Raw genomic sequence first — 70,079 nt, forward strand, 5'->3', positions numbered from 1 at the left:
AAACATTGATATCAGGTCCCTTTGCTCATAATAGAAAACTGATTGACCAAATGGGTTTTCAGGGCCTTTATGTGTCACTACCATAGACTGTATAAAAGAAATGGACGTAACATCCATGACATCACCCATTGGTTTGTGGACTGCTGCTCGGAAGCCAATAGTTTCGAATCTAGGCAGCGCCATCTTGAAAAATTCAGGTGCATGCTGGGAAAAATAAAAGCACGGATTCTACTTATATGGGCATGAGGCGGAGCGGGGAGGTTGCGAGGGCTGGATCTCGAGGACATTGGTCAATCAACCTGTCAATCAGGACGTAGCCACGCCCTAATGCATACCCTGCTTTATTGTCACATATAAAATCAGGGAGGCCAAAATGTCACAAATGAACATCATACTGCATTGAAGAAGGCTTTAAACTAGCGATTGAGACCATAAACAGATTTTGAAAACGTTTACTGAGGTTAGAAATCAAGTGAGAAGTTGGTGAATTCTCCATTGACTTGTATTGAGACGGAAGTCCTTTTGACACCAACACGGTCGCCCCCTACTGGCTTTTTGATAGAATGCAGTTCTAACTTACTTCTGGCCTCATTTCAGAGGACCGGAACTCCCCGCCTGGTGCAGATGTATTTGTTCTTAACGCTAATACACTTTCAACTTTGTTCCTCAAGTGGCAATATTAAGATTTTGATTGCCTTGCATTATCATATGGAAAATATTTGTATATCATATCTATCTTTTCCATTCTGTGAAAATAATTTTGCTTAGGGTTAGCCAATGTGCATTAATACAGTTCTGTTTCACATACACTTGTTCTGAAGACCATCTTTAAATGAATAAATGTTTATTACTACTTCTACTACTAATCAGGCACCGAACTACAATTTGGTGTTAAAAAAGTACAACTGGTTCAATCAAATAATCTTTGGGAATTAGAGAAATTCACAAGAAAAATATGCCCATAACATGATCTCAGTGCCTTTGGTTATTATAAACACTCAGACATGTTTTGTTACAAAGCAAGAAATGTAAAACATGGACAGTTCTACTGCTTTACACTTGAGTACACACATTCAGTGTCGGTGCTGTTCTTCTGTCTTTTAGATCTGTTGACCTTGTGTTTCTTTAAGGCTGCGTAATGGATGTTTTCTTCATTTTGGTGACCCTGATAATAAAACATAAAAATGGTTAAACATGACAAAAATGGTCCCAAAAAATAGTTGTGCTAACAATGTTTTAATAGTAATATTATAGTTTATGGAAGAAAAAAAAAACATACCTCTGCATTTGTTGTTGAGGAAGCTGAATATCTTGCATGAGACTCTGTGAAAGATTCAAAAGTGAGCTTACTATAATGCCAAGTTCAACTGCAAAGTCAACTGTAACGAATAGCATATCATACCTTTGCACTGGCAGCTGTTTCTTTTGATGATAACACAAACTGAGAAAGCCAGTAAAACAACCAGGATGGTGGTGAATGCTAAAGCTCCACTCAAGAAATACACCAAGACAAGAGAGTCTACCTCATCTGTACAGAGTCAGATACCAGAAATTAGAAACCTTTTAGCGGTGTTATTTTGTGTTTAAATATGGAGTTATACACTTATAACAAGAGACAACCTCTGTTAGAAAAAGTTACTTACGCTCAACGTCCAACTTGGTCCCGTTTCCAAACAGTATCTGTCCACATGAGGCGACAGCACAGTAGTAGGTCCCAGCATGAGAAAGATTCAGACTCTTCATCGGCAAGTTGTAGACACAGGTGTGTGTTTGTGTGTTGGTGTTCCTCTCACACTGATCATTCCTGCCTCCATGTGTGTAAATGAGTCCTGGATGAGATTCTTCAGAGTTTTTGAACCAGTAAACACTGTGTTCTCCATCATCACAGGTCCCAGTGTGTACTGTACAGTTCAGAGTCATAGAGCCTCCTGGCTGGATGCTCTCAGATGCCGACTGATGTACCAAAGCTTGGATGTTTAAACCTGAACCCTTAACACTGACTGTTATGCCCTCTACAAATTCGATCATTAATGAAGCCCTTCTTGCGCAGTAGTAAGTAGCTGAGTCTGAGAAGTGCAAATCTGAGATCATCAAGTGATTTTTACCAATTGCAGTATCCAGTTTGAAGCGTGGATTGTGCCCAAATTCATCATGAAAAGTGCCATTTCTATTAAACACATATAGGGTGGACATGAGCCTTGGTTTCTGTCCAAGAGTTTGCTTATACCAGTAAAGCCTTGTTGCAGAGTCGTCTTTGTAGAAACATTGTAAAGTCAAACTTTCACCAACATTAGCAGATATAAAACTGCTTTCTTGTTGAGATGAGGAAGATTTCTCATTAGTTGCTTGAGCTGATGTGAAATAAAAGACAAAGCAAATTAAGAATTCATTTTAAGTGATAGAATTCAGCCAAATTAATACTTAAATAAATACTTGAAACATTTGTACAAGTTCTTGTTGCAAAACACCACTCACCCATTTTCCCCAAGAACAGAAATGCCAGATACAGGACAAGGTTTGTAGATGTCATTGTGTTCAAATTGCTGTGTTGAATGGAAAGAATCTCTATACTTCTCTCTTTAGAGACAAGGGTGCAGTTGATTGGCCAAACAAGTCACATTGCATGTCCTTATTAGGAAACATAAACACATGCTTACTGAAACCTGCACTGTACACTTTTTCTTTAAATAGAATCACATGTTGAGAGGTATAGCAAGAATATCATGGTTTCTAATGTTAACGTTAGAATTGTAATCACATTAAAACTGGTTATCTTTATATACAGTAAACACACTAGTAACATACTAGTGTAAAGATATAATCAAACCCATTTCTGTTCAAACTGAAAGTACTCATCATGTTGAGCACATTAACAGGCTGGCATGATACTTTACTAACTACAGTACTATTTGCCAGATGTAGTCAGTATTTAACAACCTATTTTTATGACTTGTGATCTATGAAAAAGAGACTGGTTTATTGCCAAGTAGGTGTGCACATACAAGGAATTTGCCTTGGTGTTGTGGTACATAACCATCAAATAGAAGGTAAGAGAAAACAACCATTACAAAAGACAGGTGATATAAATATAGAGCTTGGCTTTTTATTGATGTAGTCTCAGCTTAATGAGTCAGGTCAAACATAGAAAAGAGTGCTGATAGTCAAAACAAGATATTCCTTTTCCATTTCACTTTGGTACAAAAATGAAGAGTATATACAGCTGGTAGCAATATTATTCCACAATGAAAAGAAAACATAACCAACTACAGTTTTAATTGACAGTAACTTTTTACTAGGCGTGTAACGATATGCCGATTTACATCGATACATCAACTTAATGAGATCGAGCCAAAAGCATCGATGCTAAATGAAAACATCGATCAGACATGGATCATTTAAGACGCACAGTCTACCTGCATTGGAAGCTGCAGCATGCAGACTTTTTTTGCTTTTACAGATTTTGTTATATGCTTAGCTCCTGCTTTCTGACTCTGGATGCAAACATTTTAAAGTTCTATATCAAAAATGTGGCATTCTAGAGTGAACACTTTTTAAAAAAGAATAGATTGTTTTTCATTTAAATGTCTGGTTGAGTTCAGATATAAAAATGTCAAATTATATTTTAGAAACTGTTGTGATTTGATGTGAATGGAAGTAATTGTGATAAATCAGCCGTGATATTGTCTCAAATCGAATCGAAAATTGTATCGTGACGGACTTTGTGATATCTGCATTGAAACGTTGCTCATTGAATCAATACAATATTGTATTGTGAAGAAACTTCTGATTTACACCCCTACTTTGTACCGGGGGTGGCAGTAGAAATTTGGTAAAGTGGGTTTGCCATTTATTACAAGGTTGCTTCAGCCAAAGCCAACAAGTCATCCAAATTAAAGGTTCTGTAGATAAGAATCAGAAATCCCTTCTTTTTAGCAACATCTGTGGTGTTAAGCTTGTATGCTTGCACTGTGACTGGGAAGCAACAAGCTGTGTCCAGGGACCAACAGCCTGTGTCCGGGAAGCATGGTCTTGTGGCCCCAGAGCAGTGTGCTTATTACTACCAAAACAAATGAAATGTGTTGTGATCGACAGGGTCAGTTAGCCATCTCATTAACTGGTGGGCTAACATCTGCAGCTTATATTATTGCGTTGTCTCATTATGCCAGTTATTTGTTCACAGTGGGAGAGAAGATAGGCCTTCTGCAAAATAATCACATCCTTTGAATATTCGCACAAAAAATCAGCATGGATAATGCAAATAGTCTGAGAAGGTCTCTTTTTTAAAGTTACATTAATACCCATTCATGCATTGTCATAAAAGAAGATCAATACATGTCAATTGTTTCAAAATACATATTGAAGCTTTAAATGACAAAAGACATAGTTTGACCATGCACTACACATGTGAGATTTTTTATCTGATGTGGTTATACTTGGATGAGTGGGTGGAGGTGACCCTACTTGTGCTCGCTTGGTTAGCACAGTGGATTTACGGTCTATGTTTGCCATATATAATATATAATAGTAATAGTAATGCTGAACAAGACTTTTTAGTTGACCAAAATCTTACAATTAACTTTCATGAACTGCAAACACACTGAAATATAGACAGCTGTGTCTATACTGCAGAGGTACTCATTTGTCAATTACAATGTAGGCACCCTAATGCCCTACTTTATTGTCTATTCTGCTGTAAATGGAACCATGATTTACAAAATGAACATCATTCTGTATTGTGGAAGACTTGAAACTAGTAAGTAATGTCACTATCTCAGACTTCCTACAGTTGGTTTTCTCTTTCGAGCCAGTTTCAAATGGCTTCTGTTGACCATTAGAGAGAATGGAAGTGAAAGTCACTTACAGTACACATTGGCTTCATTTGTCAGACATTGATCTACCCGCTTAATTTAATCACAAAACCACTCGTGTGGGTTAAAGTTACTGCTATTACCTTAAAGTTATCTTACTTTCATGGTCATGACTACAATAATAACCATGGGGTTAAGGTTAGAGGATGATTTTACTTGTGTTTTTTTTTCAAAACTGTTCAGACTCAAGAAACAGGAAATGAAGAGCAGCCTTTTGTGGCAAAGCCCACAGTTTGGTAAATACCTCAACCCACCTCTACCCCTCTGTATGTGGAAACTTTTATTTATATGCCATCTGACATGCACCACTGCTGCAAGTCATAATTACTACGGCAACTAAATGGCATCATTCACTCAAGCTTAACTTAATATTGTTGTTGAGCCACTGACAATATGATTTATTTCATAATTTTCCTTGGGAAGACAGTCTAGCCAATGCATGTGTATGCCAAAATCTACAGGGGTGGGGAGCACTGTTCTGGGGGTTCACAGAGAAATAATATTAATAAAAACAACTTCCTGCATTTCCACACTAACTAACTAACCTCTTGGATAAAGTCAGGAAACCGCCATTTACACTAGTCTAGATTAGTTAGATTGATTGTGCTAAAAGCCAAGAATGCTCAAGAACATGCCAAGAATGGCTATTGAATATTTGAAATTATATTCATAAAAACATGATATAACCTAAAATGGTAGTAGGTTGAAGGCTACTAGGCCATCTTCAAAGTCAAAGAACAGACTGTTTATATAAATGAAATGGAATTGAAAGACATCACAATATGATTTGGATAATTACACCTTCTTAAACAATGCTAAACCTAAGGGTTGCTATTCCCAATACTCACAAGGCCATCTTCAGAGTCTAATAATTGCAACAAACTACAAATAATTTAGATGAATGAAATGGCCTCACAATATAATTCCAGTCCCACCAGTTTATTTTGCACACAGGTTCTAGTGGGAGACATTCTCGATGGCTCCACTAGCTGATGTGGTTGTAATGATATGCATAAATGATCATAACTTCAAAAGCAGATCTTTTTAACCTACATTATCAAGCAGTATTTTAATGCACAACTCAGAAGGTGACGTTTGCCTCTCAAGACTTAAAAGGGTAATTTTAAGCAAGAACTAGCCCTACTGGAAACCACGCTTTAAAGTAAACTTGTGCCTGTCATGTACACTGATTGATTATTGAGAGAATCATCATAACAATGAAAGCACAGCACAGAGCGGGTGCATGAAACGACAGATCATTGCACAGAATAATGTGTCCCCTTATTTAAAAATAATTCCATCCCAAGTCTGACTAAAACTTAAAATTATACTTAAGCAAAATAGTCTGTCAAAGTCTAAATAAGTCACTCTCTACAGTTGAACCAACTCAAAAGGTGTTCCAAAAATGTTTCATATTTTATTTTGTGTTTTTGTCAGTTTCTGAAAATAGTAAAATGATCATGGATATAGGTGGCTTAAATATAATCATCTGATTGCAGGGACTATATGATCATAAGTTTAATTTTTAAAAAGGCAGACAGTTTGGTAGTAGAACCACAACCATAACCAATATAATATTAAGTGAACATAGATGGATGCCTCATGTCTGTCAAATTTCACATAACTTTGACATCACTCTATTCAATGCGAATTTAAAAGTTATAGTGCTCTATTGACCATCAACATACAGTATTTGTAACCCTCACACACACACAACTTATATCATTCAACTACCTTAAGTGACTTAATGCTGTGAATGTGAACACAAACAAAGTGTTCTATGTTTAGATTTATTTCATCATTACTGACAGAAAATATTCATTGAAACGCACATACTAAGGTTAAAACTCATTCAGGAAGAATAGATAATACCACTTTTCCCTTCATCACTTTACACAGTAGGTAGTTGTACAGCAGAAATGAATAACAATATACTTTTATAATCACAAAAAGAACATGATTTCAGGGTAAAAGATACCGATTTATTGTTAAAGAAAAAGTAAAAGCAGAGACATCGTGTGGATATTAAAGTACACTGACAAGCAACAAAGAGAGCAGAGGATCTTGAATGTTCCAATTACTGAACCCAACCAAATCACAAAGGGATCATAACTTTTTACTACAGATCACGATGCAAATATCTATCTTAAGACCTTTACCTAACACTATGATATCATATAAAAGAGATTTAATGAACTCGTAAGTTCTACATATTTACACTGGAGTACACACATTCACTATTGATGTTGTTCCTCGCTGTTCTCGATCTGTTTGCTACGTTGGCAATTACAGCAGCATAATGAAGGTTGTCTGCATCTTGATAACCCTGCCAATGAAATGTATATAAGTGAATCAGAGTATGATTAAAACAATGTCTACAACATAATTATTTGCGGTTTTACAAAAATGTGGTAAAATAAAAATGCAACAGTAACTTAACCCACATTCACCTCTGCATCTGCTGTGGATGGAGCCGCAAATCCACGTTGAGGCACTGATCATGAAAAGAAGAATGCTCTTTAATTCAAAAGACACAATTACATGAATAAAAGCTGTCATATACAAGATATAATTTGCCTGTACCCGACTGGCAGCTGTTTCTCTTGTTCATCTTGTACATTGAGAAAGCCAGTAAAACACTGAGGATGGTGGTGAACACCAAAGCTCCACTCAAGAAATACACCAAGACAAGAGAGTCTACCTCATCTGCAGAGAGTCAGAAATCAGAAAATTAACTTTCAGCATGTTTTCAGTTTTATCCAAAGCTTGATGAGAGAGTAACTCTATATCAGATGGGACAGTGTCTCCTAATGAGTTACTTACGTTCAACGTTCAAGTTGGTCCCGTTTCCAAACAGTATCTGTCCACATGAGGCGACAGCACAGTAGTAGGTCCCATCATGAGAAAGATTCAGACTCTTCATCGGCAAGTTGTAGATACAGGTGTGTGTTTGTGTGCTGGTGTTCCTCTCACACTGATCATTCCTGCCTCCATGTGTGTAAATGAGTCCTGGATGAGATTCTTCAGAGTTTTTGAACCAGTAAACACTGTGTTCTCCATCATCACAGGTCCCAGTGTGTACTGTACAGTTCAGAGTCACAAAGCCTCCTGGCTGGATGCTCTCAGATGCCGACTGATGCACCAAAGCTTGGATGTTCAAACCTGAACCCATTACACTTACAATTGTGCCATCTACAAATTCAATCTCAAATGAAGCCCTTGTTGCACAGTAGTAAGTAGCTGAATCTGAAATGTCCAAATCTGTGATTGTCAAGTGATTTTTACCACTTTTAGTATCCAACTTGAAGCGTGGGTTGTGCTCAAATTCATCATGAAAAGTGCCATGTTCATTAAACACATATAGGGTGGACATGAGCCTTGGTTTCTGTCCAAGAGTTTGCTTATACCAGTAAACCCTTGTTGCAGAGTCATCTTTGTAGAAACATTGTAAAGTCAAACTTTCACCAACATTAGCAGATATAAAACTGCTTTCTTGTTGAGATGAGGAAGATTTCTCATTAGTTGCTTGAGCTGATGTGAAATAAAAGACAAAGCAAATTAAAAATTAATTTAAAGTGATAGAATTCAGCAAAATCGATACATAAAGAAATACATGAAACATTTTTACCACTCACCCATTTTCCCCAAGAACAGAAATGCCAGATACAGAACAAGGTTTGTAGATGTCATTGTGTTCAAATCGCTGTGTTGAATGAAAATCATCTCTATGCTTCTCCTCTCTTCAGAGAGAAGGCTGCAGTTGATTGGCCAACCAAGTCACATTGACTGTCCTTATTAGGAAACTTGATCACATGCTTATTGGCACCTGCACTGTACACTTTTTCTTTAAATAGAATCACATGTTGAGAGGTATAGCAAGAATATCATGGTTCATAATGAGAATGTTAGACTTTAATCATATTAAAACTGGATATCTTTGTATACAGTAAACACACTAGTAACATAATAGTGTAAAGATATAATCAAATCCATTTCTGCTAAAACTTAAAGTACTCATCATGTTGAGCACATTAACAGGCTGGCATGATACTTTACTAACTATAGTACTATTTGCCAGATGCAGTCAGTATTCAACAACGTATTTTTATGACTTGTGATCTGTGAAAAAGAAACTGGTTTATTGCCAAGTAGGTGTGCACATACAAGGAATTTGCCTTGGTGTTGTGGTACATAACCACCAAATAGAAGGTAAGAGAAAACAACCATTACAAAAGACAGGTGATATAAATATAGAGCTTGGCTTTTTATTGATGCACCTCTACCCCTCTGTATGTGGAAACTTTTATTTATATGCCATCTGACATGCACCACTGCTGCAAGTCATAATTACTACGGCAACTAAATGGCATCATTCACTCAAGCTTAACTTAATATTGTTGTTGAGCCACTGACAATATGATTTATTTCATAATTTTCCTTGGGAAGACAGTCTAGCCAATGTATGTGTATGCCAAAACCCGAGAACGGTTGCCGAAAACCGAAAAAATATGGATGAATTACTTAATTATCGTAAATTCCGGACTATAAGCCGCTACTTTTTTCCCACACTTTGAACACTGCGGCTAATGCATGTTTTGTTTTTTTTCGTGGGTGTTGTTGTTACGTACTTTATTATTTTTTCACTTTGCTTCATGTTTGATACATGTTGTTGTCCGACTCGTTCATAGGAGAGAACGGGGTGAGTTCGCTCAGTAGGTTTTAATTCAAAGTTTTCCAATACAAGATGTAGGCTACAATGACAGGTGCGAACGAGGTAGATTACTCCAGTAAAAGTAAGACTTAGTTTAATGACTTAGAAGTCGCCAAATGACTTACTTTAACGAATTTTGTTTATATAATGCAGATTTGTAAAATATTACTTTTATGAGGGCCACAGTCACAGACTGTAGAAACTAAGCATTTCATAACTGTGGTAGCAGCGGTGCAGCAGATGTAATGAAGTCCACGCAGCACGCTGTATACAAACTAATATTAACCCTATAGCCTATTCATTATAATGTCCATGAACATAAATTGAGTTATTTTGGCAAAATAATGCACAAAAAATGATTGGATTGGGAACCCATATACATAATGTCTCCTAGTTGCATTTAGTGTTGCTTGAAATGACCAGGGCTCAGCTAGTGTTGCCTTTTAAAAAATCGTGAATTTCCCGGGATTCCCTGGAAAATTGGCTTCTTCTCCCTCAAGCAGGGTACACTTGCACTCACACTAGCCAAATAATCCGGACTTTAGGGGGCAAACGTGCTTGGGCACGGTACGATTGCCTAGTGTGCCCTAAATGAACAGTGTGTAGTCAGAGTAGCCGCGGGGGGGTTGCGTGCAATCGCTGATGGACACACCATCGACGATGGCTGTCAGGCATCGCCGGACCAACCCTAGCTAATATCAAGTACAAAATTGATTTTCTTTCAAAAATTAGAGCATGCAGCTTTTAATCAGGTGAGCTCTATTGTCCGGATTATATGGTAGTTAGATTGTTCAATTATTATTTTTGCCCTCAAAATTAAAGAGAAGTTGCTTAATCAATTATTATTTTTGGCTCTCAAAATATGAAAGAATTTGCTTAACAACAAACCCACAAACATGATGATGGAAAACACGAACTGTTTATTTTTGGGGTCATGGCCTAATAAGTTTGGCACACAAAGCAAACACAAAATTCAGAAAACAGAAAAAAACTAGATAAAGTAGCATTTCCTGAAGGAAATGCGTGTGAATGCTGAAAGCAGCTGAACGCTATTCCAGAACTAGCTAATAGTGCAAGCAGTGATCACCATACAAATGTTTGACCAAGGTAGGAATCAAATCCACAACCTCATGGTCAGTAGACCTTCACTCTGCCTCTAGGCCACAGTGTACACACAGTTGCAAAGACTGTTGTCTGTTCATGAGCTGCACTCTGTCTCACCCTGAAGTTAACCAGCCCAAAGTTGCACCTGTTAGAAACACAGTGTCAACACCAAGAAAGCTTGAGAGTCAAGCCACATTTCTGTGAATTTCAGGCTGAGAGGAGCAGTTTCAACATGAAGCAAGTTATCAAGTCAACAGAGGATGACTGGGAAAATAATTCACTATAATAGTTGTTGAGGCAAGGTTTGAAACATTGACCTTCAGGTCTTCAGCCCAGTGAGCTAACCACTTGGCTACAGACATAGTCAGTATCTGAGGGGCAAAAGAAAACCTTTAATAAGAAGATAACTGGCTTCTGGTTTTTTTAAAAAGGAGGGAAAGTGCAGAAATTAGCCACACCAAGTAAGAAGAGGACTTTTTTTGGTGAATTAAAACAAATTAAAAAGCACTTAAGAGCAAGTTACAAAGTTGAGCTCCTTCTACTGCTGCTGTGAAAAAAATGCACTGGGGTGAATGGCAGAGAGAGAGCACCCAGACTGCATTTAAAAATATTTACAATTATTATCTAAGTCTCTTTGTGTTTTTGACCAGATTTTAGCCCGAAGACAAGTGTGGCTACAAACTGTGGCTAAAATCATGAGTATAGGCCTATAGTGTAATTTGTGGCTGTGGTGACAGTTTTAAGACAGAAGTTCCAGTTGCTTTTTTTGGCTCTCCCCACTCTGGCTGATGATGACACCACTCTAAGCTCTGCTCGTTAGATGCAATACACACCAATTTTAAAGCTGGATTTTGTCAAAAATATTAGTGATTTTAAAACTGCCAAATATCAGAAACCGTTGAAGATATCAATAAGCTGACTCAGTCAGCCATAGCAGTCGTAGCACGCTAGACCAGAAAAGGGTGGAAATAGTACGAATAAAAGTAGAAACAAAATGGCGAAGAGGAAGAACAACATGCTATTGGCAGAGTTGATAAGACTGGTCACTGCATGACATGCTTCTCGGCTTTTCAAAGAAAATCTCCTGCGCTCTTGTGTAGTCCATCTCATCCACTGGAGGTCCATTAATGCTAATACGCAGACAGGCACAGAGGGTGGGTCCCTGCAGTCTATTCCACAAGTCCGTCTTGATCTACTTGCAAAATAATACGGGTAATCAGAAAAAGTTGAACAATTACAATTAAACTAAATTGTTGACCATCATTCTTGGGTTGAGGACATTGAAGGCAGCCAGAAGATCCAGCTCTGTGAACCTGCTCTCCAAACTTGCCTTCAACTTGTCCAAATATGGAGCCATAACCTAGTGAACAAGTTGCAAAAAATAAATATTTGAAAAGTTTGAAATCTTGAATTTAGAACATTAAGTGGTATCAATACCTCTTCCTGGAAACGTGCACAAAATGGGCTGCTCGGGCCAGCCAGCTTGCCTGACGGCTCTTCAACCCCCCCCTCCGTCGCCCCCTTTCTTCCTCCGCCGTGATCTTGAGACTGTGGATGGTGTCCTGGAGGTGACTGAGGTGTGAGCCTGGAGGTTGCTTATCTCCTGCCTCTTTAATGTGACTGGTGGTTGCAAGGGTAGAGAGAACCTAAATATATAAAGAGAGCTGTTTTAATTTAGAGTCAACCAAAAATATCTATCTAGGACAATATCAATTTAGGGGCCACTTACATATTCTTTGATCGCCAGAAAGTTAACATCTCTCTGAAAGAGCTTGGACAGGCGGCTGAGATGGGGAAGAATGTCAGCTTGGAGATGGACTGCAGCAACAAATCTGTATGTGGCACAGAACGTGTAAAGGCCTAGTTAGTAGTGTAGTTAACTTAAGTTTTATTTGTATGGGTAGTTCACTTACAGTCACTTTTAAGTTGACTACTCCCAGCACTGTGGCAGCTGCCTTGAGCACTGCTGTGCGATTAACACTGTTCCTGAAGTACAAATGCAGATCGTGCAGGTGTTCTCTAAAGGTCTTCATGTAGGACACTTAATCTGCAGCATCTTTACAGGCAAGTGCCAGACAGTGGGCAGCACAGTGCACAGACAGTAGCCACGGCCATGAGTCCTTCAGCTGCTTGGCTACTCCATTGCGTTTCCCTAACAGTATGAATTAGGTTAAATTACAGTACAATTCATTTTTAAACTACTGATTTCCAACTTAAAAATGTTTTTAACTAGAACACATTTTCACTCAGACTCAATGATATGAAGATTACGTGTCATCACTGAAGCGCTGTCAGTTCCCAAACCATACAACCGGTTTACAGGGATGCCTTTTTTGTCCACCACGTCTTTCACGGCCTCAACAATGGTGTCAGCTGTCCCATCTGGAATTGCAACCATGTCCAGAAACTGGCTATAGAGCTGTCCTTCATTGTCAAGATACCTGAAACATTAAAAAACACATTCCTTCAGAATAATCATTCCATCCCAATGTGTTGTTGTACCTTAAGAAACATGCCCTAGTACCTGATGTGGATATCCAGCTGCTTGATGACTGACACATCAGTGGTCTCATCTATTTCTAGGCCAACAGCCTGTGAGGTTTGGATGGCCTTCAAGTAAGGTTCCTCTATCACTTGACCCAGGATCTGGACCATCTCATCGATGATGTAGTGAGATGTGTAATTGGTCCTCTTGTCAATCTAAAACAAATAATCAGTGTTAAATGTTTCATAGGGCTATTTCTATTTAACAGTAACCAATACGGGAAATAAATATTCATGAATTTAAATAATACCTTGACCTTGCCCAGGTCCAGCAGAGCAGGGTACTTGGTGTGATAGGCAACTTCATGCTTTAACAACCAATAAAGGCACTGAAAGCCACCAATTATTGCTGCATGCTCCATGGTGAGTACTGGCACAAAGGCATCTACGATTGCCATGGCTGAAACAGAAGGAGGGGGGGGGGGGGGGGGGGTTAGTATAGTACAAAGCATTTTTATTCGGAATAATTCTAAAAAACTGCCATGCTAATTTACATCTGGTGCTGCTGGCTTCAATCCTCAGGGTGGTCTTGTGGTTCTCGCTGCTCATACGTCCTGCCTGTATCTGACCCAGGGGACTTCAATAAAGGGTCTCTGTGATGTACCCCTGACCACTTTTTGTTTGTGCTTCCTGTGAATGAGAAATTAATAAATTAATTATTTATTTAATGTTTTAATTGTATTAATTTATATTAATTATAAATACATATAAAAAATAATTAATTTATATTTATTTATTGATGTATTTATTTATTTATTAAAATGAGACAAACTACAAATTTATGTTTAGACAGTAAAAATCTATTGGCTACATTAGGCGTACTATTTGGTCTTTCAATATTAATTAACTTAATTCTCTTAAACTCCATGCTCTGTCTTGTACAGCCAGGGACTATAGTTTTTATTCACAGCCCATTCAGGATTCCAACCTGAAGCACGAGGATGGCCATGTGCCCTGGTGGTGGTGCTACTGCTACCACACGCAGTGTTACTGCTACATACAGCGGTCTGTTCTGGCTCTGCAGGCTGTGGAGCGGCCTGAGAGGCAGAGGGCTCCACCGTTGGGGTCAAGTTGTTAGCCCTAGTCATCCCACCGGTTGTAAAGAAGGAGGAGATCTCGCGATGCCCTGCCTTCTCTCCGCGACCGGCCATCACAACTAGGAATTAACATTAAAACATTAGGCTACTCATCAACTGAATGAGACTGGTTTAATTAAAGGTAGGGTTGGTAATCCTGTTCAGAAACACTTTTTGTTATACTGGGAGAAATGGTCCTGCTATTATGAAAGGTATCAATACATTATGGCTTTAGAAAAAGGAACGGAAAAAATCAGAGCTCTGTAGCGGCCACAGGACTGATAAAACCCCGACCAATCCGAGCCGTTCGGTGCGAACAGAAAAAACCAATCAGGTGGCTTCATGTCTAGTTTTGCTTCCGCATACAGTCTACGCCCCGCCCCCTCTCTCCCTGCCTACTGCGCGCGTGCACAGTCTTCACCTGTCGCTGTTGCCAGAAAAACCAGCACACCTCTCTGCAGAACTACCGAATACGGATGTAATATTTATTTAAGAGCAATGGCTGAGAAAATACCACTTGCACGTCTACTTGTAACGTCCAGCTCGTCCAGAGAAAAGGGGAAGAAAGAGAAGCCGGAGGAGGAAAGGACTGCTAATAAAAAGGCTCTGGATAAAGCAAGAGGTCAAACAAGAATCAACATCGGAGTAGCATTTGAGTGGTGGAGACAACTGAGGGATCTGAAGGGCCTGAACAGTGATGCCGAGGTTGCTCTCTTTCTGTTGGACAGGTAATGATTTGTTTTGCTTCGGGGAGGATTTGTTATATATATGTAAGTTATGCTAACGTAGCTACTTTTGTAACTTGTATTAGCGTAATGCTAATATTAGCTTTGCTGTGTGTTTAAAACGGGTCGGTGACGCCAGTATTGAATAGATTATACTAGTATATTAATTTTAAAGATATTACTCTACCCTAGTCTTCAGTGTCTGCATTATTATTGTGATAAAAAGACCTACGTATATTGGCTTTTACACGTTACAACTGTGGTGATGTAGCTCATCTATGTTTTCATAGCCATGAGAAGGACCGATCAACCTCGACGCCGTCTGAACACGGATTGATGAGACCTACTCTCCCTCCAGTTCAACTATTGTTTCTGAGTCTCTGTCCGACCGGTGAGTTCAACTTGCTGCTGCTATGAATATGTCTTTGGTGGGATATAAATATCTGTCTTTCATATCTAGCTTTTTCTGTTTTATGTGCCTCAAAGTGCCATTTGAGGTACTTCAGAAAACAGCATTATTGCACATACAATATGTGTTATCAGTGATATCTGCTATATCATTATACAGACATTGAGTAAATGTTAGTGATGGCCTGAGGATAAAACCTGTCCTTCACCTTAGGAGGTCCAGCACTTCACACTGAGTTGTTAACATCAACAACAACAACCATCAACACTAAAATAAAACACAGCTAGCATAAGTTGTACCTCTAACTGTGTGTGGTGTTGGTGGAGTAATTGATCATGCTACAAGCTTGTCTATGGACTATACTCTGGTAGATGCTATGCAGAGAGGATAGAAACAAACTGAGGATCTTCTCAACAGTTTATATCAATCTTTATGCTCCTTTGGTCCAACTGCCAAACCCAAGACTTCTATTTCTACATATAAAAAGTTCTGTGTTTTGTCCTCTATGAATGAAGAGTAAATGTATGTTGACAGTATTTTCTAATTTTGTAATCTTCACAGAGATGATGACGTGATGAGATGATGTTAATTCTTCAACTGGTTTGAGCAGACATCTGTCCCTCCCCCAGCCCAGCCATTACTGCAGCTACCCCCCTCGTTGACACCTCTAGTATGCTACCCCCACTAAGCTCAAAAGCATACAGCTTTTGCAGACCCAACTCAGCAGAGGCCTAGGTGAGTTTTCTTACAATATTGTAGTTTGATGAAGAAGTTCTAACATAATTATGTGCAAAATAAATGGGAAATAAAGCTCTAAGTATTCTTGTTCTTTGATTATCTCAAAAATGTATTCATTATTGTCAGATGTGTAATTGTGATATTCTTCCTAAAGGTAAATCACTGCCAAAGGAGTAGATCACCCCGCTGACAAATACTCCCTACACACAGCCTGACCTGTCTACCTTACCTGGAAACACCTTTTCCAATGTGTAGATACACTCATGTTGAAAATGTACAGATTATCTATGTAACAATAAAAAGGGTTATACCAATTTTGTTGTAATTATTCTGTAATCACTTATTTTTAATGTGGTGGTGAGAAAATGTATTGCTTCTGTTGCAGAAATAGTCAAATGAAAGGCATTCATCATTTTCAAATTTTTATTAAAAACTGACAAAATATAAATAAAAGACCAAATTTAAAATGTAAAATGTATACCTCCAGGTGAGGGTTAGGGTTAGGAAGCAGGTTGTTGCCCACAGCACTTTTTTTCTAGATCTGTGGGCATCTCACAGCACTTCCTGCACACACACCATGTAGGTAGACGTGGAGCTGGAGGGCTGGTGGAGGAGCATCTGCAGGACATCAAACATGAGGCTTGGGTCCCTTGATCTGAAGCAACTGATGAGATTCTTCCAATCTCAGTCGTTCAATTCTAGCCTGTAAAAAATAGTTCATCAAGAAGATTAGACTCTCACCATCTTGTCCTTTATTATTACTAATATTGTAATTTCATTTATTATATTTTTGGTATGTTGCCGGACCAGAGTTAAAAGTTTCATGTGTTTATATTATAGTATTATATTCTTTAACAGTTTATGAATGACAATAAACTCAGAAGTGTTGTGTTCACTGTAAATGGCAGGTCATTGTTTACAGTTCTTGATAATGTTGAGATCAGGAAAAAAGAGGCTATTTTAGAAAGGCTACCTGCTCATCTGCAATTCTTTCAGCTTGCAGATTCTCCACTCGTTGAATATCCTCATCTTGTAAAAGCTCTCCGGTCGCAGTCCGGCTTGCTCCACGTCCTTGACCTCAAGTTCCTCGGCCTCTGCCCCTTGCACCCCCTCTAGCACGGCCTCCTCTGGCTCTAGCACGACCGCGTCCCCTTGGAGCTGAAGACGTGCTCGGTTCAGGACTGTAGCTCGGGTCTGAGCCAGTGCTCTCATCGTGTAAACTCTAACAATGAAACAACAAACATAGCGTTAGCCTAGTAGCACAAGTGTCTAAGTTTTATAGTAAAATTGAGATATTGGCCCAAATTTACTTTCCTAACACTTCTGCATCACCCTGCATAATTGTCAATAAAAACATAGCAGATATGCTACGTGACTAATAAAAACATAAAATACACGTTTGTCAGTGAAAAACACGTAACAATTATTACAATGTAATTTAGCTGATGGGTCTGAATCCAGCCGTATCCTTGGGGAGATTCAGCAGATTCAGACCCGGGTCCCGGATCTGAATCTGCACAGACTGATGTGCTATAAAACAAACAAAAAACATAATAATATAGTTTACTTACAGGTAAATGAGACATGAGACTGTTTGGTTGTTGTCCAAAATACTTGGAAATGGCTAATTCGTGGCTCTCCTCTCCTCCCTGCAGCAGTGTGCGCGGTCCAGTTTGTGGGGGCGTGGCTTGGACGGACTCACTGACGGGAGGGGGAGCAGCGGGGTTGAGCTTAGAGGAGGCAGGAGGAGGTGCTATTTTCAAATCTTGCTAGCTCTCTTGCTAGCTTTCCAACATTACCAACCCTACCTTTAATCATGAACAATTAAGCATTGTTGGCCTTTAATTATTCCAGTTGTTAGCGTACTGGTTGGTGTACGTTTATATTAGACTAAAATGGCCTCTTATTTTTCGTTGCAAAATTTTTTCGGGATTTTTATAAATTAAAGTGTAGGCTACCCTATGGGGGGGGCATTAATGCACGTAGGACCTGCTTTTTCAAACTCTTGACTTGCCAGGATGGTTTCAGCCCGACATTGTAGCCCAGGCGCTCAAGATTTCAGGCCGGGCGGGGCGCCTGGCCAAATAAGGTCTGCAGGAAACCCTGCAATAGGAAAGGTAGAGGGGCGGGATGTAGAAGTGACCCTGGAGGGGAGCGTACCTATGTTCTTCGGGTCCTATGTTCCCCGACCGCGGCTAACACGGTTGCTAGCTCAGTGGCTAGCTCGGCTGCTAGCTCGGCGGCTAATTCGGCTGCTAACTCAGCGGCTAACTCGGCGTCTAACACAGCTAACTGGCTCACTGTAGACAGGATCATCCATATGTTCCCCGGTCACATACAAAGCGGGGAACATAGGACCCGGGGAACATAGGGATGATCTCCCCCGGAGCATGCAGGCACGGGCGTCAGATGAAAACGGAAGAGCTGTGTGATAGCTGTGTAAGCTGCTGGAGATTGTTTTATGTTCGTTACGGCGGTGGATGCAGAGTTAACCGAAGCGTAAGGGATATATTGCAGATTGCAGAAGGTAAACAACCTCTGTGTTAATGTTTCTTCATAATGATGTAGTGTGGAAAAATCTGAGCTAATCGCGATGAGCGGGTTAGCACTAGCTATGTTAGCGCATGTTTCACTGTAGTAGCAGCTAATGTTACTGTATCTTATGTGTTGATGTTTTTATTAGTTTGAAGTTTGAAATGAGATATGTGACTGAGAGAAGCTGTCATATTTGTTAAACTGAGGGTCAGAAAAAACTCCTTGAACTCTTGAGAAGATTAGCCATCTCCGGCTCGGATATCACGTCATCCAGACTGCCGCGGGCAGCTAGTGGTTGGTTCCCCTCATCACCTCTCCCTTTCTGAAGTTGTGCCAGGGTTTCCCCTCCGTCATCCATGTTTCCAAATGAAGGATTTTGTGAGTAACAAAAAACGTGCACTTGCATTTTATTTGTAGCTTGCTGTAGCAAGTGATGTGACCACTTGTTTTAGGTCTTTTAGGGCTCCCAAGCAACGACTCAGGCCTGCAACAGGGTTTTTGTTTAGTTAAAGGACACTTATATTTTGGTTGCAGCGTGTGAGTGTGTGTGAGAGTGTGGGCCCTTAAGTTCAAGGTTAAGGAAAGAAAGAAAAAACCTTTGATTGTGGTGTAATATTATTATAATTGTTTTATTTTTGTTACCGATTTAAATATTTGTTTCATAACTAAATTCATTATTTGGATTTAAAGTGTTGTGAGTGTGTTGTTATTATTTCATTAAGGTGTGAATTGAGGGAAAAACATGAAGTAGAGGTTAAAAACATTATTCTTAGTGAGATTTAAAAAAAGTAGTGTTTTATATTATATTCTTGCTAAGTGGAGGCACTGCCATACATTGGAAATTCATAATTATTTTAAAAGAAAAAAAGGGGTTTCAAACTGATTATATCATTTGGTTACACAGGTAAAACGGTAAACCAGAGGTGAAGTACCCAGGGCCCCGCCCATAGTACTAAAACCCTGGTTATGCAAATAGTAACTGAATAGCTACATGGGTTGGGTGCTACAATAATAATGACTATTTCAAGATGAGTGACAAGGAGATGGAGGCCAGAAAAGGGAGAGCACTATGAAATGCAGAATATGATATCCTGGAAAGAGATTTGTGACATATTGGAGTTACTTTATCTGTAATTTTAGACTTATAAATACGGTTTATGTTAATGTACAAGATGTAACTGCATAAACCTCTAATATATAATACAAATTAAACCTCATTTTAGTCAAAGTTCACATAAAAAACATTTAACTACTCGATTCAATGCAAATTTAAAGGTTATAGTACTCGTGATCATCCACATACAGCATATCATACTGCTTTAAGTGATCTAATGCTCTGAATGTGATCAAGTCCAAATGTTCCATGATTACTATTATTGTATCATTACTGACACAAAATATTCATCTAAACACACAATGCACATAATAAGGTTAAAACTCATTCAGAAAGAATAGATAATACCAGTTTTTTCCCTTCATCATCCTCACACAGTAGGTGGTAAAACTGCGTTTTTAAATCACAATGTACTTTTATAATCACAAAAAGAACATGATTTAGGATTAAAGATACATATTTATTTTTTCAAAGAAAACAAAGTAACAGCAGAGACATCATGTAGACATTTAAGCACACTGACAAGCAACAGAGAGCAGAGTGTCCTGAAAATGTCAATTACTAAACCCAACCAAAACACAGATCACAACATTTGACAAAGCATGATGCAAATATTTATCTTAAGACCTTTACCTTACACTACAGTAGACCATAAAATAGCTTAATAAAGTGTCACCATATGTGTAAGTTCTGCATCTTTACACTGGCGTACACACATTCACTATTGGTGTTGTTCCTCACTTTTCTTGATCTGTTTGCTGCGTTGGCACGAACAGCAGCATATTGAAGGTTGTCTGTGTCTTGATAACCCTGCCAATAAAATGTGTAATAGTGAATGAAAGCATGATATGAACAATGTCTACAACATGATTATTTGCAGTGCTATAAAAATGTGCTTAAAAGACATTGCAACTGTTAAACCTGCATTCACCTCTGCATCTGCTGTGGATGGAGCTGCAAATCCATGTTGAGTTTCTGATCATGAAACAGAGAATAATCTGTTATTCAAAAGACAAAAAACCATGAATACAAGCTGTCATAGGGTGGTATCAATTGTCTGTACCTGACTGGCAGCTTTGTCTCTTGTTCATCTTGTACATTGAGAAAGCCAGTAAAACACTGAGGATGGTGGTGAACGCCAAAGCTCCACTCAAGAAATACACCAAGACAAGAGAGTCTACCTCATCTGTAGAGAGTCAGAAATCAGAAAATTAACTTTCAGCATGTTTTAGTAAGAGTATATCAGATAGGACAGTGTCTCCTAATGTGTTACTCACGCTCAAAGTCCAGCTTGGTCCCGTCTCCAAACAGTATGTGTCCACATGAGGCGACAGCACAGTAGTAGGTCCCAGCATGAGAAAGATTCAGACTCTTCATCGGCAAGTTGTAGACACAGGTGTGTGTATGTGTGTTGGTGTTCCTCTCACACTGATCATTCCTGCCTCCATGTGTGTAAATGAGTCCTGGATGAGATTCTTCAGAGTTTTTGAACCAGTAAACACTGTGTTCTCCATCATCACAGGTCCCAGTGTGTACTGTACAGTTCAGAGTCACAGAGCCTCCTGGCTGGATGCTCTCAGATGCCGACTGATGCATCCAAGCTGAGCCCTTTACATGGATAGTACTGTCCACCAAAAATTCTAAAATGTTTGCATAGCAACTAACACAGTAGTAAGTAGCTGAGTCTGAAATGTCCAAATTTGTGATTGTCAAGTGATTTTTATCACTTGTAGTATCTAGTTTGAAACGTGGATTGTTCTTGAATTCATCATGAAAAGTGCCATTTTTACTGAACACATATAGGGTGGACATGAGCCTTGGTTTCTGTCCGAGAGTTTGCTTATACCAGTAAAGCCTTGATCCATAATCATCTTTGTAGAAACATTGTAAAGTCAAACTTTCACCAACATTAGCAGATATAAAACTGTTTTCTTGGTGAAATGAGGAAGATTTCTCATTAGTTGCTTGAGCTGATGTGAAATAAAAGACAAAGCAAATTAAGAATGAGTTTTAAATGATGAAATTCTGCAAAATCTGTACATAAAGAAATATGTACAACATTTGTACAAGTTCTTGTCACAAAACATCACTCACCCATTCTCCCCAAGAACAGAAATGCCAGATACAGCACAAGGTTCGGAGATGTCATCGTGTTCAAATTGCTGTGTTGAATGGAAAGAATCTCTATACTATTCTACACTTTTGTCTCTCTTTAGAGACAAGAGTGCAGTTGATTGGCCAAAAAAGTCACATTGCATGTCCTTATTAGGAAACATGATCACACATTCACTGCACTGTACACTTTTTTTTCTTTAAATAGAATCACATGTTGAGCGGTATAGCAAGAACATAATGGATCCTAATGTTGGCATTAGATTTTGAATCACATAAAAATTGATCGAACTGATTACATCATGTTGAAAACATTAACAGGCTGGCATGATACTTTACTAACTACAGTACTATTTGCCAGATGTACTCAGTATTCAACAACCTTTTTTATGACTTGTGATCTCTGAATAAGAAATTGGTTTATTGTAAAGCAGGTTTGCACATACAAACATTTGCCTTGGTGTTGTGGTACATAATCAAATAGAAGGCAAGAGAAAACACTATTACAAAAAAAGGTGAAATAAATATATAAACTTCCTTTTGAATTAATATTTCCAATACTTCGAGCCTCACAAAGAAGCATATTTTGTATGTTAAAGTGCAAACACCTCCACATCATGCTGACAACAACATAACCTGCTGTAAAGCATGGGAGTAAAGGTTAGCAGGTGTCAGAGTACTGACTGAAATGGAAAGAAAACATTACCAACTGCATTTGACAGTGACTCATTACTGGGGTTTGTCTTTAGCAAATTTGGTAAAGTAGGTTTGCCATTAATTATAAAGTTGCTTTGTGACTGGGAAGCAACAGGCTGTGTCCGGGAAGCAAAGCGCTGTGGCCCCAGAGCAGTGTGCTGTGACAGGCGAGCATCACTCTGCAGTTTTATTATGAAATGTGTGCTTATTGCTAGCAAAATAAAAAACAAAAGGGTGTTACATTCTGCTTTTACAATGGAGCTTATTTTCTGCTTCATTGTTGAGGAAATAAAGGCCCGGTTTCGCAGACAAGGTTCAAGCCTAGTTCCAGACTAAAATGCTGTTTGAGCTGGCTTAACTTTAAGTCACTTGCACAGACTTATCTTAAAATAGTCATAGATTTAGTCTGTTCTGGAGCCAATTGCAAGAGGGTAGATTAGAGCTACTCTAGGACTAAATTGAAGTTCATATTAATCCTGCAAAGAGGCAGGTTTAACTTCAGCTTAGTACTGTTTGTGAAAGGGAGCACAGATGGTTTGGGAGCATGGAGTATTTGGAATATCTAAATGAAGACCAATATTCGCTACAGAGGCCAGCCAGACAAATACTTGTGGATAGGAGTAATCCATTGAATCAGTTTGATGAAATAACTTTCAGAGACCGCTTCCGTATGTACAAAGAAGATGTACTGGAGATCGTTACTTTGCTTGAGCCTAAACTTTCCCCGTTGTCCTTCGACGGACATAGCATCAACGTTCATGTTGTTGATTATGCCCGAAATAGATGAAATAGTGCTGGCGATGACCAATCTGCAGGGTGTTCGCAAATACGGACAAGAGTGGAAGAAGCGCATGGACGAGACCGACCTGCGTGCCTATGTCAGGCTGCTAATCCTAGCAGGCGTGTACAGGTCATGAGGCAAGGCGGCGGCAAGTCTGTGGGACGCGGACAGCAGGAGGGCCATTTTCCGAGCGACTATGCCACTCAAGGTGTTCCACGCGTACTCGAGGCTCCTGCGATTTGATGACCGCGAGACCAGACCCACTAGGCGCTCCACTGACAAGCTGGCAGCCATAAGAGAGGTGTGGGACAAGTGGGTGGCACGTCTGTCGCTGCTGTACAACCCCGGGCCTGATGTGACAGTGGACGAGCAACTGGTACCATTCAGAGGTTAGAATATGCTGTAAGTCTGTGTGGTACAATATGCGACCTGGACCATATGGTAACCATTACCGAACTGTTTGGTTTTTTGGGGGGGTTTTTTGTTGTTGTGTTTGGTCCCCACCCCACCTCAGGTCGTTGTCCTTTCGGGCAGTACATACCCAGCAAGCCTGCTAAGCACAGGATAAAGTTTTGGGCGGCATGCGACGCCAGATCCAGCTGCGCCTGGAAGATGCAAGTGTACACTGGGAAGGACTGAGGGGGTCGCAATGTCACGTGGGACAACTTTTTCACCTCGTACGAGCTGGGGCAGAGGCTCCTCCAGAGGGACATGACCATGGTCGGCACGGTGCGAAAGAACAAGCCCGAGCTCCCGGCAGCACTGCTCACGACCAAGGGCAGAGAGATCTTCTCGTCGACCTTCGCCTTCACGGACAGCACCGCGGTGGTATGCTACATCCCGAAGAGAAACAAGAAGGTGCTGCTGATGAGCACGCGGCACAAGGAGGCACAAATCAGCGAGCGCCGGGACAGGAAGCCGGCGCTGGTCCTGGATTACAACAGCACCAAAGGGGGTGTGGACAACCTGCAGGAGAATGACTGCCCGATGGCCTCTTGTGGTGTTCCACAACCTCATAGATGTCTCTTCGTACAACGCCTTTGTGATATGGTGGGAGATGAACCCCGTGTGGCTGTCTGGCAAGCGCAGCAAGGGTGTTCCTGGAGCGGCTGGGAAAGCAGTTGGTGGCGCCGCTCATCCAGAAGAGGGCGAGGTTTCCGCGAACCATTGCTGCGGCGGATGTGGTGAGAGCATTTCAAGCGGACAGGGACATGGACAGGGAGCATGACCGACTGCTTGCCACAGAGTCACCTGCGGGCAGGGCGCAGAAGAGAAGGAGGTGTGAGATGTGCACTGAAAAAAAGGACAGAAAGACCAGGGTTGTGTGTCGCAGCTGCCGCAGGTACATCTGCGGTGGGTGTTCTGTGGCGGTTTGCAGCACTTGTGCTGGAGCACTATAGGAAAATGATACCAAATGGGGACAGTGACACACGGGACAAGAAAAGAGACTTAAAGAGGGTCCGTGTATAATCCGTGTATCATTCGTTCTTTCTATTTTCGATTGGAAATCAAAAAAGGAAAAAGTGACAAATTATTTTGTTTTTTGTTTTTAAATGTAACACAAAAAAGAAAAAATGTCTGGTTTTCATATTTCAATTTTTGGCTCAAATAAAAACTACGAAAATACGATGGAGATTGTCATCTTTAGAAAACAAACAGCCGGGTTGAGCATAGCTCAGCAGGTAGAGCACCCGCCCCATGTGTTGAGGCTATAACCCTCGTTGCAGGTGATCCCGGTTCGAATCCCGAGCCAAGTCTTATCTTGCGTGTCATTCCCCCTCTCTCTGTTTCCTGTCTATCTCTACTGTCCTGTACATTAAAGGCAAAAAAAGCCCGAAAAAATATACTTTAAAAAAAAAAGAAAGCAAACAGCAACACCCACTGTCTGATAGGTTTACATGAGTGATGGTAACTGGTCATTGTAAATATATCCTTACAAATCTGGGGCCTCATTTATCAAAAAGGATGTAAAACTGCTACTACATTTTTGCATACGGCGAAAAGACAATTTCGCAATTTTCCATTGATATATCACATCTCATACTCTGCCCCCGGAACGCCTGGACACAACCATATATGGTCAGCACGTGCATATTAATTAGCCATGTGCCCTCTGTGGAGCAGCTACAAAGTGACAACAAAGACGAGGGGGGAGGGCGGGGGAAAGAAGCGGAACTTCTCCGAAAGCGAGATATACGGCAATATTGGGCAATAAATCAGTCAGAAAGATTATCTTGCATTTTAATAAGCTACAATTAAAACAAAAACCTCCCAAATCTCATGGAAAGTGAGCAGAAAGAAGAATAATTTTATGTAATCTGAAAAATCCTGCTGATTTTATCAGTCATGTCCTCCTCTTTTAGCGTCACACGCTTTGTTCCCTTAAACAGCACATAGCTCTCCATGGTCGATGGTTGATGGCACGTGGCTCGTCCAGTGGTCCAGATCGATTGCGGCTAGAAAGCTAACGTTAACGCTCATTACCAAACTTCCAGGTCACGACCAATTAAATATTAAAGTCAAATTCAGTCCTGTCGTCCGTTTTTCCATTTCGTATTTTTTATTTGAGCCTAAAATTGAAATATGAAAAAACAGACATTTTTTTCTTTTTTGTGTTAGATTTAAAAACAAAAAACAAAATAATTTGTCACTTTTTACTTTTTTGATTTTTGATTTCCAATCGAAAATAGAAAGAACGAATGATACACGGATTGTGTATGTTCTGGTATTTGGATTTTCCCTTCATGAATGGGAATTAAAAAACAAAAAACGACTGGTTTATTTGATATTCGTTTTAAAATACAAAAACAAAAATTGAATTAGACTGCATTTTTTTTTCATTTTCATTTTCTATTTCATATAACAAAAATAAATTCACTAGTCAACAGGAACGAAAAAACGGACCAAAAGCAATTATTTATTCATATTCTCGCACCGGAAGCTGTCATTTAGGCAGATCTAGGTAACCTGAATTTTATTTTATTTAAAAAAAAATGTTTTTACCTGATAGATCCGACTAAGTTTACTAGCAGTCAGGGACATGCACATGATTATAGAGGGGCAGGGGCTCAAACTCAGAAAAGGGCAGTATTGTGTAATGGACTGGAAAAATGTTTCCAGTACATTACACAATATGGAAATTAATGTAAAATTAAAAAATAAAGTGCTAATAGAAAGCTAACTACTTAGCTGTGTGTTCTGTGTAGGTGAAAGTGACATGCAATTGCCATTTCTTTTGTGTCAACAAATTATTGTCAACATGAGTTCATTCACATTATCAAAGTCACAATAAACTTTATATCTAAACCTCGGACCAGTACTTCAGACCTGTAGTGAGGGAAACATGATCCGCCGTAAACACGGTGCATTTTATTTTGAAAGTTAACCCAGTGTTTTATTTTGTATTTTGTACACGATTTCCTGTCCCGCACGATCTGCTCTGTGCTGAATTGACGTCCGGCAAAAAAAGAAGCTGACACATTGACAAAAATAGAGCGTTTTATTGAAATATTACGATAGACTGTATATAAGAAATGGACGTAACGTCTTTGACGTCACCCATTGGTTTGTGGACTGCTGCTCGGAAGCCAATAGTATTGAATCTAGGCAGCGCCATCTTGAAAATTTCAGGTGCATGCTGGGAAAAAAAGAACACAGATTGTACTTATATGGGCATGAGGCGGTATGGGCGGGGCTAACGGCGGAGCGGGGAGGATGCCCCCTGGTGGCCTTTTGATAGAATGCAGCTCTAAGTTACTTCCACATTGGCTTCTTTTCAGAGGATAGGAACTCCCCGCCTGAATATTACCCATATTTAAGCACGTTGAATAAGTGGACGGCGACTAGTTGTTAGACCATAACTCACAGGTTCAAGTTGCTCCACTGTCACGTCTCCTCAGTTATCCATGGGGCAGCTGCTTCTCTCCCTCACTCGCCCGCTATCTCTCTCTCTCTCTCTCTCTCTCTCTCTCTCTGGCGGCTCTGTGACAGAGCGGAGCCGCAACGGACAGAGAAGCAGCAGGCTCAACACACACAACAACCTCGTATTACAAGAAAATGGGTACGTAAAATACCGTGGAGTTTTTGTACCGCCATCCCCCCCCCCCCCCCCCCCTAACAGGAATGAATTAATGTTATTTAAAACACACACACACACACACACACACACACACACACACACACACACACACAGGGCACTTTTTAATACGAGGCAAAAAGGGCAGGGGCTCAAGCACCCCTAGTGCCCTATGTGTGCACGTGCCTGCTAGCAGTCATGTCTTCATGGCGAAGACAAACTCTCTTGCTCTTTCTGAACACGACACACTGGTCCATTTTCCTCTTCGAAGTCTCCGTCATTAGCCTACTCTCCTTAATTGTCTCACTCCTGGACATGCGCTCTTGCCTAGCTTCCGGTGCGAGAATATGAATAAATGGTTGTTTTTGGTCCGTTTTTTCGTTCCTGTTGACTAGTGAATTTATTTTTGTTATATGAAATAGAAAATGAAAGAAAAATGCAGTGTAATTCAGTTTTTGTTTTTGTATTTCAAAACGAAAATCAAATAAAGCAGTCGTTTTTTGTTTTTGAATTCCCATTCATGAACGGAAAATCCAAATACCAGAACATACACGGACCAAAGAGGATTCTTACTGTTTTTGTTTTTTGTAACACTTTGTAAGTTCGTTAGTTCAGAAAGTGTTGTAATAATAAAGAATTTTCATCCTTAGTATCAATAGAGGAACAGTAATTGGTTGAACATAAGAGGCAACAGGAGGGTTAAGCACAACCTGCTGGAGAAATGGAGGGGCCTGAGGGACCCAGAAGACTGGGTAGAGTTAGCGTACACAAGAGGCAACAGGAGGGTTAATAGTGTTTGTTGTGTACAACATAACGTAAGTAGTGTGCTGAAAAATTCTCTCTCTTCTAATTTCATATCTAATTCGACCTGTAGAATTCTCATTTTCATGTCATGCTCTTCTTTCAGATATTTCATTCTGCTCATGAAATTCTAAGGCTAACTTTTCATGCGTGGACATCCTTTTTGGTCTCTGCTGGAAGGTTATGGCAACATCTTTTCTCTGGGAAGCCATACCAGATGTGGACGGTGCATAGTCTTCCACCAGGGTTAGAATGATTTCCTCTGGGAAAAACTCACATGGTCCTTAGAATGAAATAAAAATAAAGACAGACACAGACAGTGGAATAATCTATATGTACAGAATGAGGTAACTAATTTAGTTTCTATCGTATATTTACCATTTGTGCTCAGTTCTTCATGTCCACTGTCCAAATAGTCATCATCTGGTATACCATCCAGAAGTCAGCCAATTCATTGGTCTTGTCTTTACTAGGTGGGGATCCACCACCAGTAGTAACTCTCTCTCTTCTGGCCTAGGCAGATATCATTCAATATAAACAATGTCATGATATGAAGAGCTTTTTTCCAAAACGCTATAAATCCATTTTAATAGTTTTCAGGAAAATTACATTTTCTATCTAGACCCACACATTTTGCAAATATTCAATTTATCCTGTTAAGATTGTTTGTTGGCTTAGTCTGGACATGTTGAACAATGATTGTTAAATCAAACAACAATATTGTTGATTATAAATTCAAATTGCTCCCGTTGCTGTGCCAACGGTGTGTGAATGTGAATGAATGTTAGATCCCTCTGATGAGCAGGTTGGCGCCCTGCGTGGTAGCAGTCAGTGCCATCAGTGTATGAATGTGTATGAAAGGGTAATATGACATGTCATGTAAAGGGCTTTGAGTGGTCGCACAGACTAGAAAGGCGCTATATAAGTACAGTCCATTTACATTCAATCTTCAATCTTTTTCTGTAAAAAGTAGAACCATTGTCTGCTACATCAAACAAATCACATAGTAAACACAAACTTCAACCACAAATTGCTGCAGAATGGCATGGTAATCTTGTGGTAGCAGAATTGTGTCAGTTTTCCTGATCTTCTGCCCAATTCTGCCAAAGACTCGGTCTGCTGGGAGATAACTGTGGCCCCTAACTGGAAAGGTGTGCTCTATTCCAAGGTTGGGAAAAAAGTGTCGAAGTTCCATGAGCATGGACACCATGTTCATGTTCTTGTTTTGCCCATAACAAGAGTCGCTGAACAGCCGAAGCCCCCTGGATTTGCTGATTTTGTCCCGAAGTCGAACCTTGAGGCAGTCACTCAGCGCAGATGCAATCATATTGCTGTCCTTTCTACCTTCATTCTCCTGCCACACGTAGAGATGGACATCGTCGTTTGTCTGCATACTTTTTTCTCCATGGTGCACAACAACACCCAACAGGTACATGTACAACTGCCCAGAGTAATAGGCCTGTCCTATTGGGGTCTTTGGTAGGACCATGTTTTGCATCATGTCAAAACAAACAGTGACATGATCTTCAGCAACCCTGCCTAACAGGTCATAAAACACACGAGCTCTGCGACGATGTAAGATGAATGATGCCGTTTCCATCTTCTTCTCTGTTTGGGTGAGGTTAGGATCTGTAATCTTAAGCTTGTACTTTGCACAATCAGAACATGCGTCTGTCGCTGGGTGTCCAAAGCCAAGATTGAAATCATTAGAGCAGACAGAATAAAAGAGGGAGTAGCTGGTGTAAACATGATTCTGATCCTCAAAGAGCTGATGCATTTTTTGCACATTCAAGTCACTAGGGAGATACTTGCGACCTGGTGCTCCTCTCCGCCCATACTGGCTGGCCCTGCAGGTGAATGACTCTATGTGGTCAACAATAAGCTGCCTTCTTTTGTCGTTTTCTTCACTCTGTCGGGCACCACCTCTTCTCTCTGGGCGTGCCTCAGCAGTCTTGGCGTAATATTGTGCTACACGAGAGACACGATCTTTGCTGATGCCTGTGAAAGTAAATTATTTAGATTGTCATATACATCTCTCTCTCTCTCTGTGTCTCTCTCTCTGTGTCTCTCTGTCTGTGTGTGTGTGTGTGTGTTCGTGTGTGTCTCTCTCTCTCTGTGTGTCTCTCTGTCTCTGTGTGTGTGTGTGTCTCTCTCTCTCTCTGTATGTGTCTCTCTCTCTCTCACACACACACACACACACACACACTACCCCTGCTCCATAGCAATGACATCAGGAGGCTAGTATAATTATCAGTACTTAGCATTTCACGTTAGTATGCTTGTTTACAGAAAAAAGATCTTTGTGACAAGGGAGAAACAAAACGGTATTAAACTAGTCAATTCTGAAATGAAACTCACCTAACACTTCGATGAAGGTCGACTTGCAAACAGGCACCTTCTCAGGGTGACTGTTATACAGGAGACTGTACCTCACTGACACGTTGCGATCCTTTCTCTTTTCTTCGTCTTGAACTTTGGCACGCTGCCTTTTCACCGGCGTAATGCTCATAAGGTGAAGCAATGCCCGGTCCTGTTCAACCTTATTGGGGTTTTCATAAAATTTACTGAAATTTAACATCAGGTCGTCCGACGACAGCTTTTCGGCCTGACAAAAAACAGTCGCAGCTGAATGTTTACATCCGACAGCTGGTATTAAAGCCCCACCGGAGTAACGAGCCTTCTTTTTCTGTTGTTTTTTGTGATTTTCTATATTAAGTCTTCGTTTCCTACCCCCAGGTGTTTGTCTCACAGGCTCATCCAGACCATCAAAATTGTCAACACGGTTAAAATCCATTGTTTTGAAGACAATAATAAACAATACCAAACAAAACTCTCTCGCTTCAACTTCCCGCCAGCCGAACGCTGATTGGTCGAGAGGACATATCGCGTTCTGGCTAAAAATAGGTTTGGCGCTTATCGCGGTTTGGAGAGGAACTGCATCTTGCAGTACATTTTAAACAAGGAAATATAGCGATTTGGCATGAAACGCTGGTGGAACAGTGAATAGGTTCAGTACACAGCAAAATGGCATGACAAACTCATTTTTTTTAAATTTGGCGTTTATCGCGTTTTGGAAAAGAGCTCTTCATATACAGATCATAATAGACATGTCTCACCTGCAGTTGCTGTACCGCTCTTGTGGTTACATTTTCATTTGCATTGAATTCACTGCAAATGGCAGCCCAAGCACTCCTCTTCATTTGTTCAATAGCAGCACTATAGACTTTACTTTCAATAACAGTAGATTTTTTCCATACTCAGTATAGTTCTTTGAGCGTGTTCGTTTAGCTTCAGCCATGTTTGGTGTCAAAATTCCCACCAGCAAAGCTGTCCTCAATTCCATTCCAGGTTTTTATGAGCACCAATAGGCTAACAGGCTGTGCTACCACTTAGGCTAATGAGGCTTGACCTAGGTGTTCTCGTTTAAGCTTACTCCAGGACTCCACAGTCTGGGACTAACTAAGACAAATGTAAGCCACGCTCATGCAAGCCACTTAAATGACCTAGCTTTACTAGTTTGACTTAGGCCTACTCCTGGCTTGATATAAGCCTTGTCTGCGAAACCAGGCAAAAGTTTTGGCTGTGAGTGTTTGGAAGCTGTGTTTTGTTGTGAAATGTGTTGTGATCAACAGACAGGGTCAGCTAGACATCTCATTAATTGGTGGGCTAATATGTGCAGCTTATATTGTTGCGTTGTGTCATTATGCCGGGGACAGTGGATGGAATAGAGTATAGGCCATAGGGAAACTCGTCACATCCTTTGAATTTTCGCTGTCTCTTTTTTTAAGTTACATTAATACCCATTCACTTGTTCTAATCTGATGTGACTAGGATGAAAGGGTGGACCTGACCCTACTTGTGCTAGCTTGGTTAGCTCAGTGCATTTACAGTCTATGGTTGACTAATACAGTATATAATGATGCTAATGATGCTAAGGCTAATGCTAAGGAAAAAAACCGAACATCCGTGTCCTTAAGAGAGTCTTTCAGTACAACTCAATGCTGAACAAGACTTATTAGTTGACCAAAATCTTACAATTAACTTTCATGAACTGCAAAGACACTGAAATATAGACAGCTATGTCTATACTGCAGAAGTACTGATTTGTCAATTACAATGTAGGCACCCTAATGCCCTACTTTATTGTCTATTCTACTGTAAATGGAACCATGATTTACAAAATGAACATCATTCTGTATTGAGGAAGACTTGAAACTAGCCATTTAGATTCATTTGGAAAATGTTTACTGGAGTAATAAATAAAGTGAGAGTAATGTCATTATCTCATAGACTTCCTACAGTTGGTCTTCTCTTTGGAGCCAGTAGAGCTCCAAATGGCTTCTGTTGACCATTAGAGAGAATGGAGGTGAAAGTCACTTCCACATTGCCTTTGTCAGATCTTGAGATACCTAATTAATTTAGTCACAAAAAACACCCGGAGTGGGTTAAAGTTACTGCTACTTCCTTAAGGTTATGTGGCCTTTATGGTCATGACTACAATAATAACCATGGGGTTAAGGTTAGAGGACGATTGTTGATGTTTTGTGTTTTTTAACTGTCCAGACTCATGTTTAGAAACAGGAAATAAAAGCGGCCTGTTGTGGCAAAGCCCACAGTTTGGTTCATACCTCAATTCACCCCTCGCCCTCTGTATGTGGAAACTTTTATATATGCCATCTGACCATATATTGTTTTTGAGTCACAAATATTATGTTTATTTCATAATTTTCCTTGTGAAGACAGTCTGGTTAATGCATGTGTATGCCAAAATCTACAGGAGTGGGGAGCACTGTTCTGGGGCTTCACAGACAAATAATATTAATAAAAAGAACTTTGTGAATGTCCACACTACTTTACTAACCTTTTGGATAATGTCAGGAAACAACCATTTGCACTAGTTAGATTGATAGTGCTATGAAAACCAAGAACGCATCAAGAACATGCCAAGAATTAGTATTTGATACTAAATTATATACACAAAACATGATATAACCTAAAATGGTAGTAGGTTGAAGGCTACTAGGCCATCTTCAAAATCAAACAAGGACAAACTGTTTATATAAATTAAAAAGAATTGAAAGACATCACAATGTGATTTGGATAATTAAACCTTGTTTAACTATGTTAAACCTGAGAGTCACTATTCTCAATACTCACAAGGCCAAGTCTAAAAACTGCAACAGAACCATAGACTGTATAAAAGAAATGGACGTAACATCCGTGATGTCACCCATTGGTTTGTGGACTGCTGCTCGGAAGCCAATAGTTTCAAATCTAGGCAGCGCCATCTTGAAAATTTCAGGTGCATGCCGGGAAAAAAGAACACATTCTACTTATATGGGCATGAGGCGGAGTCATGGGTGGAGCCAACAGCGGAGCTGGGAGGTTGCGATTGGTTGCGAGGGCTGGATCTCGAGGACATTGGTCAATCAATCTGTCAATCAGGACGTAGCCACGCCCTAATGCATACCCTGCTTTATCGTCACATATAAAATCAGGGAGGCCAAAATGTCCCAAATGAACATCATACTGCATTGAAGAAGGCTTTAAACTAGCAATTGAGACCATAAATACATTTTGAAAACGTTTACTGAGGTTAGAAATCAAGTGAGAAGTTGATGAATTTTAATTTTAATCAAGGACTAGCCCTTACTGGAATCCACACTTTAAAGTAAACGTGTGCCTGTCATTTAGCCTGATTGATTATTGAGAGAATTATCATAATAATGAAAGCACAGCACAGATCGGCTGCATTAAAGGACAGATCACTGCACTTCCTACCACTGAACCAACTCAAAAGGTGTTTTTGTCAGTTTCTGAAAATAGTAAAATGATCATGGATATAGGCTACTTATATATAATAATGTGATTACAGGTATTATATGATGATAGGTTTTATTTTTAAAAAGGCAGACAGTTTGGTTGCAGAACCACAACTTTGATCCCCCTAATAGAATAATGGGGCTACATGAAATGCAGAATATGATGGCCTGGGAAGACATTCATGACATTTTGGAGTTCATTTATTGGCTATTTTAGACTTATAAATACAGTTTGTCAACATAGAAGGCAAAACTACTGTGAGGAAAACCTCCAATATAATATAAAGTAAACAAATTCCAATGCAAACTTAAAGGTTATAGTACTCTATTGACCATGCAAATACAATATATTTGTAACCCTCACACACACTCATATCATTCAACTGCCTTAAGTGACTTAATGCTGTGAATGTGAACACAAAAAAAGTGTTCTATGTTTAGATTTATTTCATCATTACTGACAGAAAATATTCATTGAAACGCACATACTAAGGTTAAAACTCATTCAGGAAGAATAGGTAATACCACTTTTCCCTTCATCACTTCACACAGTAGGTAGTTGGACAGTGTAAATCAATCAAAAGATACTTTTATAATCTCAAAAAGAACATGATTTAAAGATATATATTTTATTTTTAAAGAAAAAGTAACAGACACCATGTAGAAAAAAGCACACAGACAAGCAACAAAGAGAGCAGAGTGTCCTGAAACCAACCAAAGCACAAAGAGATATTCACAATGCAAAAATATATCCTAAGACTTTACCTTACACAACAGTAGACCGTAAAATATTCCATAAAATAGCTTAATAAAGTGTCACCATATTTGTAAGTTCTACATCTTTACACTGGCGTACACACATTCACTATTGGTGTTCTTCGCTTTTCTTGATCTGTTTGCTGCTTTGGCACTAACAGCAGCATATTGAAGGTTGTCTGCATCTTGATAACCCTGCCAATAAAATGTGTAATAGTGAATGAAAGCATGATATAAACAATGTCTACAACATGATTATTTGCATTGCTATAAAAATGTGGTTAAACAGTTAATTAAACCTGCATTCACCTCTGCGTCTGCTGTGGATGGAGCTGCAAATCCATGTTGACGCTCTGATCAAGAAAAAGAGAATGATCTTTTATTCAAAAATAATAACAATTCCATGAATGAGCTGTCATAAACAAGATATAATTTGTCTGTACCTGACTGGCAGCTGTTTCTCTTCATCTTGTACATTGAGAAAGCCAGTAAAACACTGAGGATGGTGGTGAACGCCAAAGCTCCACTCAAGAAATACACCAAGACAAGAGAGTCTACCTCATCTGCAGAGAGTCAGAAATCAGTAAATTAACTTTCAGCATGTTTTAGTAAGAGTATATCAGATAGGACAGTGTCTCCTAATGTGTTACTCACGCTCAAAGTCCAACTTGGTCCCATCTCCAAACAGTATCTGTCCACATGAGGCGACAGCACAGTAGTAGGTCCCAGCATGAGAAAGATTCAGACTCTTCATCGGCAAGTTGTAGACACAGGTGTGTGTTTGTGTGTTGGTGTTCCTCTCACACTGATCATTCCTGCCTCCATGTGTGTAAATGAGTCCTGGATGAGATTCTTCAGAGTATTTGAACCAGTAAACACTGTGTTCTCCATCATCACAGGTCCCAGTGTGTACTGTACAGTTCAGAGTCACAGAGCCTCCTGGCTGGATGCTCTCAGATGCCGACTGATGCACCAAAGTTGAACGCTTTATATTGAGAGTAGTGCCCACCAAAAATTCTGACATACTTAAATAGCAACTAACACAGTAGTAAGTAGCTGAGTCTGAAATGTCCAAATGTGTGATTGTCAAGTGATTTTTACCATTTGTAGTATCTAGTTTGAAGCGATTGTTCTTAAATTCATCATGAAAAGTGCCATTTTTACTAAACACATATAGGGTGGAGATGAGCCTTGGCTTCTTTCCAACAGTTTGCTTATACCAGTAAACCCTTGTTGCAGCAGCATCTTCATAGAAACATTGTAAAGTCAAACTTTCACCAACATTACTGGATATAAAACTGCTTTCTTGTTGAGATGAGGAAGATTTCTCATTAGTTGCTTGAGCTGATGTGAAATAAAAGACAAAGCAAATTAAAAATACATTTAAAGTGACAAAATTCAGAAAAACTGGCACATTAAGAAATATGTACAACATTTGTACAAGTTCTTGTTACATAACACCACTCACCCATTTTCCCCAAGAACAGAAATGCCAGATACAGAACAAGGTTCGGAGATGTCATCATGTTCAAATCGCTGTGTTGAATGGAAAGAATCTCTATACTTCTCTTCTCTTTAGAGACAAGGCTGCAGTTGATTGGCCAGACAAGTCACATTGCATGTCCTTATTAGGAAACATATACACATGTTGACTGAAACCTGCACTGTACACTTTTTTCTATAAATAGAATCACATGTTGAGAGGTATAGCAAGAACATAATGGTTCCTCATGTTGGCATTAGATTTCTAATCACATAAAAAATGATGATATTTATATACAGTAAACACACTAGTAGATAGTAGATATAAAGAAATCCATTTCTGCTCAAACTGAAAGTACTCATCATGTTGAACACATTAACCGTTAGGCATGATACTTTTCTAACTACAGTACTATTTGCCAGATGTAGTCAGTATTTAACAGGAAAAAGTAACCTATTTTTATGACTTGTGACCTGTGAATACGAAACTGGTTTATTGCCAAGCAGGTTTGCATATAAAATAATTTTCCTTGGTGTTGTGCAAAGCAAACACGAATTGATTTGTTTTTGCCTGGAGTAGGTTTTTGTGTCATGTTTGTGGTTACTGTTGAAGTCTACAGCAGAGCCCAGCTGATACTGGAATTTTGGGGCTGATGCCGATACCGAACCCTAACCCTTTTTTTGTCATTAACCCTCAAATATAATGAGGGTATAATATTTTACAGTTTATCATTTAACTTGAACTATCTGTTAATAAAGCCAAATGAATGCAACCCATGCCTTAAGGACATAAAGGCCTGGATGACCTGCAACTTTCTGCTATTAAACTGAAGTTATTATGCTTGGCTCCAAACACCTTAGAAACACATTATCTAATCATTAAACTACTCTTGATGGCATTACCAGACATCCCAACTCTCCCGGAAGTTCCAGGAGTCTCCTGCATATTGATAATGAGATTGCAAATAAGATCCAATGTTCTGGAATCTGGAGTAAATGAGCAAAAGTGCACGCTAGAGAATGACACGTATTTGTTTTTGTGTGACTATCAATGCATCGCGTGTGTGAGAGCACAGCATCCTTATAGCTCTGTGTTGCTGCTTATTAGACCAACCCCCCGGACCAACACCCAGATTGGCAGATAGATCTGACTGTAAACATACTAGTAGACCCATAGACACATAGACACATAACCCAGTTGCAGTTGACACTAAGTTTATATTGGGGGTTGCTGGAGCTCAATTGGTAAGGTGGGTTTGCTATTAATCACAAGGTTGCAAGGGCGTAACAATGGTGTTGACATTGGTGGGGACATAATGTGTGCGTATGTTGATGCTGTTTAGCGGGCGGGTCTGGGGGTCCTCATCCAGGAAATTTTCCCAAATCCCTTTTGATCCAAGGGACAAGATTGGCAAGATTGAGAATTAGGTTTTTTTGGTAAGCAAATCATTAAAGTGTCAGGAGACTTTACCATTATCACATGCCAAGGCATGTGTAAGATGTTTTGTTATTACATTTGTTTCTGAAATTTCAGGATCTGTAAGTAAAGCAGGTAATATGAGTTTGGGTGCTGCAGTCTTTGGGCATTTTGTATTAATTAACTAATGAAAGTGCACACTGCATAGATAAGTATGAAAAGTGTGAATAATAAAAGTGGAAATGTAGTAGGAGGGCTACTTAGAGTTACCAATGAACATTCATTAGCTCTGTACAGTTCCCACAAAAATAATACACCAGTAGTCAAGATATTAAGGTCCAGCAAATTTTTTATTAATTCTTGTTTAGGTTATTCACAGTGAGACATACATGTAGAATTCAATTGTAAAAGTAAATTTACGTTAAATACTGTTTATGTTAACCATTCACAAACAAAGAAAAAAAGGCAAAACGGCCATTCAAACATTGAGTTTGTAGCTTAAGCCTACTTGAGCCTGACCTGAGCTATTTACTACCCAAATCTTGCATGAAGGAGCCAAATGCATGGCCCCGACACAGATAAACTGCTGGCATATTTCTTTTATGTTAATACTAGCCAACCTGTCCTGGTGGATATGGCAGACGGCAGCATGGTTCAACCGTGCCTGCGTCATTGTTGTCCTGAGCCATGTTTTCAACCTCCTCAGAGCACTGAAACTTCACTCAGCCTCTGTTGACGACACAGGCATAACCAATAAAAGCCTCAAAAGGGTTTCCACCTGATCAAACAAGCCCCTGACCTCAACAGTCATGCTTCTGAACAGATCAGCTGCATCTGAAATGGACTGTACTTTGTATTTGGAATGAAACATAGACAGCTGTACTTTTAGAGTGATGCTGTCAAGCTCTGGGTAGTCATTTGTCACTGAACTCACTGCTCCAGTGAGAAGGACATTCTCAAGTTCCCGTAAGACTTTCAAATCACGCTGGCTGAATCTCGCTTCAAACTGGGTGTCTACAGAGTCCATTAGTTTGTAATATTCTGCCCTGTACCACTCCTCTGCTGTCGCAATGTGCTGGCTTGCTGCCCCAGTATAACGCTTTGGGGGGGCCCTTTGGTGGGGTACTTGAATGGGTTCAATCCCCAGGGAATCAATCATCTTCTCTGTTTTGTCAAAGATCTCCCTGAATTTCGCCTCACTCCTATTGGCCCTTAGAGAATCTCTGACACAACCAATTGCACTCATCATGCCAGCAACTGTCTCAGTCCGCTTCTGGAGAGACTTGTTCAAAGCCTCAAGTCTTTCAATCACCTCAAGCGCTAAATTAAGGCCAAGGACTGTTTTCCCCTTCTCAAATCTGTCTCTCAGCCCATTTGCTTTAGCATTGTTGGCCCCCATCTCCTCTAAACTGCTCAGGACACAATCATATTGTTAAAGTACCGCTCTAACAGCAGGCCCCCTCACTGTCCATCTAGTTGGACAGAGAGGTCTGAGTGAGGCAGAAGGTCCCTCCGAGGCTGCTACTGCTGCAGAGAAGGTAGCTTTGAATTTCCCTGATATCTTGCTCAAGGTCCCCAGGTCATGCACCCACTGCAGTGCATCTCTGATTAAAGGGCTGGACTGGCATGCTGCCTGTGTAATTAGGTTGAGGCAATGGGCTCTGCAATGCAAGAACAGGGCCAAGGGCTGCTGTTTCTTTATCTCGGCTTGCATGCCAGAGTGAACACCTGCCATGTTGGCTGCCCCATCATAAGTTTGGCCCCTTAATCCAGTAACAGGGATGTTTAGCCTTAACAGCACATCCTTGGCTACCCGCGCGATTGCCTCCCCTGTAGTCCCCGAAAGCTCATATAACCCTATGAAAACTTCATGTGGCACCAGATCGTGGTCAACATATCTAATACAAATACACTCCTGCTCTACACCAGAGATGTCTTGTGTGCCGTCAATTATAATTGAATATTGTAGTACAGGTAAAGCCTGTATGGATTTTGCAATGTGTCTGACTATACTATTGCCTAACAATTTCAGAATTTCATTTTATACGAGGGGAGATGTATAATCGAAAGACCGGGAGAGCCAGTCAGTGAGGCGAGCATCTTCTTTGGCTTTATGTTTCAAAAGTTGGTAAAAATGACCTTCATCATCACTGTGCCCGCGTAATGCCAAGCCCTGTCTCGCAAGGAACTGAATAGTGCCTACAATGCTTTCAAGGCAATGTCGGTTGTTTTCTTGCTGTCTTGCTAATGCAGTCGACAGTTGTGCATCAACTGGGGTTCCTTCTTGGCTACAGACTGTGACTGCATGGTGGTGAGCTTTGCTACTTTGATGATACTGAAACCTAAGGAGGGCATTTTTCCAATTGGTGAAACCTTTTGAGGAGAAGGCTGGGTCTGCCTTTTTGGAAAGCATGCTCTTGTTTATGGTGTATGTTTTTACACAATGAAAACACAAAATTCCCTTTACTGTGGGGCTATAATGAAGCCATGGATAACGCTTGTACCATTGTTCCTGGAAACGGAGGACTTTCTCAGGAAGTTTCTGAACAGGAATGCATTCAGGGTGAGGCTGATTAGGCTTGGACTGAATATCCAGGCTGTACCCTGCACTACTCTGCTCTTCACTGCTGTCTCCTTCCCTGCTGTCACCTTCACCGCTGTCTCCCACACTACTCTCTCTGATGCTATCTGGAACACTTTCCTTAGAAAAAAAGACCACACTCAATTAAAAAATGGCCTTGTTTAAAAATATAAAAAGTAACCTAAGCTTACATTGTAGTATATATCTTATACTAATGGCTCACCTGAGACTGAACCTGAGACTCCATCTGAGACTCCAACTGTCCTCTATCTGAACTACAACCCGGCACACTTGCTGTTGGAGCATCCTATTCAAATAACACAATGTCCAAAATGGCCTTGAATTGTACGATACATTATACAATAACAGTACATTTAAGCTGTCAACATTTGAAAGCCACATGAAATACAGTAGCCTATACCTGTCTGGCCGGTAGAGATTGGTTTGCAGAGCTGTTGTGGTGTGGCTGACCTGCAGAGCTGTTGTGGTGTGGCTGTAAAACACAATGTATGATAATGAAAGATTTTTTTTTTTTTTGTCTTTGGTACCCAATTAATAATAATACTACAAATAATAATAACACAGTTTACGTCTGCTGTTGGTGCATCCTATTCAGGTAGCACAATGTCTGAATTGGCCTTCAACATTACGTGATTATAACAGTACATTTAAGCTGTCAATGACACATTTGAAAGCCACATGAAATACAGTATACCTGTCTGGCTGGTGGAGATTGGTTTGTAGAGCTGTTGTGGTGTGGCTGACCTGCAGAGCTGTTGTGTTGTGGCTGGAAAACACAATGTATGATAATGAAAGATATATATTTTTTTGTCTTTTGGTACCCTATCAATACTTTTGTAGCATTAATACCGAATACAGGATTTCTTCATAAACGTCATATCAGTAGCCACGCAATGACTAGCAACTAGCAACTTAGTTACCGGTACATTTGTTATCATCATTTCACAGAGTTCTAAGATGCTAACCGTAGCTTTAACCGACTAGCTTAAAACAAGACTGATCAGATCCGAGTAATGAGGTCTAAACGAGTACAATCAGTTCGTTGTGCATTTCTACATCAATCCGTGGAAGCCACGACATTTACTGCCACTTATAGACAGCATAAATTAATATAAAACAAAAGTTAGATGTCATTTTAGCTGCTTGGACGTCCGCCTCCACAGTGTGTGAAGCGACATTTCACTGAAGGGGGACGTGACCGAACACGTTTTTACAAGACTGTTCTGTGATAAACTTACTGTTGATTTTATGAAATAGCCTCTGATGTCCGTCAGTTTCCTTTTCCTGCCCGAGGCAGACATGATGACTCGTCGTAGACCAGTAGACAGTAGACAGTAGTAGACCGAAAGTAGACCGTCCCTTGTCAGCTGTTATTCCGTTATCTCTAATATTTCTGTTATTCTCTCAGCTGTTATCCTGCTGTCACCGCGCGCTTAGCTACCAACCTAGCAACGATAACTAGTGAAGGAAGATGAGCCAATCACAGATAGCAAGGCTGTCCCCACCAATGACACGCCGTCTTTGATAGAAGGTACGCATGAGGGTAAAATGAACCATTTATTTCCCGAATGCCGTGCAATTACCCATTCAAAATTGGTATGGACATTTTAAACGTATCCAAATATTGGTATGGACACGTCCATAGTGTCCATACGCAATTTTACGCCCTTTCAAGGTTGCATTTTCTAATCTGGCACTATATATCTGGCACTACATATCTACAGGAATCTGCAGGTCCACATTATGTATCTGTGCTTCCGAAAACAGTTACAAATTATAATAAAAAATCATGTTTTATGATAAAAAAAAACTATGGTTTAGATCTGGTTTTTACCATAGATTGTAAAGAAAATAATGGAATTAGCCACGGTGATGTCACTGATTAGTTTGTGAACTCTTGTTTTGAAACCTCGAGTTTGCGTTTTGACTATCACCATCATGGATTTTTTTTAACCAGAAGTGACCATATTTGGACAAGTGGGTGGAGCTGACCCAAATGCCAGCTTGGTTAGCACAGAGCACTTACAGTCTATTGTTAACTGTGATAATGCTAATGCAAATTTTCATCTTAAGCACATTACTGCTTTTTATGACTTGGAATCAGAAAGTATCTTACTACCAGTTAGGTTTGCACATTCAAGAAATGTTCTTTGTTGTGGTGCTTAACCATCAAAAAAAATAGAAGGTAGAAGAAAACAACTATCAAATGAAAAAAAAATCTAGAAAAAATCTAGTCAATGTATGTGTGTGCCAAATATAGAGGCAAGTTGGACAGATGTGTCACGCAAATGACTTTTATACAATGTGCTGCTGTCTACATGGCCAAGGTATGACACAAGTTAGAATGCAGTGGGTAAAAAAAAAAGTATTGGTACAATTAAAAAAGGTGACTCCTCTGAAAAAGAGTATTAAAATATAATAAATTGAGATGAGATGCACAGTTTAGAGACCGTAGAGGCCCTGTGCTAATGTTTCTATGTTATTGCAGCAATAACAAGGGACAAAAATAGAGAATTAAAAACAAACAAGACATTAACCCTTTGTAGGTCTGCTCAACAGTTTGGTCGAGGTCACTTTGTGTCATGATATCTGGTCAAAAACAAAATCTAATTAACCTCTTTAGCACTTGTATGAGGTATGTAATGCACAAAAAGACCATCTGACTGCATTATGGTTGCTATAGGTTGTGCTAGTGTATAAACGAAGAATAACACAAATCACTGCAGACATAAGAGATCTTGCTGGAGCCATTTTCGAAGTTGGGTTTCATTTTTTCATATTGTACCAGAACAGAATGAGTCTCTAACATGTTTTTAAAAAAAGTTTTGAGCAAATTAGTTCTGAATGAGGTCTGTAGAGGTTTGTAAAAAAAAAAATGAAGGGTCAATGACAAAAAAAATCATGTTGTATGTTGTCATGGCCTCAAAGAGGTAGGGAAAGCAAAAAAAAATGTTTTTTTTAAAATAGCACTTTCTTGGTGTGACCTATAAAGGGTTAAACGGAGAAACAGAGATCACAATGATGAAGAATAATATGTGCAGTAATGAGTGACCGAAGTGCAGAATACACTGGCCTGGGAAGACATTCATGCCAGTTCATGTCAACACGAGTAAATAGATAAGGAGGCCTCATATCAACTATAGTTCACATTTAATACATACATTAATTCAGGGCAAATTGAAAGTGTATTTTATACACATACACTATATATTTAACCCTCACACGCACACCTCTGTTATCTTACAACTGCCTTAAGTAATCTAATGTTTTAAACATGAACATTGTCTCAAGGTCAAGGTATTCCATAATTACATTTATTTCATCATTACTGACAAATTATTCATGGAAATACACAACACACATATCAGGTTAAAACACATTGAAAATAAACAAATACCACATTTTCCATCATGATCCTCATAAAATAGCTTCAGCTTAAAGAAATCTAAATATAGTTTTAAAGATATATATTTTTTAAAGAAAACTATATGAGCAGAGACATCCTGTATATTAAAGCACAATGACAAGCAACAACGAACAGATGGTCCTGAATGTTCCAATTACTAAACCCAACCAAAGCACAGAGTTCACAACTTTTGAATGAATCATGAGGCACATATTGATCTCAAGACCTATATGTAAGACTGAAGTACATGATGAAATAGATTCTAATAAAGTGTCATCTTACCAAGTTCTACATCTTTACACTGGAGTACACACATTCACTATTGGTATTGTTCCTTGCTTTTCTTGATCTGTTGGCCACACTGGCATTGAAAGCAGCATAGTGAAGGTTGTCTGTGTCTTGGTGACCCTGCAAATAAAATATAGAAAATTGATTTACAGTGTGATTCAAACAATGTCCACAACACAAATAATTATTGTGCTATGCAAATGTGTTTAAAAGGCAATGCAACAGTAAATTAAACCTGCATTCACCTCTGCATGTGCTGTGGACGGAGCTGCAAATCCATGTTGAGGTTCTGATCATGAAACAGAGAATAATCTTTTATTCAAAAGACAAAATTCCATGAATACAAGCTGTCATAAACAAGTGGTATCAATTGTCTGTACCTGACTGGCAGCTGTTTCTCTTCATCTTGTACATTGAGAAAGCCAGTAAAACACTGAGGATGGTGGTGAACGCCAAAGCTCCACTCAAGAAATATACCAAGATAAGAGAGTCTACCTCATCTGTAGAGAGTCAGAAATCAGAAAATTAACTTTGAGCATTTTTTCAGTTTTATCCAAAGCTTGATGAGAGAGTAACACTATATCTGATGAGACAACATCTCCTAAAATGTTACTTACCACCAACATCCAGCTTGGTCCCGTCTCCAAACAGTATCTGTCCACATGAGGCGACAGCACAGTAGTAGGTCCCAGCATGAGAAAGATTCAGACTCTTCATCGGCAAGTTGTAGACACAGGTGTGTGTTTGTGTGTTGGTGTTCCTCATACACTGATCATTCCTGCCTCCATGTGTGTAAATGAGTCCTTGAGAGTGAGATTCTTCAGAGTTTTTGAACCAGTAAACACTGTGTTCTCCATCATCACAGGTCCCAGTGTGTACTGTACAGTTCAGAGTCACAGAGCCTCCTGGCTGGATGCTCTCAGATGCCGACTGATGCACCAAAGCTGAGCCCTTTACATTGAGAGTAGTGCCCACCAAAACGTGGAACACACTTAAAGAGCAACTAATACAGTAGTAAGTAGCTGAGTCTGAAATGTTCAAATCTGTGATCTTCAAGTGATTTTGACCATTTGTAGTATCCAGTGTGAAACGTGAAATGTTCTTGAATTCATCATCCATAGTGCTTTTTAATTCATATTTATAGAAAGTAGAAATGAGCTTCATTTTCTGTCCCAGAGTTTGCTTATACCAGTAAAGTCTTGCAGCAACATTACCTTGATATAAACATTGCAAAGTTATCTCTTCACCAACATTAGCTGATATAAAACCACTGTCACGATGAACAGATGAGGACGATTTCAGATCAGTCAGCTGAGCTGAAGTGAAATAAGAGACCAAGTTAATTAATTGAATGTGATATTATTCAGTTTAATCAGTGAATATTTCAAAAGCGACTCACCCATTCTCCCCACAAACAGACATGTGAGATAGAGAACAAACACTGGAGATGTCATCGTGTTCAACTTGCCGTGTGAAGTGAAAAGATCATTTACTGTTCTCCACTGCTCATAGACAAGACTGCTTTTGATTGGCCAACTTGAAGTGACACTGTATAGGAAACATGCTCACATGTTCATTACCATCGCTGTTTTTTTTTTTGGTCCTTTGTTTTTTTAAGAAGATTAACAGTGGGGAGAGATTTACAGTATGAATAACATACTGAACATGAAGAACATGCTTCATATCTTTGCGTTAGATTTAATATCACTGAAAAATAAACAACCACAATATCCAACATAAATACACCAGTAACAAGACACAGTGGAATCTCTTCATGTTCAGTATACATATTAACATTTGGTAATGAACAGGAAACCATTTTTAATCTAGAATTGATAATTTCTTTAAAGCTGTAATGTGGAGAAACAACATTGCACTCTGTGTTGTTTTGAAGAGATGTTTTTCTACAATATACATACAAGGTGTGAAGCTTTGATCATCAAGGGCTGCGTGATTATTCTAAATAAGATCATAATGTTGATTCAGACATTATGCAGTCTGCATAGTGAGGAGATCCAGTGCATCAGGATTTCACTGATAACAATAAAAATGTGTTTAGACTTGTTTCAACCCAGAAATGGTCAGGAAAGACAAAGACATGTGTCTCCCCCTAGTAGTGACAAACATGCTGTGCTTGTAGTGTAAGAAGTTTTGCAGTTAGTTTTGTGGAAATGAATTCAAAGACAGTGATGAAGGTCAAAAGCGCCTACATTACAACCACAGGAAACACTGAAACACCCGTAGCTGGAGCCGTAAAAAGACTGTGGCGGATATGACTCATTATCTAACGTGAACTTAAGATGTGATTCTGCTTAACATTACAAAAATATATCTATATTTATAAGTATTTGTAAAAAAAATGATCACTCACTGACTTCATGCTACTGTCCTTCATGCTGTGCTACCTGCTGTGACTTTACACTGCTGGAGGCAGAAATGCAACAACAACTGATTTATGATCAAGATGAACTATGGAACCAAAGGTGAGACTGACGGTTTGTTTATTATTAATTTGTTTTGATAGTGCTTTTAAGTTCAGTTTTTACTGAACATATGTGCACTTTATGATGGTTAAAGATGGGCAGTGTGAAATATGTTGGTTGATAGCAGTGTGTTTATGTGGTATAGGTATTGTGTGTGTAAGGGTGACAGTCTGTATGTATGTAGTATGTGATATGTAATTCTAACATCACATATCACTGTGTGCAAGACAATTAGCTTCAGGACAATTGTATCTTAACTCTTATCATATTTGTTTGTTTCTGCTGTGATATGACACACACATATGCATGAGTTACACCACTGGGAGGCAGGTGCGCACACACACTCTTTCCAATATTAGTTTAACCCAAACAGTTACACTGACAACTAACAGAGCTTCAAATCATTAGAAGAAACCTTCTTGTTCCACTTTACTTTGTAGTCCCAGAACAACTGACTCTGTATCTGGATTTAATACATGCAAACATATCATCACATGCTCAAAGTCTTCACAATTTAAATGTTTATTTGATTATTTACAAAAAAATGTTCACACAATACAAAAACACATACATGCCAAATGAATAAAATCAATGCAGATAAAAGAAAAAAGTCTAATACAATCTTGATCCTAAAAAAACACAAATACATTCTGCACTATATATCAAGCCATTTACTGGTAAAGACACAAAAACCATTATATTCACAGAGTATTAATAAAAATAACTTGAGATAAACAGTTTATTTGAATGTTAAAAAATGTTATAAAATGTCATGGTACAGATATTCTGCTTCAGATCACACACACAAAAAATAGTATCCTAAAAAAATACAAAAGTACAGCAAGAAATGAAAGAAGCTGTTCAAACTTTTTTTTCAAACCTAAAAGTAAATCTATGTTACACCTCCAAAGAGACACTACACAAAAGAAACAGTTCTACTGCTTTACGCTGTAGTACACACATTCACTCCAGGTTTGGTCCTTCTGTCTTCGTCTGTTGGTCAGGTTCACACTTACAGCAGCATAATACAGCTTGTCTCCATCTTTGTAACCCTGGTAACAAAGTATATATCAGTACATTATGAATGATATTGACACAAAAACACTGTCCAAAAACAGTTAAATGTTGCACTGGATGTTAAAAAATTACATCAGCAGAAATTAAACAAGTAATTAATACATTTAATTTTTTACCTTTGCATTGACTGTGAAGGGAGCTGAATTTCTTGCTTGAGATCCTGGTTGTGAAACACAATTTTTTTTTTATTCCAATGCCATGTTCAATTGAATGCAAGGGTAATGAATGCAAGCAGATATAAATATTTACCTGTAGATTGGCTGTTTATCTTCATCTTGTACATTGAGAAAGCCAGTAAAACACTGAGGATGGTGGTGAACGCCAAAGCTCCACTCACAAAATAGAACAAGACAGGAGAGTCTACCTCATCTGTAGAGAGTCACATATAATGAGATATTACACAACTCTCTGATTTATCTCTATTTTGACTTTTTAAGTTAAATTAGAGAGTAGTCATGTCTTTATCAGATGAAACAATTTATGCTAGAAAGTTACTTACTGCAAACATCCAGTTTGGTCCCGTCTCCAAACAGTATCTGTCCACATGAGGCGACAGCACAGTAGTAGGTCCCAGCATGAGAAAGATTCAGACTCTTCATCGGCAAGTTGTAGACACAGGTGTGTGTTTGTGTGCTGGTGTTCCTCTCACACTGATCATTCCTGCCTCCATGTGTGTAAATGAGTCCTGGATGAGATTCTTCAGAGTTTTTGAACCAGTAAACACTGTGTTCTCCATCATCACAGGTCCCAGTGTGTACTGTACAGTTCAGAGTCACAGAGCCTCCTGGCTGGATGCTCTCAGATGCCGACTGATGCACCAAAGCTTGGATGTTCAAACCTGAACTCTTTACACTGACAATGATGTTCTTTGAAAATTCAAACGTGTATAAAAAGCAACAAATGCAATAATACGTAGCTGAGTCTGAAATGTGTAAATCTGTGATCATCAAGTGATTTGTACTGTGTTCAGTGTCCAGTGTGAAGCGTGGATTATTCTTGAATTCATCATAGAAAGTGCCATTCATGTCAAATGTATAGAATGTGGAGATGAGCCTTGGTTTCTGTCCCAGAGTTTGCTTATACCAGTAAAGCCTTGCCGCTACATCACCTTTATCGGAACATTGCAACGTTACACTGTCACCAACATTAGCTGATATAAAATCACTGTCTTGAGGAACAGTAGATGTGAGTTTCAGAGCAGTTTGAGCTGAAATGAGAAATGAAGCAAATGTATTATTAGTAAGTTAGTGATATGATTTGTAATTAGTACATTCAAGATATTACAATAATTTGTATGAGAAGTGACCATGAAGACAGAAGTTTAAGTAAAAGAAAAAAAACCTCACCTGTTTCACCCAAAAACAGACATGTGAGATAGAGAGCAAACATTGTAGATGTCATCATGTTCAACTTGCTGACTGAAATGCAAAGAGCACTGATCTTTTCTTCACTCTTCTGAGACAAGAATGCATTCCATTGGCCAATCTGAAGTCATACCGCATGTCCTACTTAAGAAACATTACCACATGTGACCTAAAATGTCAAGTGCGCTTCTTGACTATATTCATATGATGACACAAATGTGTAACAGTTATCCATGTCAGCATTAAATGTAAAGTCACTTAAAATGTAATATCCAGTACAAACATGTAGGAGAACACAGTGGACAGATTTGAATATTTGTTAAATACCTGCTGTACACTAGAAACACAGCACTCAGTAGCTAGATGTGATAGTAACTCAATGAGGAAGATTTTTAGAGTATATCGTTGTTATAAAACCCACATACAAATAGCCACATGCTTTCTTTTAAATGATCTAACTGTGGACAGCACTGTTTCTGAACAGAGATGTCTCTGTTTTTCTAATGTGTTTGTTTGATGCTTTCAGAATCATAATGATTTATATGTATCTCCATTTTAGTGGACTGGCAGCAGAAGTCAAATAAAGTCAGTTCAATCAGCAGAATATGGACATAAAGTTAGACAGGTTTTTTCCTTTGTAACTGCAGCTTTTCATCTTTCAAAGTCAAAATAATAATTCGCTTGATAAGGACCTGCTGTTTTGAGTGTTGAATGGGTTTGGACTACTCTTCTGAGATTGCAAACACATTTATATCCTGTTCAAACTACAAGATGTTTTTCTTTTGACATACACTGATTTCACCAAAACATTAAAACCACTGACAGGTTAAGTGAACAACTTATGGGTCAAGGTATCCCCAAAATGGCAGGTATTGTGGGGTCTTCTCTGCATGCAGTGGCCAGTTCCTACTAAAAGCAGTCCAAGAAAGGAGAACTGGTGAACTGAGAACAGGATCATTGGCACCCAGTGCTCACTGATACACATGGGAAGCAAAGGTTAGCCCATCTGGTCCAATCCTACTGTCACACAGATTGCTGAAGAAGTTAATACTGACTGTGATAGACAGGTGTCAGAACACACAGTGCATAACAGCTTGCTGTGTACAGGGCTGCAAAGACACACAGTCAGTGTTACTATGCTGACATCTGTCCACTGCTGAAAGCAACTACAATGGGCATGTGTGCATCAGAACTGAACCATGGAGCAATGGAAGAAGGAGGCCTGGTTTGATAAATCATATTTTCTTGAACATCATTTGGATGGTGGGATTGAGTGCATCATTTACCTGAAGAAGAGATGGCAGCAGGATGCACTATGGGAAGAAGGCAAGCAGGTGGAGGCAGTGTGATGGTCTGAGCGATTCCGATACCATTCATGTGGATTTCACTTTGACACCAAGGACGTGCACAATTATGGGCTATTGTTGCCCATACTTGTGCCCATTTGCCCTCTTTGGCTGAGCTGCCCCTCCCCCCTCTTCCCGGATGGAAAAAAATGAAATAAAATGTATTAATTTAGCTGTTGCAAAAATGTATAACCACTGTATTTCCCAAAAGCCTTTCCCCTCTTAAACCTGATTTGACATCACTGTGAAAACAAAACAGCGGCAGCAGCAGCTTCAGTCCTCCATCAGTATGTAACTGGATGTGTTCAGTCACAGTGCTGCTGTTCACGCCGATCATGATGAAGCGGCAATTAATGCTACATGGGAATGAATTCACACCCATAGACAATATCACAAGGACAAAGTTTTCCATAATCAACTTATATTATTTATTATTTGATCATGGTTGCATAAAATGTATATGAAAGTACTTATATTGTTAAACCATTACATGTGAAATAATCAGTTGGAATACAAAGCCATGAGTCAGTTGTGTAGCATTAATTGATCAGTTTAAACATACACTAGCTAAAGGACATTTTTTCAGTATATTTTCAAGTATTGAAATTGTCTCAGTATGTTAAATACATGTTGTTTTCTTGTACACCTAAAACATATATCTTATATTTTGACTACACACCACAAGGAAGATATGAAAACATATTTATCTCAAAATCTATACTTTGAAAAAAATAATCTTACTTAAAAAGCAGAAGTGTAACATGTAATTGTACTACTTTACACTGGAGTACACACATTCATTGTTGGAGTTGTTCTTCACTCTTCTTGATCTGTTGGGCAGCTTCACACTAAAAGCAGCATAATGCAGGTTGTCTGTGCCTTGGTGATCCTGCTAACAACATATGTAAAAGTTGATAATAGTATGGATCTTAACAAATATAAAACTAATTGTGAACTAAAACTGATAATACAAAAATTGGGTTTAGGTATTAACTCCGATGTTTAAAAAGTTTTACCTCGCCATTTGTTGTGGAGGGAGCAGAAAGTGTTGCTTGAGACTCTATTTGTGAAAACAGAAAAAGTAATTTTATTCCAAAGCCATGTTCAGTTAACATAAACTCTCAGATATAAACAGTTACCTGTAGATTGAAAGCTGTTTCTCTTCATCTTGTACATTGAGAAAGCCAGCAAAACACTGAGGATGGTGGTGAATGCCAAAGCTCCACTCAAGAAATACACCAAGACAAGAGAGTCTACCTCATCTGTAGAGAGTCACATATAATGAGATATTACACAACTCTCTGATTTATCTCTAATTTGATGTTAAGTTTCAATTAGATAGTAATCATATCTTTATCAGATGAGATATTGTCTGCTAGAAAGTTACTTACTGCCAACATCCAGCTTGGTCCCGTTTCCAAACAGTATCTGTCCACATGAGGCGACAGCACAGTAGTAGGTCCCAGCATGAGAAGGATTCAGACTCTTCATCGGCAAGTTGTAGACACAGGTGTGTGTTTGTGTGTTGGTGTTCCTCTCACACTGATCATTCCTGCCTCCATGTGTGTAAATGAGTCCTGGATGAGATTCTTCAGAGTATCTGAACCAGTAAACACTGTGTTCTCCATCATCACAGGTCCCAGTGTGTACTGTACAGTTCAGAGTCATAGAGCCTCCTGGCTGGATGCTCTTAGATGCCGACTGATGCACTACAGCTTGGATGTTTAAACCTGAACCCTTTACATTGAGAGGAGTTCCCTTCACAAATTTTAACATCATTGAATTACCACATGCACAGTAGTAAGTAGCCGAGTCTGAAATCTGCAAATCTGTGATTGTCACGTGATTTTTACCATTTTCAGTGTCCAGTGTGAAGCGTGGATTGTTCTCGAATTCATTATAAAAAATGCCCTTCTTGTCAAATGTGTAGACAGTGGAGATGAGCCTCGGTCTCTGTCCGACAGTTTGCTTATACCAGTAAAGCCTTGTTGTATCATCATCTTCACAGTAACATTGTAAAGTTACACTGTCACCAACATTAGCTGATATAAAACCACTGTCTTGATGAACAGATGAGTTGAATTTTAGAGCAGTTGTCTGAGCTGAAGCGAAATGAGAAATAAAGCAAAAGTTTTGTTGGAATACAATTCATTGTAATCAGTACAATATTACAATCACTCTTTAAGATACAATTTGGAGTCATAAAAACACAACTCACCCCATTTGCCCACGAACAGACATGTGAGATAAAGAGCAAACACTGGAGATGTCATCATGTTCAACTTGATGTGTGAAATGAAAAGAGCACTGATCTTTGCCTCACTCTTCAGAGACAAGACTGCATTTGATTGGCCAACATATTCTACTAAGGAAACACGGCCACATGTTAACTGCCATCTATAACGTGAAGTTTGTTTCTTGACTGTATTCACATGAGGATATATATATGTAAAAACAAACCTAACAGCTCACCATCTTGGCATTAAAATGAAATTGAATAGTAATTAAATATCTAGTACAGACACTGTAGTACAGACATGCAGCAGAACACAAAGTACAAGCTTGAACATGTACTAAATCACCCGATGAAGTACACCAGAAACACGTGATGGTACATATTATGATCTAACTGTGTATTGTCCTGAATAAGCAGAACATTGTTTCTGAATTCCATTTACCTCCATTTCAGTGGTCTGGCAGTAGAAATAAAATAAAGTTGGTTCAGTCAGCAGAATATGGACAGAAAGTGAGACAGGTTTTTTCCTTTGTTACTGCAGCTTTTCATCTTTCTGTGTCAAAATAATCAGACAAATTTGGCTTGACAAGGATCTGCTGTTTGAGTGTTTAAGATGTTTTGGTTAAATGGATACTCTTCTGAAAGTGTGAACGTGCTTATATCCTGCTGAAAACCACAAACTGTTTTTCTCCTCTACATACATTTATAGTAAAAAAAGTGCCAAAGACAATTAAGAATTCATGACCATTGTATTTCCCAGAAAGGTTTTTCACTCTTAAACCTACAACACAACAGCAGCAGCAGCTTCAGTCCTGTATCAGTGTGTAACTGGATGTGTTCAGTCACAGTGCTGCTGTGCACTCTGATGCAGTTCATTATACAGTCAATGCAGTGATGTGTGGTGAGTCAGAGTAATGCACATAAAGCACCTACAGTGGGGCAAAAAAGTATTTAGTCAGCCACCAATTGTGCAAGTTCTCCCACTTAAAAAGATGAGAGAGGCCTGTAATTTTCATCATAGGTACACTTCAACTATGAGAGACAGAATGGGTGGAATGAATCCAGGAAATCACATGGTAGGATTTTTAATGAATTAATTGGTAAATTCCTCGGCCTCAGCCTGAATCTGCAATAGGTAAGCAGCTTGGTGTGAAGAAATCAACTGTGGGAGCAATTATTAGAAAATGGAACACATACAAGACCACTGATAATCTCCCTCTATCTGGGGCTCCATGCAAGATCTCATCCCATGGGGTCAAAATGATCACAAGAATGGTGAGCAAAAATCTCAGAACCACACGGGGGGACCTAGTAAATGACCTGCAGAGAGCTGGGACCAAAGTAACAAAGGCTACCATCAGTAACACACTACGCCACCAGGGACTAAAATCCTGCAGTGCCAGACGTGTCCCCCTGCTTAAGCCAGTACATGTCCAGGCCCGTCTGAAGTTTGCTCGAGAGCATTTGGATGATCCAGAAGAGGATTGGGAGAATGTCATATGGTCAGATGAAAACAAAATAGAACTTTTTGGTAAAAACTCAACTTGTCGTGTTTGGAGGAGAAAGAATGCTGAGTTGCATCCAAAGAACACCATACCTACTGTGAAGCATGGGGGTGGAAACATCATGCTTTGGGGCTGTTTTTCTGCAAAGGGACCAGAACAACTGATCCGTGTAAAGGAAAGAATGAATGGGGCCATGTATCGTGAGATTTTGAGTGAAAACCTCCTTCCATCAGCAAGGTACGGTGGCCCTGAAGGGCAAACGACACCAACAAAAAGGAAAACACAACGACATTAACAAAAACACAACGACATTAACAAAAACACAACGACAAAAAGGAAAACACAACGACAAAAAGGAAAACACAACGACATTAACAAAAACACAACGACATTAACAAAAACACAACGACATTAACAAAAACACAACGACATTAACAAAAACACAACGACAAAAAGGAAAACACGACAAGAAAGAAAACACAACGACAAAAAGGAAAACACAACGACAAAAAGGAAAACACAACGACATTAACAAAAACACAACGACAAAAAGAAAAACACAACGACATTAACAAAAACACAACGACATTAACAAAAACACAACGACAAGAAGAAAAACACAACGACATTAACAAAAACACAACGACAAAAAGGAAAACACAACGACATTAACAAAAACACAACGACAAGAAGAAAAACACAACGACATTAACAAAAACACAACGACAAGAAGAAAAACACAACGACATTAACAAAAACACAACGACATTAACAAAAACACAACGACATTAACAAAAACACAACGACATTAACAAAAACACAACGACATTAACAAAAACACAACGACATTAACAAAAACACAACGACATTAACAAAAACACAACGACATTAACAAAAACACAACGACATTAACAAAAACACAACAACATTAACTCCTAACGGAAAGGGTAGGTACCTGCTATGACAAGGATAATTGCTGATTGGACAAAAGCACGTCCGTCTTTTTAACAGGTGGGAAAGGCTGCTTTACGCCATACCAGGTAGTTTAGTGAATGCACGTCCATATATATATATCTGATGATCTCCACCTGCTTAATCCAAGCATGATGCCTCATGTTGTGAAGTACAATTGTGGGATCCGAAATACTGGACACCATATTCTGTATACATGTTCAAATAAAAATAAATAAATAAAAAGTCACCCGACACGGGATTTGAACCAACTGCAAAAAATTCCCAGCCTAATGATTTACCATAAGGCCACGTAGCTATACAACAAGTGTTTGTCATAAAGTGATATAATTACTGTTGAATTAAAAATCACGTTTGCATAGCCACGACTGTCAACACACCACGGCCAAATTAACTTGTGACCGCTGTTATTGCAATGGTAACACTCTAACACCTTACAGGTCCAGCTTGTTGCACCTCTGAAAAACATTTCACGATGATCAAAGATCACGTCTGGTAAAGATGGTCTAGGAAAATCACGCATTTGATGTTTTAGACACGTTTATGTCCATCAGTCCGTGTGTTGTAAATCATGTTGGAGCAACAGTGTGTAAAATAAAACAATTTGAGTCGAGCGGAGTAACGTGTGGCATATAGGATATCCACACATATTGGCATACTCAGTTATAAAATCATTCATCACATCACTTGTTGATATGAAGAAGTTTAGACTGAATGGATAGTGGGTAGTGGAGCGAGGAAAGCAATATGACCAAATATGAAATTGATTACCTGGTATGGCGTAAAGCAGCCTTTCCCACCTGTTAAAAAGACGGACGTGCTTTTGTCCAATCAGCAATTATCCTTGTCATAGCACGTACCTACCCTTTCCGTTAGGAGTTAATGTCGTTGTGTTTTTCTTCTTGTCGTTGTGTTTTCCTTTTTGTCGTTGTGTTTTCCTTTTTGTTGTTGTGTTTTTGTTAATGTCGTTGTGTTTTCCTTTTTGTCGTTGTGTTTTTGTTAATGTCGTTGTGTTTTTGTTAATGTCGTTGTGTTTTTGTTAATGTTGTTGTGTTTTTGTTAATGTCGTTGTGTTTTTGTTAATGTTGTTGTGTTTTTGTTAATGTCGTTGTGTTTTTGTTAATGTCGTTGTGTTTTTGTTAATGTTGTTGTGTTTTTGTTAATGTCGTTGTGTTTTTGTTAATGTCGTTGTGTTTTCCTTCTTGTCGTTGTGTTTTCCTTTTTGTCGTTGTGTTTTTGTTAATGTCGTTGTGTTTTCCTTTTTGTCGTTGTGTTTTTGTTAATGTCGTTGTGTTTTCCTTTTTGTCGTTGTGTTTTTGTTAATGTCGTTGTGTTTTCCTTTTTGTCGTTGTGTTTTTGTTAATGTCGTTGTGTTTTTGTTAATGTCGTTGTGTTTTTCTTTTTGTCGTTGTGTTTTTGTTAATGTCGTTGTGTTTTCCTTTTTGTCGTTGTGTTTTTGTTAATGTCGTTGTGTTTTCCTTTTTGTTGGTGTCGTTTGCCCTTCAGGGCCACCGTAGCAAGGGCATTGAAGATGAAACGTGGCTGGGTCTTTCAGCACGACGATGATCCCAAACACACACCGCCCGGGCAACGAAGGAGTGGCTTCGAAGCATTTCAAGGTCCTGGTGTTCTCCATCATCACAGGTCCCAGTGTGTACTGTACAGTTCAGAGTCACAGAGCCTCCTGGCTGGATGCTCTCAGATGCCGACTGATGCACCAAAGCTCGGATGTTTAAACCTGAACCCTTGACACTTAGAGTCATGCCCCCTACAAATTCGAACATTAATGAAGCCCTTCTTGCACAGTAGTAAGTAGCTGAGTCTGAGAAGTGCAAATCTGAGATCATCAAGTGATTTTTACCAATTGCAGTATCCAGTTTGAAGCGTGGATTGTGCCCAAATTCATCATGAAAAGTGCCATTTCTATTAAACACATATAGAGTGGACATGAGCCTTGGTTTCTGTCCAACAGTTTGCTTATACCAGTAAAGCCTTGTTGCAGAGTCATCTTTGTAGAAACATTGTAAAGTCACACTTTCACCAACATTAGCAGATATAAAACTGCTTTCTTGTTGAGATGAGGAAGATTTCTCATTAGTTGCTTGAGCTGATGTGAAATAAAAGACAAAGCAAATTAAAAATTCATTTTAAGTGATAGAATTCAGCAAAATTAATACTTAAATAAATACTTGAAACATTTGTACAAGTTCTTGTTACAAAACACCACTCACCCATTTTCCCCAAGAACAGAAATGCCAGATACAGAACAAGGTTTGTAGATGTCATCGTGTTCAAATCGCTGTGTTGAATGGAAAGAATCTCTATACTTCTCTTCTCTTTAGAGACAAGGCTGCAGTTGATTGGCCAAACAAGTCACATTGAATGTCCTTATTAGGAAACATAAACACATGCTTACTGAAACCTGCACTGTACACTTTTTCTTTAAATAGAATCACATGTTGAGAGGTATAGCAAGAATATCATGGTTTCTAATGTTAACGTTAGAATTGTAATCACATTAAAACTGGTTATCTTTATATACAGTAAACACACTAGTAACATAATAATGTAAAGATATAATCAAACCCATTTCTGTTCAAACTGAAAGTACTCATCATGTTGAGCACATTAACAGGCTGGCATGATACGTTACTAACTACAGTACTATTTGCCAGATGTAGTCAGTATTTAACAACCTATTTTTATGACTTGTGATCTGTGAGAAGAGACTGGTTTATTGTCAAGTAGGTGTGCGCATATAAGGAATTTGCCTTGGTGTTGTGGTACATAACCATCAAATAGAAGGTGAGAGAAAACAACCATTACAAAAGACAGGTGATATAAATATAGAGCTTGGCTTTTTATTGATGCAGTATCAGCTTAATGAGTCAGGTCAAACATAGAAAAGAGTGCTGATAGTCAAAACAAGATATTCCTTTTCCATTACAAAAATGAAGAGTATATACAGCTGGCAGCAATATTATTCCAAAATGAAAAGAAAACATAACCAACTACAGTTTTAATTGACAGTAACTTTTTACTAGGGTTGTAACGATATGCCGATTTACATCGATACAATTTAATGAGATCGAGCCAAAAGCATCAATGCTAAATGAAAACATCGATCAGACATGGATCATTTAAGACGCCCAGTCTACCTGCATTGGAAGCTGCAGCGTGCAGACTTTTTTCTTGCTTTTACAGATTTTGTTATATGCTTAGCTCCTGCTTTCTGACTCTGGATGCAAACATTTTAAAGTTCTATATCAAAAATGTGGCATTCTAGAGTGAACATTGATTAAAAAAGAATAGATTGTTTTTCATTTAAATATCTGATTGAGTTCAGAAATAAAAATGTTAAATTATATTTTAGACACTGTTGTGATTTGATGTGAATGGAAGTAATTGTGATAAATCAGCCGTGATATTGTCTCGAATCGAATCGAAAATCATATTGTGACGGTCTTTGTGATATCTGCAAACATCAAAACATTGCTCATTGAATCAATATAATATATCATGAAGAAACTTCTGATTTACACCCCTACTTTGTACCGAGGGTGGCAGTAGAAATTTGGTAAAGTGGGTTTGCCATTTATTACAAGGTTGCTTCAGCCAAAGCCAACAAGTCATCCAAATTAAAGGTTCTGTAGATAAGAATCAGAAATCCCTTCTTTTTAACAACATCTGTGGTGTTAAGCTTGTATGCTTGCACTGTGACTGGGAAGCAACAAGCTGTGTCCAGGGACCAACAGCCTGTGTCCGGGAAGCAAAGTCCTGTGGCCCCAGAGCAGTGTGCTTATTACTACCAAAACAAATGAAATGTGTTGTGATCGACAGGGTCAGTTAGCCATCTCATTAACTGGTGGGCTAACATCTGCAGCTTATATTATTGTGTTGTCTCATTATGCCAGTTATTTGTTGACAGTGGGAGAGAAGATAGGCCTTCGGCAAAATAATCACATCCTTTGAATATTCGCCCAAAAAATCAGTATGGATAATGCAAATAGTCTGAGAAGGTCTCTTTTTTAAAGTTACATTAATATCCATTCATGCATTGTCAAAAAAGATCAATACATGTCAATTGTTTCAAAATACATATTGAAGCTTTAAATGACAATAGACATAGTTTGACCATGCACTACACATGTGAGATTTTTTATCTGATTAGGTTATACTTGGATGAGTGGGTGGAGGTGACCCTACTTGTGCTCGCTTGGTTAGCACAGTGGATTTACGGTCTATGTTTGCCATATATAATATATAATAATAATAATGCTGAACAAGACTTTTTAGTTGACCAGAATCTTACAATTAACTTTCATGAACTGCAAACACACTGAAATAGAGACAGCTATGTCTATACTGCAGAGGTACTCATTTGTCAATTACAATGTAGGCCCTACTTTATTGTCTATTCTGCTGTAAATGGGACCATGATTTACAAAATGAACATCATTCTGTATTGTGGAAGACTTGAAACTAGTAAGTAATGTCACTATCTCAGACTTCCTACAGTTGGTTTTCTCTTTCGAGCCAGTTTCAAATGGCTTCTGTTGACCATTAGAGAGAATGGAAGTGAAAGTCACTTACAGTACATATTTGCTTCATTTGTCAGACCTTGATCTACCCGCTTAATTTAATCACAAAACCACTCGTGTGGGTTAAAGTTACTGCTATTACCTTTGAAGTTATCTTACTTTCATGGTCATGACTACAATAATAACCATGGGGTTAAGGTTAGAGGATGATTTTACTTGTGTTTTTTTTCAAAACTGTTCAGACTCAAGAAACAGGAAATGAAGAGCAGCCTTTTGTGGCAAAGCCCACAGTTTGGTAAATACCTCAACCCACCTCTACCCCTCTGTATGTGGAAACTTTTATTTATATGCCATCTGACATGCACCACTGCTGCAAGTCATAATTACTACGGCAACTAAATGGCATCATTCACTCAAGCTTAACTTAATATTGTTGTTGAGCCACTGACAATATGATTTATTTCATAATGTTCCTTGGGGAGACAGTCTAGCCAATGTATGTGTATGCCAAAATCTACAGGGGTGGGGAGCACTGTTCTGGGGCTTCACAGAGAAATAATATTAATAAAAACAACTTCCTGCATTTCCACACTACCTCCTGTAACTAACCTCTTGGATAACAATAATAATAATGTAGCCCAGTCTAAATTACTTAATAAGTAAGACTAATAAATAAATATGCAAATAAATATAATTATTGTAACTGTTAAGAAGCATTTAATTAAAATCAGTTAAGTGGAATGTTAAAAATAGTTCATAGTGAGTTAAAATGCTGTTTGCAGATAAACAAATCTTTGTCAGTGTGTATAAAGTTTAATGAAATTGAAATAGTTAGTTTGAGGTACACAGAAGAGAAAAATGGTCAGGACACAACCAAATCTCAGAGAGATAAGTTTTGTCATGTTGTTAATTGCATTGGTTGTTTCAAAATTAATACCCAATAGGCAGGGTTTCCTGCAGGAAAAAACTTTGGCCAGGGGGGAGGGGGTTCAAAAAAAAGGATGAATTACTTAATTAATTAGATTGTTCCATTATTATTTTTGCCCTCAAAATTAAAGAGAAGTTGCTTTATCAATTATTATTTTTGGCTCTCAAAATATGAAAGAAGTTACTTAACAACAAACCCACAAACATGATGATGGAAAACACAAACTGTTTATTTTTGGGGTCATGGCCTAATAAGTTCGGCACACAAAGCAAACACAAAATTCAGAAAACAGAAACAAATTACATAAAGTAGCATTTCCTGAAGGAAATGCGTGTGAATGCTGAAAACAGCTGAACGCAGAGCTAGCTAATAGTGCAAGCAGTGATCACCATACAAATGTTTGACCAAAGTAGGAATTAAACCCACAACCAGTAGACCTTCACTCTGCCTCTAGGCCACAGTGTACACACACAGTTGCAAAGACTGTTGTCTGTTGATGAGCTGCACTCTGTCTCACTCTGAAGTTAACATGCCCAAAGCAGCACCTGTTGGAAACACCAAGAAAGCTCCAAGGGAAGAATATCAGCTTGGAGATGGACTGCAGCAACAAATCTGGATGTGGCACAGAATGTGTAAAGGCCTAGTTAGTAGTGTAGTTAACTGAAGTTTTATTTGTATGGGTAGCTCACTTACAGTCACTTTTAAGTTGTCTACTCCCAGCACTGTGGCAGCTGCCTTGAACACTGTTGTGCGATTAACACTGTTCCTGAAGTACAAATGCAGATTGTGCAGGTGTTCTCTAAAGGTCTTCATGTAGGACACTTAATCTGCAGCATCTTTACAGGCAAGTGCCAGACAGTGGGCAGCACAGTGCACAGACAGTAGCCACGGCCATGAGTCCTTCAGCTGCTTGGCTACTCCATTGCGTTTCCTTAATAGTATGAATTATGTTAAATTACAGTACAATTCATTTTTAAACTACTGATTTCCAACTTAAAAATGTTTTTAACTAGAACACATTTTCACTCAGACTCAATGATATGAAGATTCCGTGTCATCACTGAAGCGCCGTCAGTTCCCAAACCATACAACCGGTTTACAGGGATGCCTTTTTTGTCCACCACGTCTTTCACGGCCTCAACAATGGTGTCAGCTGTCCCATCTGGAATTGCAACCATGTCCAGAAACTGGCTATAGAGCTGTCCTTCATTGTCAAGATACCTGAAACATTAAAAAACACATTCCTTCAGAATAATCATTCCATCCCAATGTGTTGTTGTACCTTAAGAAACATGCCCTAGTACCTGGTGTGGATATCCAGCTGCTTGATAACTGACACATCAGTGGTCTCATCTATTTCTAGGCCAACAGCCTGTGAGGTTTGGATGGCCTTCAAGTAAGGTTCCTCTATCACTTGACCCAGGTGAGATGTGTAATTGGTCCTCTTGTCAATCTAAAACAAATAATCAGTGTTAAATGTTTCATAGGGCTTTTTATTTCTATTTAACAGTAACCAATATGGGAAATAAATATTCATGAATTTAAATAATACCTTGAGCTTTGAGAAATAGTCACAGCCAAGCATCGTGCCCAGGTCCAGCAGAGCAGGGTACTTGGTGTGATAGGCAACTTCATGCTTTTAAAAGCCAATAAAGGCACTGAAAGCCACCAATTATTGCTGCATGCTCCATGGTGAGTACTGGCACAAAGGCATCTACGATTGGCATGGCTGAAACAGAACAGAAGGAGAGAGTGGGGGGGGGGGGGGGGGGATCTCTATAATTATTCGGAATAATTCTAAAAAACTGCCATGTTAATTTACATCTGGTGCTGCTGGCTTCAATCCTCAGGGTGGTCTTGTGGTTCTCGCTGCTCATATGGCCATCCAGGACGTCCTGCCTGTATCTGACATAGAGGACTTCAATAAAGGGTCTCTGTGATGTGCCCCTGACCACTTTTTGTTTTTGCTTCCTGCACACTCTGCAAAACCTGTGAATGAATTTAATGTTTTAATTCTGTTAAACTCACCATGCTCTGTCTTGTACAGCCAGGGACTATACTTTTTATTCATAGCCCATTCAAGATTCCAACCTGAAGCACGATGATGGGCATGTGCCCTGGTGGTGGTGCTACTGCTACCACATGCAGTGTTACTGCTACATACAGCGGCCTGTTCGGGCTCTGCAGGCTGTGGAGCGGCCTGAGAGGCAGAGGGCTCCGCCGTTGGGGTCAAGTTGTTAGCCCCAGTCACCCCACCGGTCGTAAAGAAGGAGGAGATCTTGCGCTGCCCTGCCTTCTCTCCACGAACGGCCATCACGACTAGGAATTAACATTAAAACATTAGGCTACTCATCAACTGAATGAGACTGGTTTAATTAATCATGAACAATTAAGCATTGTTGGCCTTTAATTATTCCAGATGTTAGCGTACTAGTTGGTGTACGTTTATATTAGACTAAAATGGCCTCTTATTTTTCGTTGCAGATTTCCCCGAGTCATAGCTCAGGCTGCATTGGGAGCAAACAGGGTTTATGTTATCTACATGTCTGAAATAGACAGTCAAAAATAGTGGTTTACCCACATTTGTTTGACTTCAGTGGCCTTTGTGTGTTGATAATAATGAAGAGGATTCAGCACTTATATGCTACAATTAACATTATTCTCCTACACTAGCTGGATTGTGCCTGATCTTTCACTCATATGAAGCTAACATTAACATTAGTCAGCAAATTTTAGCTAGCCAGAAGTTAGTGGTTAGTGTCGCTTGCATGTGACACGACATTGTAGCCCGGGCGCTCGAGATTTCAGGCGGGGCGCCTGGCCAAATAAGGTCTGCAGGAAACCCTGCAATTGGAAAGGTAGAGGGGCGGGATGTAGAGGTGACCCCGGAGGGGAGCGTACCTATGTTCCCCGGGTCCTATGTTCCCCGATCGCGGCTAATTCGGTTGCTAATTTGGCTGCTAGCTCGGTGGCTAACTCGGCTGCTAGCTCGGTGGCTAACTCATCTGCTAACTCAACGGCTAACACGGCTAACTGTAGACAGGATCATCCCTATGTTCCCTGGTCACATACAAAGCGGGGAACATAGGAGGGTCCATATGGCAGCTAGTGGTTGGTTCCCCTCATCACCTCTCCCTTTCTGAAGTTGTGCCGGGGTTTCCCCTCCGTCATCCATGTTTCCAACTTGCATTTTATTTGTAGCTTGCTGTAGCAAGTGATGTGACCACTTGTTTTAGGTCTCACCGCTCCAAAGCAACGACTCAGGCCTGCAACGGGGTTTTTGTTTAATTAAAGGACATTTTTATTTTGGTTGCAATGTGAGAGTGTGGGCCCTTAAGTTCAAGGTTAAGGAAAGAAAGAAAAAACCTTTGATTGTGGTGTAATATTATTATAATTGTTTTATTTTTGTTACCGATTTAAATATTTGTTTCATAACTAAATTCATTATTTGGATTTAAAGTGTTGTGAGTGTGTTGTTATTATTTCATTAAGGTGTGAATTGAGGGAAAACATGAAGTCGAGGTTAAAAACATTCTTAGTGAGATTTTAAAAAAGTAGTGTTTTGTATTATATTCTTGCTAAGTGGAGGCACCGCCATACATTGGAAATTCATAATTATTTTAAAAGAAAAAAAGGGGTTTCAAACTGATTATATCATTTGGTTACACAGGTAAAACGGTAAACCACAGGTGAAGTACCCAGGGCCCCGCCCATAGTACTACAACCCTGGTTATGCAAATAGTAACCGAATAGCTACATGGGTCGGGTGCTACAATAATAATGACTATTTCAAGATGAGTGACAAGGAGATGGAGGCCAGAAAAGGGAGAGCACTATGAAATGCAGAATATGATATCCTGGAAAGAGATTTGTGACATATTGGAGTTACTTTATCTGTAATTTTAGACTTATAAATACGGTTTATGTTAATGTACAAGATGTAACTGCATAAACCTCTAATATATAATACAAATTAAACCTCATATTAGTCAAAGTTCACATAAAAAACATTTAACTACTCGATTCAATGCAAATTTAAAGGTTATAGTACTCGTGATCATCCACATACAGCATATCATACTGCTTTAAGTGATCTAATGCTCTGAATGTGATCAAGTCCAAATGATTACTTTTATTGTATCATTACTGACACAAAATATTAATCTAAACGCACAATGCACATAATAAGGTTAAAACTCATTCAGAAAGAATAGATAATACCACTTTTTTCCCTTCATCATCCTTACACAGTAGGTGGTAAAACTGCGTTTTTAAATCACAATGTACTTTTATAATCACAAAAAGAACATGATTTAGGATTAAAGATGCATATTTATTTTTTCAAAGAAAACAAAGTAACAGCAGAGACATCATGTAGACATTAAAGCTCACTGACAAGCAACAGAGAGCAGAGTGTCCTGAAAATGTCAATTACTAAACCCAACCAAAGCACAGATCACAACATTTGACGATGCATGATGCAAATATTCATCTTAAGACCTTTACCTTACACTACAGTAGACCATAAAATAGCTTAATAAAGTGTCACCATATTTGTAAGTTCTACATCTTTACACTGGCGTACACACATTCACTATTGGTGTTCCTCACTTTTCTTGATCTGTTTGCTGCGTTGGCACTAACAGCAGCATATTGAAGGTTGTCTGTGTCTTGATAACCCTGCCAATAAAATGTGTAATAGTGAATTAAAGTATGATTAAAACAATGCCTACAACATGATTATTTGCAGTGCTATAAAAATGTGCTTAAAAGACATTGCAACTGTTAAACCTGCATTCACCTCTGCATCTGCTGTGGATGGAGCTGCAAATCCATGTTGAGTTTCTGATCATGAAACAGAGAATAATCTGTTATTCAAAAGACAAAAAACCATGAATACAAGCTGTCATAAACAAGTGGTATCAATTGTCTGTACCTGACTGGCAGCTTTGTCTCTTGTTCATCTTGTACATTGAGATAGCCAGTAAAACACTGAGGATGGTGGTGAACGCCAAAGCTCCACTCAAGAAATACACCAAGACAAGAGAGTCTACCTCATCTGTAGAGAGTCAGAAATCAGAAAATTAACTTTCAGCATGTTTTAGTAAGAGTATATCAGATAGGACAGTGTCTCCTAATGTGTTACTCACGCTCAAAGTCCAGCTTGGTCCCGTTTCCAAACAGTATATGTCCACATGAGGCGACAGCACAGTAGTAGGTCCCAGCATGAGAAAGATTCAGACTCTTCATCGGCAAGTTGTAGACACAGGTGTGTGTTTGTGTGTTGGTGTTCCTCTCACACTGATCATTCCTGCCTCCATGTGTGTAAATGAGTCCTGGATGAGATTCTTCAGAGTATTTGAACCAGTAAACACTGTGTTCTCCATCATCACAGGTCCCAGTGTGTACTGTACAGTTCAGAGTCACAGAGCCTCCTGGCTGGATGCTCTCAGTTGCCGACTGATGCATCCAAGCTGAGCCCTTTACATGGATAGTAGTGTCCACCAAAAATTCTAAAATGTTTGCATAGCAACTAACACAGTAGTAAGTAGCTGAGTCTGAAATGTCCAAATTTGTGATTGTCAAGTGATTTTTATCACTTGTAGTATCTAGTTTGAAACGTGGATTGTTCTTGAATTCATCATGAAAAGTGCCATTTTTACTGAACACATATAGAGTGGACATGAGCCTTGGTTTCTGTCCGAGAGTTTGCTTATACCAGTAAAGCCTTGATCCATAATCATCTTTGTAGAAACATTGTAAAGTCAAACTTTCACCAACATTAGCAGATATAAAACTGTTTTCTTGGTGAAATGAGGAAGATTTCTCATTAGTTGCTTGAGCTGATGTGAAATAAAAGACAAAGCAAATTAAGAATGAGTTTTAAATGATGAAATTCTGCAAAATCTGTACATAAAGAAATATGTACAACATTTGTACAAGTTCTTGTCACAAAACATCACTCACCCATTCTCCCCAAGAACAGAAATGCCAGATACAGCACAAGGTTCGGAGATGTCATCGTGTTCAAATTGCTGTGTTGAATGGAAAGAATCTCTATACTATTCTACACTTTTGTCTCTCTTTAGAGACAAGAGTGCAGTTGATTGGCCAAAAAAGTCACATTGCATGTCCTTATTAGGAAACATGATCACACATTCACTGCACTGTACACTTTTTTTTCTTTAAATAGAATCACATGTTGAGCGGTATAGCAAGAACATAATGGATCCTAATGTTGGCATTAGATTTTGAATCGCATAAAAATTGATCGAACTGATTACATCATGTTGAAAACATTAACAGGCTGGCATGATACTTTACTAACTACAGTACTATTTTCCAGATGTACTCAGTATTCAACAACCTTTTTTATGACTTGTGATCTCTGAATAAGAAATTGGTTTATTGTAAAGCAGGTTTGCACATACAAACATTTGCCTTGGTGTTGTGGTACATAATCAAATAGAAGGCAAGAGAAAACACTATTACAAAAAAAGGTGAAATAAATATATAAACTTCCTTTTGAATTAATATTTCCAATACTTCGAGCCTCACAAAGAAGCATATTTTGTATGTTAAAGTGCAAACACCTCCACATCATGCTGACAACAACATAACCTGCTGTAAAGCATGGGAGTAAAGGTTAGCAGGTGTCAGAGTACTGACTGAAATGGAAAGAAAACATTACCAACTGCATTTGACAGTGACTCATTACTGGGGTTTGTCTTTAGCAAATTTGGTAAAGTAGGTTTCCCATTAATTATAAAGTTGCTTTGTGACTGGGAAGCAACAGGCTGTGTCCGGGAAGCAAAGTGCTGTGGCCCCAGAGCAGTGTGCTGTGACAGGCGAGCATCACTCTGCAGTTTTATTATGAAATGTGTGCTTATTGCTAGCAAAATAAAAAACAAAAGGGTGTTACATTCTGCTTTTACAATGGAGCTTATTTTCTGCTTCATTGTTGAGGAAATAAAGGCCCGGTTTCGCAGACAAGGTTCAAGCCTAGTTCCAGACTAAAATGCTGTTTGAGCTGGCTTTAAATCACTTGCACAGACTTATCTTAAAATAGAGTCATAGATTTAGTCTGTTCTGGAGCCAATTGCAAGAGGGTAGATTAGAGCTACTCTAGGACTAAATTGAAGTTCATATTAATCCTGCAAAGAGGCAGGTTTAACTTCAGCTTAGTACTGTTTGTGAAAGGGAGCACAGATGGTTTGGGAGCATGGAGTATTTGGAATATCTAAATGAAGACCAATATTCGCTACAGAGGCCAGCCAGACAAATACTTGTGGATAGGAGTAATCTTGAATCAGTTTGATGAAATAACTTTCAGAGACCGCTTCCGTATGTACAAAGAAGATGTACTGGAGATCGTTACTTTGCTTGAGCCTAAACTTTCCCCGTTGTCCTTCGACGGACATAGCATCAACGTTCATGTTGTTGATTATGCCCGAAATAGATGAAATAGTGCTGGCGATGATCAATCTGCAGGGTGTTCGCAAATATGGACAAGAGTGGAAGAAGCGCATGGACGAGACCGACCTGCGTGCCTATGTCAGGCTGCTAATCCTAGCAGGCGTGTACAGGTCACAAGGCGAGGCAGCGGCAAGTCTGTGGGACGCGGACAGCGGGAGGGCCATTTTCCGAGCGACTATGCCACTCAAGGTGTTCCACGCGTACTCGAGGCTCCTGCGATTTGATGACCGCGAGACCAGACCCACTAGGCGCTCCACTGACAAGCTGGCAGCCATAAGAGAGGTGTGGGACAAGTGGGTGGCACGTCTGTCGCTGCTGTACAACCCCGGGCCTGACGTGACAGTGGACGAGCAACTGGTACCATTCAGAGGTTAGAATATGCTGTAAGTCTGTGTCTGTGTGGTACAATATGCGACCTGGACCATATGGTAACCATTGCCGAACTCTGTTTGGTTTTTTGGGGGGGTTTTTTGTTGTTGTGTTTGGTCCACACCCCACCTCAGGTCGTTGTCCTTTCGGGCAATACATACCCAGCAAGCCTGCTAAGCACGGGATAAAGTTTTGGGCGGCATGCAACGCCAGATCCAGCTACGCCTGGAAGATGCAAGTGTACACCGGGAAGGACTGAGGGGGTCGCAATGTCACGTGACAACTTTTTTACCTCGTACGAGCTGGGGCAGAGGCTCCTCCAGAGGGACATGACCATGGTCGGCACGGTGCGAAAGAACAAGCCCAAGCTCCCGGCAGCACTGCTCACGACCAAGGGCAGAGAGGTCTTCTCGTCGACCTTCGCCTTCACGGACAGCACTGCGGTGGTATGCTACATTCCGAAGAGAAACAAGAAGGTGCTGCTGATGAGCACGCGGCACAAGGAGGCACAAATCAGTGAGCGCCGGGACAGGAAGCCGGCGCTGGTCCTGGATTACAACAGCACCAAAGGGGGTGTGGACAACCTGCAGGAGAATGACTGCCCGATGGCCTCTTGTGGTGTTCCACAACCTCATAGATGTCTCTTCGTACAACGCCTTTGTGATATGGTGGGAGATGAACCCCGTGTGGCTGTCTGGCAAGCGCAGCAAGGGTGTTCCTGGAGCGGCTGGGAAAGCAGTTGGTGGCGCCGCTCATCCAGAAGAGGGCGAGGTTTCCGCGAACCATTGCTGCAGCGGATGTGGTGAGAGCATTTCAAGCGGACAGGGACATGGACATGGACATGGACAGGGAGCATGACCGACGGCTTGCCACAGAGTCACCTGCGGGCAGGGCGCAGAAGAGAAGGAGGTGTGAGATGTGCACTGAAAAAAAGGACAGAAAGACCAGGGTTGTGTGTCGCAGCTGCCGCAAGTACATCTGCGGTGGGTGTTCTGTGGCGGTTTGCAGCACTTGTGCTGGAGCACTATAGGAAAATGATACCAAATGGGGACAGTGACACACGGGACAAGAAAAGAGACTTAAAGAGGGTCCGTGTATAATCCGTGTATCATTCATTCTTTCTATTTTCGATTGGAAATCAAAAAAGGAAAAAGTGACAAATTATTTTGTTTTTTGTTTTTAAATGTAACACAAAAAAGAAAAAATGTCTGGTTTTCATATTTCAATTTTTAGCTCAAATAAAAAATACGAAATGGAAAAACGGGCCACAGGACTGAATTTGATTTTAATATTTAATTGGTCAGTTTACGTGACCCGGAAATGGCTCTGCGCACAGCAGAGAAAGTTTATCATAGCCCGTACCATGAATTCCAGCGTCAGGTGATGCTTGTGCTTTAAAAAGTGCAAATTAAGCAGATAATGATAACCACATGGATACCTGTGGGACTATAAACAGCTGAGAAAAAAGCCACCAAATACGACGGAGATTGTTATTTTAAGAAAACAAACAGCCGGGTTGAGCATAGCTCAGCGGGTAGAGCACCCACCCCATGTGTTGAGGCTATAGCCCTCGTTGCAGGTGATCCCGGTTCGAATCCCGAGCCAAGTCTTATCTTGCGTGTCATTCCCCCTCTCTCTGCCTCCTGTTTCCTGTCTATCTCTACTGTCCTGTACATTAAAGGCAAAAAAAGCCCGAATATAAATATATTTAAAAAAAAAA

At 39.4% G+C, this 70,079-nt stretch overlaps 8 protein-coding genes and 1 pseudogene across 8 annotated transcripts; 1 reads left to right on the top strand and 8 right to left on the bottom strand.

Moving 5' to 3' along the window:
* Positions 1–1,045: 1,045 nt before the first annotated feature.
* LOC128383788 (uncharacterized) lies at positions 1,046–2,530 on the bottom strand. The gene is made up of 5 exons (XM_053343373.1): positions 2,476–2,530; positions 1,644–2,351; positions 1,403–1,528; positions 1,280–1,323; positions 1,046–1,165 (listed from the first exon to the last, which is right to left on the bottom strand). Exons 1-5 carry the CDS (start codon positions 2,528–2,530, stop codon positions 1,046–1,048), a joined length of 1,053 nt encoding a protein of 350 aa, XP_053199348.1.
* Positions 2,531–7,074: 4,544 nt separating this feature from the next.
* On the bottom strand, positions 7,075–8,558 carry LOC128383417 (uncharacterized). The gene is made up of 5 exons (XM_053343043.1): positions 8,504–8,558; positions 7,692–8,399; positions 7,452–7,574; positions 7,319–7,362; positions 7,075–7,194 (listed from the first exon to the last, which is right to left on the bottom strand). The coding sequence occupies exons 1-5, from the start codon at positions 8,556–8,558 to the stop codon at positions 7,075–7,077; spliced, it is 1,050 nt and encodes a 349-aa protein (XP_053199018.1).
* An 11,938-nt stretch (positions 8,559–20,496) lies between these two features.
* LOC128383418 (uncharacterized) lies at positions 20,497–21,973 on the bottom strand. Its single transcript, XM_053343044.1, has 5 exons — positions 21,919–21,973; positions 21,102–21,794; positions 20,888–21,010; positions 20,756–20,799; positions 20,497–20,634 (listed from the first exon to the last, which is right to left on the bottom strand). The coding sequence occupies exons 1-5, from the start codon at positions 21,971–21,973 to the stop codon at positions 20,497–20,499; spliced, it is 1,053 nt and encodes a 350-aa protein (XP_053199019.1).
* A 1,342-nt stretch (positions 21,974–23,315) lies between these two features.
* On the top strand, positions 23,316–24,813 carry LOC128383419 (uncharacterized; annotated as a pseudogene).
* Positions 24,814–34,945: 10,132 nt separating this feature from the next.
* Positions 34,946–36,393, bottom strand: LOC128383420 (uncharacterized). Its single transcript, XM_053343045.1, has 5 exons — positions 36,336–36,393; positions 35,522–36,211; positions 35,311–35,430; positions 35,177–35,220; positions 34,946–35,062 (listed from the first exon to the last, which is right to left on the bottom strand). Exons 1-5 carry the CDS (start codon positions 36,391–36,393, stop codon positions 34,946–34,948), a joined length of 1,029 nt encoding a protein of 342 aa, XP_053199020.1.
* A 7,454-nt stretch (positions 36,394–43,847) lies between these two features.
* Positions 43,848–45,516, bottom strand: LOC128383288 (uncharacterized). The gene is made up of 5 exons (XM_053342899.1): positions 45,462–45,516; positions 44,680–45,378; positions 44,443–44,562; positions 44,308–44,351; positions 43,848–44,182 (listed from the first exon to the last, which is right to left on the bottom strand). The coding sequence occupies exons 1-5, from the start codon at positions 45,514–45,516 to the stop codon at positions 44,063–44,065; spliced, it is 1,038 nt and encodes a 345-aa protein (XP_053198874.1). The 3' UTR covers positions 43,848–44,062.
* A 1,964-nt stretch (positions 45,517–47,480) lies between these two features.
* LOC128383290 (uncharacterized) lies at positions 47,481–49,026 on the bottom strand. Its single transcript, XM_053342901.1, has 5 exons — positions 48,969–49,026; positions 48,122–48,829; positions 47,872–47,991; positions 47,739–47,782; positions 47,481–47,597 (listed from the first exon to the last, which is right to left on the bottom strand). The coding sequence occupies exons 1-5, from the start codon at positions 49,024–49,026 to the stop codon at positions 47,481–47,483; spliced, it is 1,047 nt and encodes a 348-aa protein (XP_053198876.1).
* A 2,078-nt stretch (positions 49,027–51,104) lies between these two features.
* LOC128383289 (uncharacterized) lies at positions 51,105–52,608 on the bottom strand. Its single transcript, XM_053342900.1, has 5 exons — positions 52,551–52,608; positions 51,724–52,434; positions 51,472–51,594; positions 51,349–51,392; positions 51,105–51,221 (listed from the first exon to the last, which is right to left on the bottom strand). The coding sequence occupies exons 1-5, from the start codon at positions 52,606–52,608 to the stop codon at positions 51,105–51,107; spliced, it is 1,053 nt and encodes a 350-aa protein (XP_053198875.1).
* Positions 52,609–65,077: 12,469 nt separating this feature from the next.
* Positions 65,078–66,536, bottom strand: LOC128383421 (uncharacterized). Its single transcript, XM_053343046.1, has 5 exons — positions 66,482–66,536; positions 65,665–66,357; positions 65,451–65,573; positions 65,316–65,359; positions 65,078–65,194 (listed from the first exon to the last, which is right to left on the bottom strand). The coding sequence occupies exons 1-5, from the start codon at positions 66,534–66,536 to the stop codon at positions 65,078–65,080; spliced, it is 1,032 nt and encodes a 343-aa protein (XP_053199021.1).
* Positions 66,537–70,079: the final 3,543 nt, after the last annotated feature.

Source organism: Scomber japonicus, chromosome 22, assembly GCF_027409825.1.
Source record: "Scomber japonicus isolate fScoJap1 chromosome 22, fScoJap1.pri, whole genome shotgun sequence".
Taxonomy (NCBI): Eukaryota; Metazoa; Chordata; class Actinopteri; order Scombriformes; family Scombridae; genus Scomber; species Scomber japonicus.

Excerpts from the sequence above, each read along its gene's own strand:
- LOC128383788 (XM_053343373.1), bottom strand. The coding sequence starts at position 2,530 with ATGACATCTACAAACCTTGTCCTGTATCTGGCATTTCTGTTCTTGGGG. Across the intron at positions 2,352-2,475 it reads TCTGTTCTTGGGGAAAATGG|CTCAAGCAACTAATGAGAAA; the intron begins GTGAGTGGTGTT and ends ATTTCACATCAG. Across the intron at positions 1,529-1,643 it reads GACCAAGTTGGACGTTGAGC|ATGAGGTAGACTCTCTTGTC; the intron begins GTAAGTAACTTT and ends GACTCTGTACAG.
- LOC128383417 (XM_053343043.1), bottom strand. The coding sequence starts at position 8,558 with ATGACATCTACAAACCTTGTTCTGTATCTGGCATTTCTGTTCTTGGGG. Across the intron at positions 7,575-7,691 it reads GACCAACTTGAACGTTGAAC|ATGAGGTAGACTCTCTTGTC; the intron begins GTAAGTAACTCA and ends GACTCTCTGCAG. Across the intron at positions 7,195-7,318 it reads CATCCACAGCAGATGCAGAG|GGTTATCAAGATGCAGACAA; the intron begins GTGAATGTGGGT and ends TTTCATTGGCAG.
- LOC128383418 (XM_053343044.1), bottom strand. The coding sequence starts at position 21,973 with ATGACATCTCCGAACCTTGTGCTGTATCTGGCATTTCTGTTCTTGGGG. Across the intron at positions 20,800-20,887 it reads GAGACAAAGCTGCCAGTCAG|AAACTCAACATGGATTTGCA; the intron begins GTACAGACAATT and ends TTTCATGATCAG. Across the intron at positions 20,635-20,755 it reads CATCCACAGCAGATGCAGAG|GGTTATCAAGACACAGACAA; the intron begins GTGAATGCAGGT and ends TTTTATTGGCAG.
- LOC128383420 (XM_053343045.1), bottom strand. The coding sequence starts at position 36,393 with ATGATGACATCTCCGAACCTTGTTCTGTATCTGGCATTTCTGTTCTTG. Across the intron at positions 35,431-35,521 it reads GACCAAGTTGGACTTTGAGC|ATGAGGTAGACTCTCTTGTC; the intron begins GTGAGTAACACA and ends GACTCTCTGCAG. Across the intron at positions 35,221-35,310 it reads GAGAAACAGCTGCCAGTCAG|AGCGTCAACATGGATTTGCA; the intron begins GTACAGACAAAT and ends TTTCTTGATCAG.
- LOC128383288 (XM_053342899.1), bottom strand. The coding sequence starts at position 45,516 with ATGACATCTCCAGTGTTTGTTCTCTATCTCACATGTCTGTTTGTGGGG. Across the intron at positions 45,379-45,461 it reads TCTGTTTGTGGGGAGAATGG|CTCAGCTGACTGATCTGAAA; the intron begins GTGAGTCGCTTT and ends ATTTCACTTCAG. Across the intron at positions 44,352-44,442 it reads GAGAAACAGCTGCCAGTCAG|AACCTCAACATGGATTTGCA; the intron begins GTACAGACAATT and ends TTTCATGATCAG.
- LOC128383290 (XM_053342901.1), bottom strand. The coding sequence starts at position 49,026 with ATGATGACATCTACAATGTTTGCTCTCTATCTCACATGTCTGTTTTTG. Across the intron at positions 48,830-48,968 it reads TCTGTTTTTGGGTGAAACAG|CTCAAACTGCTCTGAAACTC; the intron begins GTGAGGTTTTTT and ends TTCTCATTTCAG. Across the intron at positions 47,598-47,738 it reads CCTTCACAGTCAATGCAAAG|GGTTACAAAGATGGAGACAA; the intron begins GTAAAAAATTAA and ends CTTTGTTACCAG.
- LOC128383289 (XM_053342900.1), bottom strand. The coding sequence starts at position 52,608 with ATGATGACATCTCCAGTGTTTGCTCTTTATCTCACATGTCTGTTCGTG. Across the intron at positions 51,393-51,471 it reads AAACAGCTTTCAATCTACAG|AGTCTCAAGCAACACTTTCT; the intron begins GTAACTGTTTAT and ends TTTCACAAATAG. Across the intron at positions 51,222-51,348 it reads CCTCCACAACAAATGGCGAG|GATCACCAAGGCACAGACAA; the intron begins GTAAAACTTTTT and ends TGTTGTTAGCAG.
- LOC128383421 (XM_053343046.1), bottom strand. The coding sequence starts at position 66,536 with ATGACATCTCCGAACCTTGTGCTGTATCTGGCATTTCTGTTCTTGGGG. Across the intron at positions 66,358-66,481 it reads TCTGTTCTTGGGGAGAATGG|CTCAAGCAACTAATGAGAAA; the intron begins GTGAGTGATGTT and ends ATTTCACATCAG. Across the intron at positions 65,574-65,664 it reads GACCAAGCTGGACTTTGAGC|ATGAGGTAGACTCTCTTGTC; the intron begins GTGAGTAACACA and ends GACTCTCTACAG.